General features: G+C 38.3%; 6 protein-coding genes, 1 long non-coding RNA gene and 1 pseudogene across 20 annotated transcripts; 5 read left to right on the top strand and 3 right to left on the bottom strand.

Moving 5' to 3' along the window:
* The first annotated feature begins 1,324 nt into the window (after positions 1-1,324).
* Positions 1,325-10,705, top strand: LOC103714020 (phosphoribosylglycinamide formyltransferase, chloroplastic). 12 transcript variants are annotated; one of them, XM_039127079.3, is made up of 7 exons: positions 1,325-1,454; positions 5,128-5,208; positions 5,375-5,834; positions 5,973-6,084; positions 7,934-8,110; positions 10,068-10,194; positions 10,333-10,705. In XM_039127079.3, exons 3-7 carry the CDS (start codon positions 5,438-5,440, stop codon positions 10,444-10,446), a joined length of 927 nt encoding a protein of 308 aa, XP_038983007.1. In that variant the 5' UTR covers positions 1,325-1,454; positions 5,128-5,208; positions 5,375-5,437; the 3' UTR covers positions 10,447-10,705. The 12 variants fall into 12 exon arrangements, with proteins under 12 accessions (XP_038983007.1, XP_008799342.1, XP_088557955.1 ...); XM_008801120.6 differs by having other exon boundaries at positions 5,372-5,834; XM_008801119.6 differs by having other exon boundaries at positions 1,326-1,474.
* Positions 10,706-12,250: 1,545 nt separating this feature from the next.
* LOC103714066 (protein MIZU-KUSSEI 1 pseudogene) lies at positions 12,251-13,345 on the top strand (annotated as a pseudogene). Its single transcript, XR_015967560.1, has one exon. The product of XR_015967560.1 is annotated as a protein MIZU-KUSSEI 1 pseudogene (transcript).
* A 1,725-nt stretch (positions 13,346-15,070) lies between these two features.
* LOC149753231 (uncharacterized) lies at positions 15,071-18,243 on the bottom strand. The gene has a single exon (XM_089924526.1). It carries the CDS (start codon positions 17,672-17,674, stop codon positions 15,176-15,178), a length of 2,499 nt encoding a protein of 832 aa, XP_089780652.1. The 5' UTR covers positions 17,675-18,243; the 3' UTR covers positions 15,071-15,175.
* Positions 18,244-18,448: 205 nt separating this feature from the next.
* On the bottom strand, positions 18,449-22,545 carry LOC148703027 (uncharacterized). The gene is made up of 2 exons (XM_088701827.2): positions 21,990-22,545; positions 18,449-21,280 (listed from the first exon to the last, which is right to left on the bottom strand). Exon 2 carries the CDS (start codon positions 21,059-21,061, stop codon positions 18,563-18,565), a length of 2,499 nt encoding a protein of 832 aa, XP_088557953.2. The 5' UTR covers positions 21,062-21,280; positions 21,990-22,545; the 3' UTR covers positions 18,449-18,562.
* Positions 22,546-25,628: 3,083 nt separating this feature from the next.
* On the top strand, positions 25,629-27,992 carry LOC149753230 (uncharacterized). Its single transcript, XR_016396046.1, has 2 exons — positions 25,629-25,808; positions 27,654-27,992. It is a non-coding gene; the product is annotated as an uncharacterized LOC149753230 (long non-coding RNA).
* An 864-nt stretch (positions 27,993-28,856) lies between these two features.
* Positions 28,857-30,129, top strand: LOC148703026 (uncharacterized). The gene is made up of 4 exons (XM_088701826.1): positions 28,857-28,882; positions 28,970-29,293; positions 29,403-29,510; positions 29,617-30,129. The coding sequence occupies exons 1-4, from the start codon at positions 28,865-28,867 to the stop codon at positions 29,977-29,979; spliced, it is 813 nt and encodes a 270-aa protein (XP_088557952.1). The 5' UTR covers positions 28,857-28,864; the 3' UTR covers positions 29,980-30,129.
* A 14,005-nt stretch (positions 30,130-44,134) lies between these two features.
* On the top strand, positions 44,135-61,083 carry LOC103701953 (histone acetyltransferase HAC1-like). Of its 2 annotated transcripts, none has more exons than XM_008784187.5 (17): positions 44,135-44,283; positions 46,410-46,617; positions 46,929-47,034; positions 47,633-47,804; positions 47,988-48,359; positions 48,476-49,920; positions 50,931-51,251; positions 51,341-51,619; positions 53,463-53,591; positions 53,737-53,937; positions 54,060-54,202; positions 54,276-54,567; positions 55,178-55,317; positions 58,028-58,106; positions 58,180-58,563; positions 60,227-60,438; positions 60,525-61,083. In XM_008784187.5, the coding sequence occupies exons 2-17, from the start codon at positions 46,424-46,426 to the stop codon at positions 60,637-60,639; spliced, it is 4,584 nt and encodes a 1,527-aa protein (XP_008782409.3). In that variant the 5' UTR covers positions 44,135-44,283; positions 46,410-46,423; the 3' UTR covers positions 60,640-61,083. The 2 variants fall into 2 exon arrangements, with proteins under 2 accessions (XP_008782409.3, XP_008782408.3); XM_008784186.5 differs by having other exon boundaries at positions 58,180-58,575.
* A 2,943-nt stretch (positions 61,084-64,026) lies between these two features.
* On the bottom strand, positions 64,027-67,800 carry LOC103701952 (RNI-like superfamily protein). Its single transcript, XM_008784185.6, has 2 exons — positions 66,658-67,800; positions 64,027-65,461 (listed from the first exon to the last, which is right to left on the bottom strand). The coding sequence occupies exons 1-2, from the start codon at positions 66,871-66,873 to the stop codon at positions 64,238-64,240; spliced, it is 1,440 nt and encodes a 479-aa protein (XP_008782407.4). The 5' UTR covers positions 66,874-67,800; the 3' UTR covers positions 64,027-64,237.
* Between the last annotated feature and the right edge of the window lie 1,668 nt (positions 67,801-69,468).

Below are 69,468 nucleotides of genomic sequence, written 5' to 3'. Positions count from 1 at the left end.
TAGCCTATGCAACATAACAACAGTTGAACACTTAATCTTCTCATTAAAGAGCTATAGAGTTCCTTTCTAATGTGCACAATTTTTATGAAGGTTACAAGCCAGGCATTCAGTGCTCCCTCAGACCATGCTCAGTCATGCTAGCAATGGTCCAAGCATGAATTAATCTACTCACTCAATCACTGATGATAAAACAATGAATCCTTTGATTTTGCTTTTCTCAAAAGGAAAAAAAAAATCGTGCCTCTAGGCCTTATTAGCTTGTGGGCTTTGTAAACATTCAAATTATAACTTTCTGGTTAAACAAGCACAATATCCTCGTGCATTGTAGCATCTCTCTCCAATTTTCTCAACAATCTTTGGGTATTTTCATAGATCATAAATTATATTTGTAACCAAAAATATAAGTTATCGTGTCGCACTATATTTTTTTTAAAACTATATAAATCATCATCATTCTCATCATGATCATCACCTGATTCATTATGAACAATAGAATATATTGTTTTAGCATCAGTTTTTATAGTAAACTTACCATATTTTCATGATACTATATTAAAAAGGGCAAAGTTTAATAATTTTTAAAATATTTAGCAACTTTTGTCGTTTATTATTCACTATTTGAGTAGCTAATATTCTGTTTTACAGGAACTACCATATAGTGCAAGCCATTATATGAGCATAAGACAAACCATAACATGTCTTTTAATCTTTTGGACAAACAACATCTTCTATTAATTAAAAAAATAGAAAAATACCTTTCAAAAAAAGAGGAAAAAATCGAAAGAAATAACATTATCCACTTGCAAATTTTTAATGCTACTAGGATGATAAACCTAACCCAATAAAATTTTAAGGGGCTAGAATAATTCCTTTAGCTATTGGTAAATAATAAATGCATAAACCCATTATTCTATCATGCGAAGCTCTCATGATAAACTTCATCCTTGAGATCAGCGGGCATTTAAGTTCAACAAATTTTGCTATAGTATTTTTTGAATTCGGCAATTAAACTCATATTAGGCCTGATAATTTGTAAATCTAAATAATAAATGAGTCCCCTGTCAGGATTCTTAAACCCCAAAACAAGTTATGTTTGAAGTCTAGAATTTCATGACCTAATAGGATTTAGCCGTTAGTTTATCCCTTATGTGAAAAATATGAAGATGTTAGAGTCGGAGTCAGAGTCGGAGGAGTCGGAGTCGGAGTCCAACGGCGGAAATCAGCTGTTCACGACTCCTAAAGCTCCACCCTCCCGCCGCTCCCTGATGTCACGAATCCTAAAGCCGGACTCTGTGAATATAACGTCAGCACCCCGGGTTAAAATTAAGCGCTTCCCGGTGCGTGCTGCGCGAGGAGACCGGCCCTTTAAACCCTAAAACCTCTTCTATCGCTTCCTCTAATCTTCGTCAAACCCTAATCTGGTGCCGCTGAGCGGAATCCTGCCCTCAATTCAGGTCATGCTTCCTCTCCCAAGGTATTCTGAAGCGATCTTGATGAGGGTTCGCGGATTCCTTCGTCTTTTTCTTACTAATATCTTTTTTCTGTGCTTTTGATCCCCAATTTGTGCCTTTTTCGAATTCATTATGATTGCGGGTTTTCACATTCGAATTTGCTCCAAGAACCTGAATCTTGATGTATTTTTTTTTTACTTATTCAATTGGTATATTGTTCTTCGTGTTAATGTAATCCCTGGTGGGCAGTTTTGCTGGATTTTCTGGAACCTTGTAATGCCTCATAGTTTCGATTCTTATTTTTTTTTAATTTTATGCTTGTTTGTTAATTTGAACCATCGAGATGCATATGCTAAGCGTTCGGAGATTGATATGATCTTGAATTTATCAAAATTGGAATGGAGGGAGAACGGAAAAGATCACAAGTCATGATTTGGACCCTTGAATTCTATCGGAACCTGAATCTGGAGAGTGTCGGAATGGCGAGACCGTCAAACAATAGGAAGTGTAATTTTAATTGTTGCTTTTGGTTATGATAAACGTATTTAGCTTTGATTGCTAACATGATAGTTGTTGAGTCGGGCTCATAACGCTGGATTCATGGGTTCTGACAGTAGGTCTCTAATTAGCTCCCAAAAGGAATTTACATATAAAAAAGCCAGGTGTCTTGAGGTCAGTCTTCCTCCTCCCCTCGATTTTTGAGGGATTTTCTCATTCTAAATTCCCTTCGGATCGTTGGAATTCACTATAATTTCATCGATTGGATCTTAGATCCTGTTCTTTATCGTTTCTTTTTTCCCCATTCCTATTTTCCCCCAATTTGTCCACCCTAGTGGTTCTTCAATCGATCGGAGATTGTTGAGAGGCGAAGAGTCGCTAGATTTTGATTTTTTTTTTTTTGGTGGGGGGTGGGGGACGGCGGTGTCTAATCGAGATTGGAGCCGATGGATATTGTCGGGAAATCAAAGGATGTTTCACTTCCGAAAGGTGAGCTTTTTATTTGATATATGGATCATACGATGTCGATTTAGGGATTTATTTTGAGAATTTCTTATGTTTTCTATTATTTCTGGTACTTTTATGGTGGATCGGAATTTTTTTTGATTTGGGCATCGTTTATTGCTTTATATGAATGGCCGTGTGATTCAACACGGAAGGCATGCACGAACGACTGAGTAATGTTTATTAATCCCGACCGTATCATGCAAATTTTGAGTCGATTATTAGGACTTGGAGAGGGTACAACGTACCATGATCTATAGAAAGTAAGGGGATAAGCATCGAGATATTGCCGTTTACAGAAAGTAAGGAGATAAGCATCGATCCATGGAAGGCTCAATTTTTATTTGGTTTATCTTGGGGCTGACGTTTTCGACTAATCAAACCCTAATTCACCTCTTGAGTCCAAGTGCCAAGGCTTTGACAGTTTGACTTAGGGGTGCAAATGGGTCGGGTCGGGTCCTGAGTGACCCCGATCCGACCCAATTTTTTGTTCGGGTCCTGATTTTGGACCCAGACCCGACCCGGTTGAAGATTAGGTCGGGTCCTGTCGGGTCCGGGTCGGTTGCTAATTTTTGTGCTTTTGAAAAAGAATCTGGGCAAATCTAATTTGGTCATATCATAATTATGAGGTGCTGGGTGACCCATGAATTTGAAAGACTTGCAATTGACCTCTAGTCAAAACAGATGACCCATGACTTACTAAGTCTCAAATTTCATATCACACTATTTTTTATCTATATGACTGATTGGACGGAACTTGGTGTCTCCCTGCTCCCCTCTTAGGAGGACAAAAAAAATCCTAGACCTTCTTCCAAAATCCAATTCCATTGCAGAAAACTGGCACATGACCCATATGTAGTTCAGTGTTCCCTCACTTTCTCCCTTCAAAAGTTAAAAGAAACAAAAACCAAAAAACAGAAGGAAAAAAAAAGCCAGCTACCGAGACACCAGAAGTATCAACAGTGTAATAGATCAAGAGAGAATCCTGACAGGCCGAGGTTCCTTCGGATTCTGTGAACCTATGCTTGTTGCTATCCTTCCACACTTGAACCCTACTCTCCTTAGGGCTTTTCCTCCTCATTGGCTGGCATTTCCCATCCCTTAGAGAAGAATAAGGCCATGGGAGCAAGCTAACAAGCCCCTAAGAAACCCATATCTCCTTCCTGTCTGCCTTGAAAACCTGCCATAAATTCACTTAAAAACGACCAATAGTACCACCACCCGCACAAAAAAAAGAAGAGACTCTCTTGCTTGTTATCACAAAGCAAACTCATTTCTCTGAGCTTTTGCTGGATTTTAGGTGGCTTTGTGCAACCTTTATCCTTATTTTGTTTCTCTTTTTCTGTTTCCATTACCACCAACTCAGTGCTGTTAAAGCCACCTCCTTAGCATGATTTCTGGTCCTTAGACAAGCCACCTTCTTTCCAACTCAAACCAGCAGTCCTCTCTCTCTCTCTCTCTCTTTTCGGGGCCCAAGAGATTCTGAAGCAGAGCACAACTGTGTGGAGCTCCTGTCTTCTTCTTCTTCTTCTTCTTCTTCTTCTTCTGGCACAAGAACATACCTGAGATAGCTCCCATTCATTAAAGAAACCATCTTGGGTCTGCTTCTCTGGCTTTCTTGCTGCTATACCTGTCCCGAGTTTAATCCAAAAGCTTGAGAGCTCGGCGTTTGGGTTTCCTTCTGTTTTGCTCATTCTCTTCGGGTCGTTCGGGTCAATCGGGTCCAGATTCAGTAAACCAGACCTGACCCAGAAAATGGTTCGGGTCCAATTTTAGGACCCGACCCGGACCCGCGGGTCCTAAAATTTGGGTCGGGCCGGGTCTATGCGGGTTGGGTCACGGGTTGGCCCGACCCATTTGCAGCCTTAGTTCGACTCATCGCCGCCTCCTTTCGCCAAATCCTAGTCTCCACCCATCCGGCCACTCGAATCCCTGTGCCCAACCCACCTGCGGCCCCGGCTGGCTTCGAACAAGAGGACAAGAAGACGCCAGATCAGCACCTCAAACTCATCGCTGAAGGTACACACCGATCCCGTCCTCTCCCATCTCCCTTTTATTTGATTCATTGGGATTGGGTTCATTTGTTTCTTCTCTCCTTCGAATACCTTTTCCTTGTCCGCAGTCTTCCTCCATCATTCTCTACTTCCCTATAAACATTTCCTCGGTTTCTTTTTTCTTTTTCTTTTGGTTATTTTCTTTTTCTTTCTGAAAAAATACTGAGAAAAGAAAATATTCATTTGTTCTGTTGTTCCTTCAAATCCCAAATAACTGCTCCAGTTCGTTTTCCAGTCCAGTTTTAAAATTATTGAATTTAATCCCAAATAACTTCTCAATTTCAAAAAGTTTCTTGGCTAAATTATGTTTTTATTAATTTGATTATAGCTTATTCTGGTTCTATAGGAAATAAGGCTTGGGTGATTGTGAGGATGGTTCTCAAATTAATTATGATGTTCATGTTTTTCTCGTGAATTCTTGATTCATAATGGGCAGTGATAGTACTGCAAACTTTTAGATCTTTAAAATACTAAAACTTTCTAAATGCTTGTTTTTTTTCCTTTTTCTTTTTAAAATTGTATAGAAATTTGAATTATCACATGATGGTGAACACAAAATAATGCTACGAAAAGTTAAACGCTGTGCTAATATGAATATCATATATACTTGGATTTTATAGAACTTCAAGATATCAAGTTCAAATTGGAAGACATGAAACTGTTGAGACCTGATTTGCTCCCGACCTTCCCACAACAACCCAGTTGAGTGTTTGCTAACGTCTATTGTTGACATATGATAGTTCAAGTGGTAGTTATTTTGTTCTTATTAATCTTGGATGCTCTAAACAATCTGGGAGTATGATTCGACTGTGGGACTAATAATTGCCTCTTATATGTTGCCTCAATGGTCCTCTTTTACCCTAGAAGTACAATAACAGGGCACTTGTATAGAGAAGGGCTTCTGGTTGGCACATATTTATCATTGATCCAATGGAAGCTCTAGGCTCGACTTTGGGAATTCAGGTTTCTTCTGGCACAAATATTACCAGAAGGCAATATGGACTGTCAACCTTAAGATCGCCATCTCAAAGTGTGGTTTCTTCATGTTCTATTCCATACTGGGAACTAAGTCTTGAGAAATCCTGTTTTGCTTCAAAGCTGGCATCGCATAAGGCAGAGAGGAGCAAGGGAGATTTTGAGTGCAGAAACACTATTCAGGAAAATAAAAGCTCTGTTGAGACTGAAGATGGCTCAGGAACTCCTCTTCGAAGGAAAAGACTTGCAGTTTTTGTCTCTGGTGGAGGTTCAAACTTTAGGGCCATCCATGAGGCCACAGTAGAGGGATCAGTTTATGGGCATGTTACAGTTTTGGTCACAGATAAGCCTAGTATGTTCTTCTCTGATTACTTCCAGTCCTTTAAAGGAAATGAAATTGTTGCTGTTTTATTTAATTAAATTAAGCAACAACTTTTTATTCTTTGGCTTAGAGAATCACTACCCTAGGTTTGTTGCAAGTGCTTGACAGGTTGTGGAGGTGCTGAACATGCAAGAGATAATGAAATCCCAGTTATTCTGTTTCCCAAGAGCAAATCCACACCTGAGGGGCTGTCGCCAGTTGATCTTGTCTCTACTTTAAGGTGAATTTACTCTTGGTATTCATGCTTGTATTTGTGCTCTCATATATTATCACACATAAACTGATGCATTATCATAATCAACAAAGGGCAGAAAGTAAGAAAGAAAGAAAAGAAGAAAAGAAAACCACCTACAGGTGCTGCACTACTGAATCTTAAATTTAAACTTTTCTAGGCATATGTATCCAAGAAAGGTTTAAGGATATGATATTGGAGTACCTAGCATACGTTCTATGATGTTCAGCTAGTTTAGTTGTCAAAAGCTGAAAGCCGTCATATAGTTTTGAGTTTTAAAAAGCAGTCGAATTAGAAAATTAATAACTAAGCATGATACTCATGGAAGAAATATGAAGAGGGTTGGTGTACACGAGCGTAAATAGTTGGAATAATACTTTTTCTATATGATTATGAAAAATACCAGGCATTATTGAGATTAGAGTTATATAACATAGGTAAAAACAACAGGCGATATCCCCTAAGTATGGCATTGTCTGAGAGTTTTATAGCCAATGCCAACCCCTTTTAACTGGGAGGTGCCTAAAATCATTTATTACCTCTCTTCAAGTCTTTTTTGACCTTCTTTTTCTTCATCTCTTGAACCTATACTTAGAGCCTTCCCTCACAAGGTTGTGTCTAGTCAGATGGTTTATTATCACTTTATCTTCTATGGTTATCATTTCAGCCCTTACACTTTAATCCTTTTTGAACTCTGTCTGCCCTCTTATCATATCCACTCATTATCATTGCTAAGCTGATTTATCTCACCAATTTGATCCATAATGTGAAACACAACTTGTAAATGTATCATTTAGTTGAAAGCTCAGTGATATTTAATAATCACATTACATAACAACCTCCAGTTACATTTCAGTTTGTTCTATTAGTTAGCTGTATTTCATTTTCCTATTTTTGACTTGTGGACCACTCATTATCCTTGGTGTTCGATCTAACATCTGGGTTTTGCATTAGTTGAACAACTTGCATTTAGGAGGTATGTTTATATTATGTTTGCCGTATAACACGTCGTTAGTCTATTACTTACCAGATTTTATTTCATTTTCCTTTTTTAACTTGTGCACCTCTTGAAAGCACATACTAAAAGAATTCGTTATTTTCTGGGTGTATCCTTGGTCTTTGATGGACCACCTGGGCAGTGCATCAGTCAACCAGCTTGTTTCTAGTAGGTACATTTATATTATGTTGCCATATAACATGTATATGGTCTTTTTTATTTATATGTCATTAGTCAGACGTGGACCTAGCATATGCAATTTTTTTGAAGAGGCCAAGCTCAAAAACTAGCCCCATGAAGGTAAAATATGGACCAGAACTTACCTCAAGCTCAACATATTCACATTACTTATATTGTGAGGGATAATCTATCCGGAGGCCATATATTATAATATTGCTGCCCATTAGTTAATCTTTTGGATTAATTCTTAACAAATTGTAATTTTAAAAATCAATGGTTGTAACTTGTAGACATGCTAGACTACATTAGGTGCAACGCTTCCAGAAAATATTCACAACAACATATGCACTCTATTATGGAACCATGACTGGTTTTTCCCAAACAAATCAATGGCCAACAACTGCCTCACTGCTGTGAGGTTGGCTAATTAGTCATATCACATTACACACGCGCACAATGAAATTTGGTAATGTTGGTAACTTAAAAATGGCCAATATTATTTAGTTAATACTTAGGTAATACTCCTCTTGTTATAAAAGTCCGATAGCATGTCTTATCTTTGCACGCATTTCTACTTTTATATGCTTGAATTCTGTAATACCTAAATCTAAGTTCTATGCTCTATCTGAATTATATTATAACATTCTTTGTTGCTGACAGGAATTTTGAGGTCGACTTTATTCTTCTTGCTGGTTTCTTAAAACTTATACCCGTTGAATTGGTTCGGGCGTATCCAAGATCTATATTAAATATTCATCCTTCTCTTCTTCCTGCTTTTGGGGGCAAAGGATTTTATGGTTTAAAGGTGCATAAAGCTGTCATTGCATCTGGGGCTAGGTGCGGTAGTTTCTTATAGACTTGTACTCTAATCTTTAAAGAGCAGAGCTATATCTATGAAAATTTTTAATTTCCTTCCATATTTGTCCATGGTTTGCATCAAGTAGTTTTAGTAAGCTTATTAATTCCTTCACTTTGATCATCCTTCTGACAACAAGTTTGTTGTTATTAAAATCTTCAATATGCTTACTTGCCTTTTTATCTGCATTGTGACTTTATCTCAAGCAATTTATTAGAAAACTGCCACATCTAGTATGCAAGAGAAAGCTGTCTTATATCTGAATTCACCATGATAATTATATTCAAACTGACCATGATGGTCATATTTTAGAAATAAAATTGGGTTAGAGATGCATTATGTAAATTAATATTAGTGTTGGCAATGTGGGCAAATAATTTTTTGTTTGGGTGAGAACAATTTGTGACTTTAGCACGACAGTTTCACTAAGTGCTTTAAGTAATTCACCTTGATAAAGAACAGGAACTATTTATTTAATTTTGTAGAGAATGTATACATGAAGGTTGATTGACTATTCTGAGAGTTCTTCCTCATGTCTGAGATGATACGCTCATTATTTTGTAATCTTGTGCGGGTCCCTTTAAGATTAACCTTTATATGCTAAGATCAATTAGATAAATTGTTATCATGTAGCTCACTTCTGCTGCACAGGTGAAGAAATAGCATAATGTTGGCCACTTTAAACATGTAAGACTAATAAAGGTTTTGGCCTGCAAGGCCCATTGAACTTGACGGGTCAAATAAGAATTGGTTGATATGCCTGCATGACACCTACCCTGCACCTGAAAGTTGAGTAGATTTACAATTCCATTCTTCTTGGGCTAGAGGCGAGCATAAGCGATGATTGAAGGTTTGCAGGTAACTTTGTGTTACATGCCAATGAAATTAAGTGCAACTAAAATGGATATGAGGTATTAACTCATGTCAAGTTGCATTGATCAAGTTGGCTTTGTAAAGTTTTCTTTACGAAGGATGTCTGTTCTCTCCACTCTGGCCCGTCTTTCCACTACATGTCAGGGCTGAGCATGGTATTTTTTTCTTACATCTAATGCATACAGGGAGAATGTACTGAGGGTGTATGTCTTCTAGATCAAAGATTATATCTGTAGTTATGATAATGGATTTTACAGGTTCTATTCTCATAAGATTTATTAGGAGATAGATGCATAGTAAAAATATGTTAAAGAATATGCAGCTCCTCCAGTTATATATTACATTGAATAATCTACAATGTCCCCTTTTCTTCATGGAGCATCCTGGTTGAGTTTTTTCTGATAATTCACAATTATAATCCCTGCCCCTCTCCCCTCCTTCACCAGCATCTGTTTCTATTATATGACTTTTATTGCGCATACATTATATAAATTTAAAACATCCTGGCTTGTGTTTATGATGTAGGGACAGAAAGAATCTAGAAATAGTGGATTTAGACTTTCCTATAATATTTCGACACTAGGAAGCATTAGCTGTTCTTGAGATAGGATACTGGGTTAGTTCCATTAGGCATTGGGGGAAAAATCCAGTGAGAGTTATTGGAGTACACATGATGGTCTTTGTAAGCGGGACTTCGTTGAGTTTGTTGTGCTTTGTAACAAGCTACGAAGGATGTTCTGCTCAAAGACACTATTAACTTTTCTTTGCTGCATGGTGAAGCTCACTAGCATCGTTTCTGATGCTAACAGGGTAGTCTCTATTTTCTTTGCAAATCAAAATGCTTAAACCAATAAAGTGGTAGTTTTTAACTCCTGATTGCTGCCATCTTACGTTGCATTGGATCAAGAATCACCTCTCTGTACTTGTTTACTCTCAGTTAAGTGCATTAACTTCAATTAATTGAGAGTAATCATTATTCGTCCCTTTCTTCTGCCTCCAATAAAAGGTAGATGCGCTTCAACTTTCTCGTCTTTTAAATGATAACCAAATTTCTCCAACTTGTAGATATTCTGGCCCCACAGTTCACTTTGTAGATGAACATTATGACACTGGTCGCATCCTAGCTCAGAGGGTTGTACCTGTCCTGGCAAATGATACTGCAGAGCAGTTGGCTGCAAGAGTCCTTCAGCTGGTATTGTATTTGTTTGTACCGATCAGACTTAAGTTTGTAAATTCATGCATTCATATATATTTTATTGGAAAACAGTAGCAGTTCTTTTCCCCTTACTCCTCCTTTTTGGACATTTCACATGGCTATTTGCTATTTCAGGAGCATCGAATCTATGTGGAGGTGGTTTCAGCATTGTGCGAAGAGCGAATTATTTGGAGAGAAGATGGAGTCCCTCTAATTCGAAGCAAGGAGAATCCGAATGGGTATTATTAACCATATGCTTGAATTCATCTGTTTTGCTTAAGGAAAAATCCCAAGTATGTCTTTTTGGGGTCATGATTTATTTTTTCCTTACAAGGAACTAAGAAAGCTCATGCTTTTGCCAATTTTGATAAATTATTGCTCCTTTTTTATCCTTTTTTTTTTCTGGGACTATATTTGTTTTATTTCGACCCTTAACATATCTCCTGAATACCCATTTGTGTTACTTACCTGACCAACATAAATTTAAAGTGGAAGCATTTTGGTATCATGAGACGGTAACATCCACCTTGAACAGGTTTTGGACATCCCAGTGTATATCTTTTCTTATGCGGTAACAATTTTGTTGACTTCTGCTATATTAAAACTGCTTGGTGATTTTATGCTAAATTTGAAGCTCAGCTTGTTAACATAGTTCAAGGGCAGGTGGCCTGACATCAATGCAAACCACATTCATTAGATTTCATGCATTTCCTCCTATTCTTCGTTTTAAGTTTTGCGGTGCTTTTGTTGAAACTTGATTCTTTCCTAGAGTTGTGAGCATATATTGTACATGGAGCAGGGTAAAAAGTCTTGTGACTCTTTAATTGATGTTGGAGTTGAATGAAGCTTATCTGCTGCTGGTGTGGCTCATACGGTGGCTGTAATCTTGTAATGTTTGCCCAACAACTAATTACTTTATTTTTAGTATTGTTATCAGAATAAGCTCAGCATTATTCAGCGGCGCCAAAGAAAGCTTTCATCTCACCAACCTATGATGCCGTAGTATCTACCAGCTCGTTCTTAATTCTTCTAGGCCAAAATAGTGATTTTAAAAAAACCGTATGGCGAAACGAAAGCATCTATAATTGTAGCAAATGAAAATTTCAGAGTGAAAACTCTCGCTGTCATTGTGACAACCCAGGCGGCAACACCAGTGAGACCATTCAATGTAGAAAATTAGTACCAGTCCCAGGGAACCGGACTGGTACTAGTTGCAGCGAGCAAGGACTCAGCTGTTTTGGAACGCCATTCCTACTTATTTTTTTTATTTGAAAAAAAAAAAACCATCGCTCCTTTCTGATAGAAGGTAGAGAGAGAGAGAGAGAGAGAGAGAGAGAGAGAGAGAGCTTGACAGGGTGTTTTTTTTTTTAACAAAAAAGAAAGGAATTATTGGGACGTGATCCCCTTTGGATGATTGGAAGTAACCCACTTTCCCTCTAACCTACTTCGCGGGGGGTTTTAAATTTTTTTTCGAAGGAATTATTGGGGCGTGATCCCCTTTAGATGATTGGAAGTGACCCACTTTTTCTTGCAACCTACTTGTTTGGACTGGACGAAGGTGTGGTTTTATTCTACGCTCGCAAGCAGGAAGAATATTCTCATATCTGGGTCGCTCTCCCGAATAAATTATATCCAAAATCCTCGATCCCAACATAGGATCCGACAGTATCCCATGCTAAATTTGCTTGCGGTGAAAGAAAGACACCTCATAGGATGGCACCATGGTGTGCCCTGAGCAGCTCTTTAGCAGTTCCCGATGCAGTCCTTCAGTGCAGTCAAGGCTGCCCTTTCCCTTTCTCCACCAGTGCGGCCGGGACCAATTCCCATCCCAAGGTGACCCACAGCAACACTCTCATCTCACTTTCACCGTCGTCTCCCTCCCCTCCTCCATTGTTTTCCTGATAACAGTTTGGTGGGTCTGGCCACCACCCCCCCCCCCACTCCTACTTTTGTCAGGATTCTGGTGCAATCCCCGGTCCCAGTATCAGAGGAGGCCTACACAAGCAGTGGCTGACAAAAAAGGACTAGAAGCATGGAATTAATGAGCCCACGTCCAGAAAACAGACGTCATAAAGGAATCTCCGATCTCCTTTTTCTCGTCCTTGCTCTCTTTAATCATTCAAATCCATGCTCCTCTAGTTTTTCCCTTTAACAGTTTAACCCCTCCTCACTCCTGCTCGTACCTCGAATGAAAACAATCATGGCGAGAACTTCTCACGAGCCCTCCTCCTCCTCCTCCTCCTCCTCCTCCTCCAAGATACCCTTCCAACGGATAAGAAGGGGAAGTGACGGAGATAGGATGGTAGGGGATGAGGAGGCGAAGAAGAAAGCTTCTTCCGCGGCGGAGGCCGCCGTTTCGAGGCTCCGGTCGGTTTTGACCGCCGCGATCCCCGGCCGTTGGAACCGGCCGGTCTTGACGGGCACCCTCTTCGGGCACCGCCGTGGGCATGTCAACCTGGCCTTCCAGGTGGATGCCCGATCGTGCCCGGCGGTGCTCATCGAGCTCGCGACGCCCACGAGCACCCTCGTGCGCGAGATGGCGTCGGGACTCGCGAGGATCGCGCTGGAGTGCGAGCGGAAAGAAGAGAAGACGACGCCAAGAGCTGGTCTCCTGGAGGAGCCGATGTGGCGGGCGTACTGCAACGGCAGGAAGTGCGGGTACGCGGTGCGGCGCGAGTGCGGCCCGGCCGATTGGAAGGTGCTGCGAGCCCTCGAGCCGGTGTCCATGGGGGCCGGAGTCCTGCCGGGGGACGACCCCGACGGAGATATTATGTACATGAGGGCAAGGTTCGAGCGGGTGGTGGGATCCAAGGACTCCGAGGCCTTCTACATGATCAACCCCGATGGCAATACTGGTCCCGAGCTCAGTGTATATTTGCTTAGAGTCTGATGAGATGTATATGCTCATAATGGCAATGGAAACCACTCGTCACACCGTAGCTGCGTCTCTACTTCTTATTCTCCTACGTCTCAGCTTTTAAACTCTCCTCGCTTGTAATCGATTACCTTGTTTGGTTTTTGGTTGCTTCGTCTCGCGCTCTCTACTGTTTAGTGGCGCGAGCTGGTTGGTCATGTATTATTGTGTTCTGTGACAATGCTCGAGCTGGATTTGATCTGACAACAAAAGGCTTTCGCAAGGTTTTCTTTCCTCCTTTCTTCTTCTTCTTCTTCTTTCTGTTTCTTTCTTCTCTCCCTGCCTTCCCTGGTTCATGTGAATCGTACTCTATGTAAAGCAAGCAGTGTATTTCATAGTATATATTAATCATAGTTGGTCAAGTCAGGGAGGAATGGAGGTATATATCCAACATCCAAGTAATAATACAATGCTTTTCACGTAGAAAACGAAGAGCCTCTTGATGGACGAAAAAGGTTGCAATTGTTGGGCAATCTTCCCTGGGGGGATTAGCTGCCAGATACCTTAATTAGTGTGTGATTAGATGGTTTGTCCGGTTACATAAGCAATGCATTTCTAGTAAATAGAACGTTGTGAAAAGAAAAGAAAAGAAAATCTCTCCCCAAGGACACCTTCTTCTTCTTCCAAGCTTTGTTTTCAGAGATTCCGTAGGGAAATCCATTATAGTTCTTGGATTTGATGTCTCAAACGATCGGATTGATAGTATGTAAATATTAAAATATTCATATATTCACACCCTCCTGTAGTCCCCTCAATCATTGCTACCAAGTGGCGCCATAATGTAATACCTCCCTAATGTGAAAACTGGACAAAGTAAGGCACGAAACCCGGAAAGTTGAGGAATAGAAGCAAAAGATTGCATGCATCTTAGAAGATGATTGGCGATCTTCTCGCTCGCCCTTTTTGTATTCTACCCACAAAAAACTTTTATTTATAAGCTGTCAATACCTGCTTCAAACGTTGAGATAAATAGATTGTCTAATAGTGGGAATGGAATTATTATTCCCTCTTAATCTCCAGATGTCAGTGAGAGTGACGTGCGTTTTTTATTCATGAGTCTTAATTCTCAAGGGACAGAAATTTTTGGTGCATCCACCATTTGGTGTGTTGGTTGGCCAAGCCAAGATCGACCAATTGGACTAAAGAAGTTGACAAGATAATAATAGGTTATATCCAATCAAATCTCGTAGATGTACAACAATTCCTCGTTTGTTGTGCCAAGGAAGACTATTTGATATTAGGCATATCCAATTGGGGTCCATTAGTGTTTAGCATTTACATATCTATATCCATATTTTAAGATCATCTATCTATCGGATTATGCTTGTCCGGCCCTCTTTGCTTTAATGCAATGATTAACAATGATTTATGCTGAAACTTATGCTATCTAAGGGCAAGCCAGTGAATATCTAAGACCTAAAGGTGGTGCAACCTCTGCCCATGACTCCATGGCTGCAACTTTCTTTTCTTTTCCTTTTCCTTACCCAGGAGGTGGAGAGCAGTAATCATCTTTCTTTCTTCTTGTGTAGAAATTTGTACTAAGTTTATAGTGTCTTGATAAAATCTAGACTGAAGTTTTGAGTAAAAAGCTTTTTTTCTGCAATTCATCGTTGGACTATGTTTGAGTTGTTTTTTTGGGGGGGGATTGGATAAAGTTATTTGAGCTGGTTTCTCCCACATGCACCAAGAACAAGTCATGCAAGCAACTTAAACAACTTGTGGTGGGGCTTTTCTCAGCCTGGCTTCATGGAGAATAATTGATGCAGGACAATGCCATGCGTACATGAATACAAACCCAGCATCAAGTCTCCGTCAGGCCTGTTTTAAATTGACAAGAAATGAAAAGGGGGGGGGGGGGAAATGTATGGTGAAACAATCTTCTGCTGCTAGTAATTTATAAACCAAGTATAATTTAGTACATAATAATAGAATTCATAAAGAGTCACTCTCAGGGGCGGCTCAATGCATTTGGGGGCCTAAGGCGAACTTTCTAAGAGAGGCCTTTTTTTTAAATAATAATAATAATAATAATAAATTTTAATAAGTGCAAAATATTTTAAAAATTTATTTAAAAATAATCCGTCTAGCTTTTTGAGATGCAAAATTGCTAATCAAACTTTTGTACTCAAGATTCATTAAAATACTATTTTCAATCGATAATATAGCTAATCCATTTAATCTTTCTTGTGACATAGTTGACCGCAAATAAGATTTTATCAACTTTAATTTTGAAAAACTTCTTTCAGCAGAAGCAACTGTTACAGGTATTGTTAACAATATTCTGTAAGCAATGCATGCATTTGGAAAAGAATCTGTTTTTTTAATAAAACTTAAAGTATCAATAGGGGTACAAGTTTCTATTTGTAAAATTTCTTTTAAAACATTTAACTCTGAAAATAGATCAAGACCATCAATATCAGAATATTCACCATGCTTTAAATAGTTTTCAAGATTAAGACAACACCTTTTCAAATTCTCTTCATTCAAAGATTTTAACTTTCTAAAATTAAACAAAAAACCAAAAAAATCTTCATATATGGTGAATTGTTCAAACCTACTTTGAATTGAAGAAATAGCTTGATCTACTACATGTAAAAAGTAATCAATTCTAAAAGATTCTTCAGCTGATCTTATTGTCTCATCATCAGTATTTTCATCAAATTGTTTTTTTCTACGGATCACACGTTTTTCACGAAATGTAGGTTCTATTTCCATTTTATTTGCAATTTCTTTAGATGAATTCAAAGCATTCATAAATCCATTTTCTCTATAACTTTTTAAATAAGAAAGAAGACCTTTTAATTGATCTATAGCAACATCAATATGCATGTCTTCAGATTGTAAATTCTTACTAACTGAGTTAACAGCAAACAATATATCGTACCAAATATTCATGCCTAATAAGAATTCAAAATTTTCAATCTCATATGTAGCTAAACATATGGCTTCACTCTTTATTTTAGGATCTTCACTAGTTTCCGCTAATTGAATTAAGGCATCTCTTATTTTAGGAGCTTGATGTTTAATTGCTTTGACACTTTCAATACGACTTTCCCAACGTGTTTGTGATAAAGGTTTAAGAGTTAATGTAGATACATTATCTTGTAAAATTTTCCATCGTTTTGTAGAAGAAGAAAATAAGGTATAAATTCGTTGTATTACTCCAAAAAAAGATATAGCCTTAGGACATGAGTTAGCAGTATCACATAATACTAAATTCAAGTTATGACATCCACATGGTGTGTAAAATGCTCTAGGATTTATATCTAATAATCTTTTTTGTACACCTTGATGTTTTCCTTTCATATTAGATCCATTGTCATACCCTTGTCCTCTTATATCATTAACCTCAAGTTTATGTTTTTCTATTATATTTATAAGTTCATTAAAAAGGCCCTTTCCAGAGGTATCATCTACTTCTAAAAATTCTAAAAAATATTCTTCTACTTTTACTGGACTTGTTGAAGTATCTACACATCTTAAAACTAGGGTCATTTGTTCCTGATGGCTTGCATCAGGAGTGCAATCAAGTATTACAGAAAAGTATTTTGCTTCTTTAATCTTTTTAATTATTATAGCTTTAATTTCAGACGCTAATATTTGAATCAATTCATTTTGAATATTATGACCTAAATAATGATTGTGAATTTCACCATGTTGAATGCGTCGAACATGTTCTTGCATTACTGGATCAAATTCTGCAATCGTTTCAATAAAACTTAGAAAATTTCCATTATTGCTTTGATAGATCTTTTCATTCTTTCCTCGAAATGCTAAATTATTTTTTGCAAGATTTTTTACAACAGCAATAATTCTCAATAAAACTTTTTTCCAATGATCCTTCTCTTGATTTATTTGTTCTTGGAGACTTTTATCAATTGTCTTATTTTTTATCAATCTCACTTCTATATCAATCCACCTATTCATGCTAATGATATGCTCATTAGTTGTTTCATGACTTTTAAGCTTGATACCTAGATTTTTCCAATCCCTACTTCCTTCATTGACTAATTGACTCGTGCTAGACTTTGAATCAAATAATTTACAACAAAAACAATATACCCTATCCAAATCCTTTGAATACACTAACCATCTTCTATCATATTTTTCGCCATTAGGTAACTTACGAATATAATGTATAGTAGAAAAGTGTCTATTATTTTCATCCCTAGGAAAATGAAGATCATAATCTCTAATTGGACCTCTTTCTACTAATAGATCTCTCAACTTTGTATCAATATTTTTCCATTGACCAGGATCATATATATTTATAGAAATAGAACTAGTTTCATTAAATTCTACACTATCCTTATTTATCCTATCTTCATCTAATTTCTTATTGTGTTCTTCACTAGATATTGTTTGGTTGTCAATCTCAATTTGTTTCGTTCTTTTTATATCATCTTCTAACTCTATTTCGTTTTGAGTTGAACTTGATGTAGTGTTTTGTTTATTTGTGACAATAAATCTATCTAAAGCACCTTTTTGAGATTGAATGAGTTTTTCGATTTTTCTTTTCTTTTTGAGTTTTTCATACCCACATTCAAATTTTCTATTAGACATTTGAATCCAAAAATAATATTATCAAACCAAACAATTAAGACAATCACTACAAACAAATCAAAATAGAATAGAGTTGAAAATGATAAAACCCGAAATGCCAATAGAAGGGGTGCCGGACTCGACGACGAACTCCAGTCCCAACAAGCGGTGCCGGACTCGACGACGAACTCTGAACTCAAATCCCAACAAGCGGTGCCGAACTCAATTTTAATGGAGACCCTAGACATGAAAAACTATTATCAATTTTTAAGAATAGACATAAAATTTATTTTCAAGAATCCGACAATAAAAATTTTGATAGCATTGAAATATAAATAGTAAAGTGGAAATGGGTGCCGGGCTGCCGGCTGCCGGCACAGTTCCTGCAGCCGGCACATTCTGCCCAAAAAATAATTAATAAATCCCCCGTTCCCCAGTGCGTGGTTACCCTCAGGCCAGATTTCAATCACAACAGACATCATCTTCTCAAAAGAATAAAAAAAGTTGCACGGGACTATATCAAAGAGTTTGAGACTCAAAATCTTTCATACATATCATAAAGTGAATTTCTATTGACTATACAGCATACCGATGAATTCAGAATATAATGCTTCAAGAATCTAAAGATAGCAAGAATGCCAAGAAAGGCCATAATTTGGGAATGGAATGCAATACTTTGGGGAAACACAATGCTATCGATGCATTTCCATCTTACAAGAATAATCAAATTGATTACAGTGGCACAAAGCCACAAACTGTAAGAAATCCCCACTCCCCAGACGGCCAGACCCAGACAGGGGCGGCTCAATGCATTTGGGGGCCTAAGGCGAACTTTCTAAGAGAGGCCTTTTTTTTAAATAATAATAATAATAATAATAAATTTTAATAAGTGCAAAATATTTTAAAAATTTATTTAAAAATAATCCGTCTAGCTTTTTGAGATGCAAAATTGCTAATCAAACTTTTGTACTCAAGATTCATTAAAATACTATTTTCAATCGATAATATAGCTAATCCATTTAATCTTTCTTGTGACATAGTTGACCGCAAATAAGATTTTATCAACTTTAATTTTGAAAAACTTCTTTCAGCAGAAGCAACTGTTACAGGTATTGTTAACAATATTCTGTAAGCAATGCATGCATTTGGAAAAGAATCTGTTTTTTTAATAAAACTTAAAGTATCAATAGGGGTACAAGTTTCTATTTGTAAAATTTCTTTTAAAACATTTAACTCTGAAAATAGATCAAGACCATCAATATCAGAATATTCACCATGCTTTAAATAGTTTTCAAGATTAAGACAACACCTTTTCAAATTCTCTTCATTCAAAGATTTTAACTTTCTAAAATTAAACAAAAAACCAAAAAAATCTTCATATATGGTGAATTGTTCAAACCTACTTTGAATTGAAGAAATAGCTTGATCTACTACATGTAAAAAGTAATCAATTCTAAAAGATTCTTCAGCTGATCTTATTGTCTCATCATCAGTATTTTCATCAAATTGTTTTTTTCTACGGATCACACGTTTTTCACGAAATGTAGGTTCTATTTCCATTTTATTTGCAATTTCTTTAGATGAATTCAAAGCATTCATAAATCCATTTTCTCTATAACTTTTTAAATAAGAAAGAAGACCTTTTAATTGATCTATAGCAACATCAATATGCATGTCTTCAGATTGTAAATTCTTACTAACTGAGTTAACAGCAAACAATATATCGTACCAAATATTCATGCCTAATAAGAATTCAAAATTTTCAATCTCATATGTAGCTAAACATATGGCTTCACTCTTTATTTTAGGATCTTCACTAGTTTCCGCTAATTGAATTAAGGCATCTCTTATTTTAGGAGCTTGATGTTTAATTGCTTTGACACTTTCAATACGACTTTCCCAACGTGTTTGTGATAAAGGTTTAAGAGTTAATGTAGATACATTATCTTGTAAAATTTTCCATCGTTTTGTAGAAGAAGAAAATAAGGTATAAATTCGTTGTATTACTCCAAAAAAAGATATAGCCTTAGGACATGAGTTAGCAGTATCACATAATACTAAATTCAAGTTATGACATCCACATGGTGTGTAAAATGCTCTAGGATTTATATCTAATAATCTTTTTTGTACACCTTGATGTTTTCCTTTCATATTAGATCCATTGTCATACCCTTGTCCTCTTATATCATTAACCTCAAGTTTATGTTTTTCTATTATATTTATAAGTTCATTAAAAAGGCCCTTTCCAGAGGTATCATCTACTTCTAAAAATTCTAAAAAATATTCTTCTACTTTTACTGGACTTGTTGAAGTATCTACACATCTTAAAACTAGGGTCATTTGTTCCTGATGGCTTGCATCAGGAGTGCAATCAAGTATTACAGAAAAGTATTTTGCTTCTTTAATCTTTTTAATTATTATAGCTTTAATTTCAGACACTAATATTTGAATCAATTCATTTTGAATATTATGACCTAAATAATGATTGTGAATTTCACCATGTTGAATGCGTCGAACATGTTCTTGCATTACTGGATCAAATTCTGCAATCGTTTCAATAAAACTTAGAAAATTTCCGTTATTGCTTTGATAGATCTTTTCATTCTTTCCTCGAAATGCTAAATTATTTTTTGCAAGATTTTTTACAACAGCAATAATTCTCAATAAAACTTTTTTCCAATGATCCTTCTCTTGATTTATTTGTTCTTGGAGACTTTTATCAATTGTCTTATTTTTTATCAATCTCACTTCTATATCAATCCACCTATTCATGCTAATGATATGCTCATTAGTTGTTTCATGACTTTTAAGCTTGATACCTAGATTTTTCCAATCCCTACTTCCTTCATTGACTAATTGACTCGTGCTAGACTTTGAATCAAATAATTTACAACAAAAACAATATACCCTATCCAAATCCTTTGAATACACTAACCATCTTCTATCATATTTTTCGCCATTAGGTAACTTACGAATATAATGTATAGTAGAAAAGTGTCTATTATTTTCATCCCTAGGAAAATGAAGATCATAATCTCTAATTGGACCTCTTTCTACTAATAGATCTCTCAACTTTGTATCAATATTTTTCCATTGACCAGGATCATATATATTTATAGAAATAGAACTAGTTTCATTAAATTCTACACTATCCTTATTTATCCTATCTTCATCTAATTTCTTATTGTGTTCTTCACTAGATATTGTTTGGTTGTCAATCTCAATTTGTTTCGTTCTTTTTATATCATCTTCTAACTCTATTTCGTTTTGAGTTGAACTTGATGTAGTGTTTTGTTTATTTGTGACAATAAATCTATCTAAAGCACCTTTTTGAGATTGAATGAGTTTTTCGATTTTTCTTTTCTTTTTGAGTTTTTCATACCCACATTCAAATTTTCTATTAGACATTTGAATCCAAAAATAATATTATCAAACCAAACAATTAAGACAATCACTACAAACAAATCAAAATAGAATAGAGTTGAAAATGATAAAACCCGAAATGCCAATAGAAGGGGTGCCGGACTCGACGACGAACTCCAGTCCCAACAAGCGGTGCCGGACTCGACGACGAACTCTGAACTCAAATCCCAACAAGCGGTGCCGAACTCAATTTTAATGGAGACCCTAGACATGAAAAACTATTATCAATTTTTAAGAATAGACATAAAATTTATTTTCAAGAATCCGACAATAAAAATTTTGATAGCATTGAAATATAAATAGTAAAGTGGAAATGGGTGCCGGGCTGCCGGCTGCCGGCACAGTTCCTGCAGCCGGCACATTCTGCCCAAAAAATAATTAATAAATCCCCCGTTCCCCAGTGCGTGGTTACCCTCAGGCCAGATTTCAATCACAACAGACATCATCTTCTCAAAAGAATAAAAAAAGTTGCACAGGACTATATCAAAGAGTTTGAGACTCAAAATCTTTCATACATATCATAAAGTGAATTTCTATTGACTATACAGCATACCGATGAATTCAGAATATAATGCTTCAAGAATCTAAAGATAGCAAGAATGCCAAGAAAGGCCATAATTTGGGAATGGAATGCAATACTTTGGGGAAACACAATGCTATCGATGCATTTCCATCTTACAAGAATAATCAAATTGATTACAGTGGCACAAAGCCACAAACTGTAAGAAATCCCCACTCCCCAGACGGCCAGACCCAGACTGCCAGACAGGCAGACACCCAGGGGCGGAGCCGCGGAAACAAAGGGGAAAACGGAAAACAGGGGCGGAGCCGCTGAAACAGGGGCGGAGCCGCGGAACGGAAACAGGGGCGGAGCTGGACTGCTGGAGAAGCCAGAAGGAGAAGGAGAACTCACCTGAAACAGGGGCGGAGCCGCGGAACGGAAACAGGGGCGGAGCTGGACTGCGGAGCCGCGGAGGGCCGAGAACGAGAAGGAGACCTCAGACCTGGAGAAGAGACGCCGGCGTCAAGTCTCAAGAACCGATTTATCGAGATTCGAGGAACGGGAAGCCGGGAAGGAAGAGGAAGAACTGTTGAGTGACTTGAGGATTAGGGATTTAAGAACTCAAGGATGAAGAAGAAGACGCCGTCCACTTTGGTTATTTGGGATTTAAGAAGCAAGAAGACGGTGGCGTGCCAGGCGGATGGTTGGATGGAGAAGACGGGCTACCTAGTTGGCTACGCTAGGGCTTGGGCTAGTTGGCTACGCTAGGGCTTGTTGCCGTTGGCCTGGAAGGCTGGATGCCGGTTGCGGAGGACCGTTGGTCGCTGGCTCGCTGCCCGCTGGTCGCTGGCTCGCTGTCGCTGCCCGCTGGTCGCTGGAGGAGCTCGCTGGGCGGAGGCCGGAGGCGGAGGCCTTCCTTTGGTCCGAGGCCCTAGGCGACCGCCTCGATCGCCTAGGGCTCGGGCCGGCACTGCCCAGACTGCCAGACAGGCAGACACCCAGGGGCGGAGCCGCGGAAACAAAGGGGAAAACGGAAAACAGGGGCGGAGCCGCTGAAACAGGGGCGGAGCCGCGGAACGGAAACAGGGGCGGAGCTGGACTGCTGGAGAAGCCAGAAGGAGAAGGAGAACTCACCTGAAACAGGGGCGGAGCCGCGGAACGGAAACAGGGGCGGAGCTGGACTGCGGAGCCGCGGAGGGCCGAGAACGAGAAGGAGACCTCAGACCTGGAGAAGAGACGCCGGCGTCAAGTCTCAAGAACCGATTTATCGAGATTCGAGGAACGGGAAGCCGGGAAGGAAGAGGAAGAACTGTTGAGTGACTTGAGGATTAGGGATTTAAGAACTCAAGGATGAAGAAGAAGACGCCGTCCACTTTGGTTATTTGGGATTTAAGAAGCAAGAAGACGGTGGCGTGCCAGGCGGATGGTTGGATGGAGAAGACGGGCTACCTAGTTGGCTACGCTAGGGCTTGGGCTAGTTGGCTACGCTAGGGCTTGTTGCCGTTGGCCTGGAAGGCTGGATGCCGGTTGCGGAGGACCGTTGGTCGCTGGCTCGCTGCCCGCTGGTCGCTGGCTTGCTGTCGCTGCCCGCTGGTCGCTGGAGGAGCTCGCTGGGCGGAGGCCGGAGGCGGAGGCCTTCCTTTGGTCCGAGGCCCTAGGCGACCGCCTCGATCGCCTAGGGCTCGGGCCGGCACTGGGACTCACTCTTGGGAATGAATCCTATGCAGGTAAGCTTTTTTTTTCACTTTCTGCACAGAAAGATTCCACCTTACATAGCAGAATCATCTGCTCTTAAAATTAATGGTTGCAGCCATTTAACTAATTTAACTTGTTTCAATCCATTATAAATCAAGATAGATTACATATTTAATAAAATAATCAAATTCGAAACAGAATTTTTGATTCGTTTAATGAATAGGTTGGTTAAAATGTAAATTTTTGATCTCAGATTGTGATCTCTACATTAATAAAAATTCAACTTCCAACTTCTTCTTCTTTTTGCTTAGGCGGGCTTCTCATGTAATACATATACCAATACATCAAATAAAATCAGAAAATAAAAGATCACGAAGTGCTCGGGGCAATCCCTCACACCGGTCCACATGATGCTCTCGGAATGACTGGCCACATAAGCAGCCATGCAGTCCGCAACACCATTGGCCAAAAAATAGATAACAACTAACTAAAATAATAATAATAATAATCATTTCATGAGCAATCTCCCAACAAATTAAAGTTATTAAGTTGTGCACCTTGAGAATGGATATTTCTCCTCTACTTTCAACCATTGATGTCATGTGAGCAGATCATGGGCCTGAACCCTGGTTCTTTGGCTTATCCCTGCGATGACCTCAGACTTCAGGGAGGGTGTAGGGTACAGTCGGGACAAGCGAATCTCCAGTGATCCGACCTCGTTTCCAGAGCCCATTGGTGACCTGAACGCATTTATTCATGCTCTGTTGATAAACGTACGCTCCTTCACCAATATATTTACTCCGTTTCTCTCTGATTGTGCCTCAAGAACACTGGGGATGCAGGAAAATAGATAAAGGAGAAAAACAAAAGGCATTGCATACATCCATGCATGGTGCAATGTACGTAGGCTTTCAAAATATTCAAAGCTAAAGCGACCACTTTGGACTTTAACAACTTGCTTCATCATCACGTTGTTATTATTTATGCAATCATGGCCATAAATATACTATGTATCATGTCCCACAGCCAGCCGAGTGATGCTGCAAAGGACCACTTTTGTACGCCCCAATGTGAGGAAGCAATCAGTGCTATCCGAGGGAGGGGATTTTGCCCCTGGTTGGTCATGATTTAAGCTTCCGGACAGGAATAAAATTTATTTAGCAAAATTTTATAAAAGTTGGAAAGGTTTTGAAATTCAAAATTAAGTAGGTTAAGATTCAGAATTTGATCCTATATAGTGTAATAAAAATAAAAATAAATTTAAAAATAAATTTTTAATCGGATTCACTACCAGAAAACACGCGTATAGTGACGGAAAAGTAGTGACGGACCGTTATCAGTTACTATTTGTGACGGATTAGTGACCGACAGAAATTTGGTCACCGTGGTGTAAACTTAGTGACCGTTTAGTGACAGACCGGTCACAGAATGCGCGGGTAGGATGGGCGCCAAACCTTAGTGACCATCATAGTGACGGGGTATCTGTCAGCAATATGATAACCAAAATTGCAACCAGACAGTGACAAATGCAGCCGTCACAAATATAGTAACCCTAGTATTTATAAATTTTTAAAAGATTATTTTTGGCAGTAACAGATTATTGACAAAAATTTCTGTCACCAAATTTAATTTTTAATTCCAAAAATATTAAAAATATTATTTTTGAGTAAACCTAAATTAAAAGAAAAAATAAAAGGAGGAATATCCAAAATGAAACTAAGTGTGCCCGCCGTTCCGCCCAAATTTCTTCGATAATCCAAATTCCAATCGCTCTCTATAAAACTCAAATTTCTTCTTCTCATTTTAAAATCTCATGGTGTCGGCCATGACCCATTTGCACCCCTATTGCAAGTTTCCTGCTTTATAGAATTTTTTTACCATACTTTATAGTTCAAAAATATTTTTGCCTTGCAAGTCCCATCCAATCAGCCTTATAAATAAAAAAAAATTGATATGAAATTTGGCTTGCAAACCGATTTAGCCCAAATCACGATTTAGCCCAAATCAGCTTGCAAACCGACTTAAATAAAAAACCCTAACCTTTCTTTCCCTTCCCTTCCCGTCCCGTCCCTCGCTGAGAGCAGCCGCCGCCCCCCCCCCCCCACTCCCTCGCCCCCCCTCCCTCGCTGAGAGCCGCCGCCGCACCCCCCCTCCCTCGCTGAGAGCCGCCGCTGCCTCCCCTCCCTCGCTGAGAGCCGCCGCCGCCGGCCCCCCTCCCTCGCTGAGAGCCGTCGCCGCCCTCCCTCGCTGAGAGCCGTCGCCGCACCCCCTCGCTGAGAGCCGCCGCCGCACCCCCCCTCCCTCGCTGAGAGCCGCCGCTGCGTCTGCTCCCTCGCTGAGAGCCGCCGCCGCCGGCCCCCCTCCTTCGCTGAGAGCCGCCGCCCCCGCCCCCCCTTTTCCCTCGCTGAGAGCCTGATAGCCGCCTCCTCTCGGTGTCGTCGCCTCTTCAACGACCGGCCGGCGGCTCTTCGCGTCCTTCTCCCCCGGACGGCAACCTCCGCGGCTCCGGTCACCGACTCACAACCTCCCCGGACGGTAAGAGTTTTCTCCTCCTCCTCCTCCTCTTCAAGCTCGATCCCGGTAGATTTTGCCCAAGCCCGGAGAGAGAAAGAGAGAGAGAGAGGGAGAGGTGTGGAGAAACTTCTAATCTTAACCACACATTGAATTGAAAAGGATGCAATGCCAATTATATTCTAGGCAAAACGTCACAGATGAATGCTTTCTAATCTTAACCCCATCTAATGATTCCTGCAGATCATGCTGTTCTAGGGAGGACATAATGTGATTATTCTGCTTCTCTTATGAACTTGCAGGATCTTTACTTAGCGGGTCCAATTCTGTAGCAAAATTTGTATTCTTCTTAGAACATAATGAGATGCACCATTCATCCTAACATGGTTACATAGATGCCATGAAGCTAGGGGCTCAGTTGCATATTAGATCTCAAGTTGATTGGACAAGGCATTCCATTTGTAAGAGGAAGCCATTTTACTTCTGGGACAATTTTCAGAAACAAGATCCCATTTTTGAAGGACATAGATTTAGCAAGACTTATACAACGTAGATGGACAAGAGATAAGAGAAACAACTTATTTCCCTTGTATCCATTTCATAATTTTTGCTTCAGCTTGACCTTTTAATAAATTATATAATAGAACCTAACGCATCAAGCGCTGCTAATTTTTTCCTAGGCAATTGAGCACTACTAAATTCTTTTAAGTATTGGCTCAAACTACTCTATTTTTGGCTTTAGAAGCCAACCCAAATCTTTTATAGTAGCTATAGCTGAGACACAAGATGTGATCACAAAAACTTATTTTGATAATATAAAGATCCAGTTTCTCATATATTCTATGATGTTTAAGCAGAACAATGAACCAGCAAACTCCAGAAATAAAGATAAGAGGATATAAACATGTGGTCAAATAAAAGGTTCTATATATAGCCAACTGATTTAGCTAAGTGGCTGTTTGATATATCATGGTTTCAATTTTTGGTTACCCATATATTAGATACAGTCACTACAAAATAGATCATATTTGATCAGGAGGGTCATAACCAAAATATGACATGATGCTTCATGTCCTATACCACAGGACAAAGAGCCAAAGGAAATAAGATGAGCATCTCTTATGGAAAAAATGTGAAATGGATGGATGTTAAATTGTAGAATAACATGAACTGTGTGCAGTGTTGGGTATATAATTTAAGAGAAACATTGTTAGAGTTTCTGCATAAGCAATGCAAAGGAGCATTAAAAAAATTTGAGGATAGCATGGTAAGAAGAAGAGCTGACACAAGTTTGAAGGATCGATTACTAAACAATCGTACTGCCGAGTAGTTACTCGGATAGCATCATCTCTTGCCATTTGCGCAAGAAGTCGGTAGTTCGGTTCTGGTTAGAGTGAGCCCCTAAGGTTGTATAGAGTAGAAAAGGTGGGGTGTTAGCCCCTACTTGTCTTGGGGGAAAATAATAAATAAATAAACATGCCATCTAAACAAAAATAGACAGAGAAAGAGAGGAGGGATTTTTTTTTTTTTGCTAAAATAGACGAAAGCAACTATGATATATCTGAGTAGCTGCTTTTATTATGATACTTGGACACATCACTTGGTTGGATAAATCATGATACGGGCACTGTGTCGAATTTACTGTTGCTAAAATAGACAAAAATAATGTTGTACTTGAGGAGCTCCTTAATATTATGCATTTTTATTCTGACACATTTGTTAGTCCTACCAATGGTTTGCATATATTTAGACTGCTTCACTGATTATTGTTGTAATTTTGAGGGTTGATGGGTTGGGATTATGTAAAGTTCATGGATTTTAATTTTTTCGTCATGTTATTCATTTTTACAATCATTGTTCATCTGCAAGGAATAATGGAAAGTGGTGGAAAGTGGTGTTGCTTCATGGTTGTGAGTTATTTCCAGTGTGCAATCAAGAAGCTGGTCAAAAAGCTTGCTAAGAAGTACCATGCTTTCCTAGCATTAGAGGCGATCATGTATATTCACATTTGTTCTATGTGAAGCAGATAGTATTCCATATGTAAATTTGGATGATTTGACTTGTATTCCTTGTCTTTGTAAAGATTAAATGCTTTTTGAATATTGCTGGTATTAGATGAATGAACAGATAACTTGTAAAGGTTAATTCCTTATGTTCAGTTTTTTGTAAAGATTGAATGCCTTCTTAATGTCAATGATGCTGGGACAAGATTGAATGACTTATTTTTGTCATGCTTATGATAACTTCTCATCTTCATAAATATCATACCAGTTTTTGTTTCTTTTACATTTTTTACGATCTTGCCTTTCGTGTTTTTAATGGTTCGGTTTTTCTTATGTTGTTTTCTTTTTTTATCATCTCTCTAATATTTTCTAGGCTTTCTTATGTTGTTTTATTTTTTTGATTTTTAGAGGAACTATGTCAGTTGATCGTAATTGGATGTACCACCGACTTAGTGAAAATGGTTATATAAGAACTGAGTTCTGTGATGGAGTTAAAGGGTTCCTTGAGTTTGCATTTACTCAGTTAGAGTATTGTAGTGGTGATAAGATTAGATGCCCTTGTATAAGATGTGACAACCAGAAATTTCTTAACCGTGATACGGTCAATGTTCATCTGTTGAGAAAGGGGTTTACACCGGGATATTCAACATGGTTTGCACATGGGGAGTTACTTGGTGCAGTTGCTCCTGTAAGTACAAGTGCAGTAGAAGCATCCACATCAATGGATGTTGGTTGTGAACATGGTCAGCAATATAGAACCATGGTGATGGAAGCTATGGGTCCAGAAGAGGAACTTCATTTGAGAAGTGCATTTGAAGTTAATCATGAGGAAGAGCCAAATAAGGATGCTGCAGATTTTTATTCTTTGTTGAAAGATGCAGAAGTACCTTTGTGGGAAGGGTGTAAAAAACACTCTAAGTTATCTGCTATTAGTCAATTATTAAATTGCAAGTCTGAATTTAATATGAGTATATCTTGCTATGATCGAATCATGAAAATAGTGAAGAATATGTTGCCGGAAAGTGAGAAGCTGCCCTCTGATTTCTATCAATCAAAGAAGATGCTTCGGAAGTTGGAATGTGGAACAAATTTGAGGTGATGTAATTAATTTATATTTCTTATCATTAACTTTTGCCCTTAACAAATAGTAAGTCTGATTACTTGCGATCTATATATTGTTAGGAGATACACACAATTCTTCCAGGACAATTGCATCATGTGCATGAAGTTTGGAACAAGCATTGTCAGCGACGATTGACAACCTCATTAGGGAAGGTCAGAAGCCAAAAGCTTCTGGAAGCAAAAGGAGATTTAAACAAAGCCCGTGATAAACCCCCTAATTGGATCTCTAGAGAAAATTGGAATAAGCTAATTGATATTTGGATCTCCCCAAAATGGAAGAAGAAATCAGAAGCCAACAAAAATAATAGAAACACCATGAAGAACGGTAGCATCTCTAAACACTGTGGAGGATCAATCACATTTGTCAATCATGACGAACGATTGGTACATATCTTTATTCAATTAGATTTCTATAATAATTTTTATATTATTGTTCAGTCATCTTAAATTAGCCCATTATATGTTAATGAATTTTTTCTTTTCTCTTTTGTAGAAATTAAAGTTAGGCAGGGAGCCAACAATAGTTGAATCTTTTAATCGGACGCATAAGACAAAGCAAGGCATGGGAGGATATGTAGATAAGAGAAGTGAAGCTGTCATGGTAAGTATAATTTTTTTATGATTCATAAATATTATTGAGCTTGCTCATGTTTATCTCTTGTTTGATCCACCATAATGTTTTTCTCTTCTTTTAAATCAACTGGCAGGCAAAGTATTCAGCTGAATACTCCAAAAAATATGGTGATGCCTCCACCTCAGATGCTCCTCCACGTGATTATGACTTGTGGTTTGAGGCAACTGGTGTCCCAACTCATGGCCATGTCTATGGCTTTAGTCCCCTAGAGGATCTCACTGGAATTATTGGGCAATCATCATCTGCTTCCACCTCTACAAGTCAAGCTCCAGAGCTGTACACTAATGAAGACCTTCTACGTATTCTTGAGCAGGAAAAGAAAAAATGGCAAGAGGAGGTTCTTCAAAAGATGAGAGAAGAGATTGGCTTTGGACCAAGGCATGCAGATCGGGGGAGTAATGGTGATTCTGGTTCTGCTGATCATGCTTCATTATAATTGTTTTTGCCTTAGATGATAGGTCTTTGCATTCCTAGGAGGAATGAAATCTCTGTTGATCTTTATGACATATTTTTAGACTTTGATTTTGATGGATTCAGGACATGTTGATGCCAATTTTGAATGACATTTAAAATGACTTTTGCGTAATGTTGAATGCCTTTGCTATTAATGATTATTATTATTATGTGCCAATCAATGTACCAAATGTACCAGGTTATTAGATTGTGATCGGTGACCAAATTTTGGTTACTAAATTGTTTACCAACTATTGTGACGAGCAGTCATAAACTTAGTGACAGGATTTTGGTCAATAAAAATTGATTTTGCTCAGCGCGTTTGTAACCAATTAGTGACCGTAAACTTATCACTAGGTCAGTGACGGGATTAATGACAAATGTAGTGACAAAATGTGTGACCATGTCTGTGACGACTAAATCTGTCACTAAAGGTCGTGACAGATTAGTGACCAAACTTGTGACCGCATTCTGTGACAAAATCAGTGACCAAGTTGCCTTCGTCACTAACTCCGCAACTCGATAGTGACGGAAAATACATAATTTCTTAAATATTTAATTCTTGAATTTGTAACGGCTTAGTGACGGCGGTTCTGTCACGGAGGTTAGTGACGGGAATCGCCGCCGTCACGGAGAATTTAGCGACGCGTGTTTTTGCAACGAAGTCAGTGACGGGAGCTCCGGTCACAAATTCCATATTAGTAACCGGAAACACGGTATAGTGACGGGAATCTCCGTCACTATACGCGTGTTTTCTGGTAGTGATTTGGGATGCATTCGAATGGTAGGATTTTAAGTAGGTTCGAATACTAGTAGGATAAATTTTATGAATACTCTATCCATAGCCATTTCTATGATCAGGTCATCTTTTTTTTTCATCCCCGCAAATACACACATTGCATCAACACTGCCAAGAAGTTGACCTGCGATCTGTGGCCTGAGCCAAATCCAGAACTCCATGGCTATAGCCAGCCTCCTGAGCCTTGAGACCAGTTCATCAGCCTAAATGGATTTGAAGTCCAATTTGGAGACGGGCATCATATTTGCCGGAAAATAATAAGCTGGACAGAGTACTAAAAACCAAGAAGTTTCATACAGTAGAAATTAATTTCAATAATTGCCGATCCAAGGTTACGAAAACGAAAAGTTGAGAGGGAAATATGGCAACTGATGAAATGGGTCCCTTCATAACAATGATTAGCATTGATTCAAAGGTTTAGGTGTATATTGATGACAACCAAAATTATATGTAGTGTTAATAACACAAGAAGAACAAAACAAAACAAAACAAAAGAAAGGAGCCACCGTACTTCGTTAATTACTTTTATAGAATACTAAACTACTCTGTTAATTGAATGAAGTTTTCACAACTCAACATACTTGTTTTGATGGGCGCCATAACTAGTGTTGCATGATATGTATGCCTTCATCAACTGTATGACGGAAGTAAGAAATACCATTTTGATTTGTCTCATGAGACTTACTACAATATATGGGGGATGGTTGAATACTAGTACACTAAAGGGTGCCCCCAAGCATTTTACCAGTATATACTGGTACATATTTTTCATGATGTGATGACAATGAACAAGGTTGTTGTAATAGCCCTCATGATGTAACAAAGGTGGTTGTTCGAGTTGTGATTGAACATCGAACATCTTGGTTCGGTAAACCTAGATGGGGCATCACCAAATACGAGTTAGATTGAGGGTAAACTGAGGCCAACTTTTGTTGCACCTGAAGTTTGAACTACTTGATCGGATCTAGACAATTTAGAGATAGAATGACTTAGTCGAAATTAATAGTTTGGACCCAAATCTAACACAACATATCGTATTATTGGATCTTAAGAGGCCAGGTTGGCCCCACTAATCTGGACAATTTTGAAATTAGTCTTCGGAGCTTTGGGCCTAGGCCCAAGACAGCTCACGGCAGAGGTTGTATCTTTTGCACGAAAGAAAGGATTTTTTTTTTCCTTATGAATCCATCATTGGATTGCACAGCGGATATTTTTAAAATCTGTGCAGCAGGTATATTAAGAGAATTTGGCGTACTTTGAAATATGTGTAAAATACGATCTAATGGTCGAGATTGCAAATTATTTTTTCGTGCAACTAGTGGCTGAAGCCGACTAAAGTCAGGCAATGTACTGTAGCTATTCAACGATTTACGGCTCGGCATAGGTTATCTTGGATCATTTATTGCAGTTGTTGTTGCCGTTTTTCTTCAAAATTGAACTCGATCTGAAATAATTACTTTTGGAGAATCCTCACGTTTGTGCGCAAAATATGTCCTTGATTCAATGCTTTGTGTGTTTGTTTTATTCACAAATAGGTAGGTACCTTCTTTTCAAACAAACAGCTTAGAGACCTTGAAATTAAAGCTCTCCTCCTTTCGTTTTTGGTGGGAGTCAGCCTCGTCCTTTATCCCCTCGTCACCTCTTCCAGAATTCAATACTCTGGTCCACCGTCTCATCTTGCCCTTACCGACTGATGAGACCAAGATATGACGCCATTTCCGGACAAGCATGAGATTCGGGAACCTAAATTGCTTGGTGTTCTTCTGGGTAGATGCGACGGCCCAATCCGATTTCATGAATCGAAGATCTTATCAACCGCTGCATGTTTATAAAATATTTTCTCTGCAATATACTATCAAATTTGACAATTAAATAAATAACAATTTATAATATATATATATATATATATATATATATATATATATATATATATATATATATATATATATTCACACACACTAATATACTATCAATTTTTTTAAAAAAATATTAAATTTTATTTACGAGGTCCAATCAATTTTAAAGAGAAAGTACAGATAAAGAGAAAAAATTATACAGAGAGAAATATCGGAAGAGAGAGAAAAGATAGAAACAAAGCTTCCCTATTTAGCTAAGGAATAAAAAAAGAAGATGGTTGTAGGTGGTGCCCAAGGTCAAAGGCCCACAACTACATAGTATGGATGGCAGTCGACGGCAACCGACAGCTGGCGGCGAGGGAAAAACCTCCTAAAACACAGGTTCGCCCCCCTTAACTCATGAAACCGAAACATCCTCGCGATGGGAGCCCCGGCCACGGTTTCATACTATTGTAAGGAACTGAGCGGAGACCTCGGCAATAAGATCTGGCGGCATTATTGGCCAGAAAGAAGGAACGAAATCGAAAAAATCTAAAGAAAATAGGAAAAAACAGAGTATCCATTCTTTTTGGTCAAAATCTAGCGATCACCGGCCGACACCAAACTTCCAAAAGATCCAGAAGAAAGAGAGAGAGGGTGGCTCAAGGGACACTGGGTCCTTACCCAATTTCTTGCAGCGGCTGACCGCGCCAAGTATGCGAACGAGCTCTAATCGGAAGCTTAGATTCTCCAGTAGGATCAAAGAGAAGCTCAGAGGAGCTCTAAGTAGAAGCAAATGGGGCTGGAATTTGCCTCAACATTGGATTCCTCCGGTGAAGTCGAAAGAAAGGAAACTCTCAATGGAAGTCTTCTTCCTTTGTCGCACGTGGTGAGTAGGGTACAAATGGATCGAGTCGGACCGAGTCATCAGCAATCCCGACCCAATCTTTCGATTCCTTATTCTAGTGCTAATTTTAGACCTAGACCCAACTCAATAGAAGTTCGGATCGGATCGAGTTGGATCGACGGCTACAATTTTTGATCCAACAGATCATTCAGATCAGGTCGAGTCTATGAATAACCCGGACCAACCTAAAAAATTTAAGTCCAGTTCGGATCCGGATCAGATCATGCTATAATTCATAATAAAGAAACATAATTTATTACTTTAAGATTAAACTTTTTACCTAATTTTTTTTAACTAAGATAAGCAAGTTTAAACACATTTTAGTTTAAACACAATACCATTTTAGAATATATACTAAGAGCAATCTTTGAGCGCTTCCTTTTTTTTTTTTTTTTTTTTTGCTGAAAAATCTTTCAGTGCTTCCATGAACGTATCTCATACCTAGTTAGCCTGTGCCTAAAGCATCTCCCTTGCACGATATTTGCACCCTCCGTCCATGTACACTGTTTCTAATTAGATGCACAAACAGGAGGCTCACAACCCAAGGCCAATATATGCACGTACCAAGCGCAGGCCCTTCCTTTTCTAGAGAGAGCAGGCTTAAAGCAAGAGGGAAGGGAAGCAAACCATACGGAGACCCCGTTTTCTTCCTCCATGGGAAGCCATGTCCATTGTTTGCAGGACCAAGCCAACACTCCACTCCATCCCATCTGCACCCACCCATCGCCAACACACCAATCAATTCCATGCTCCCAACCCACCAACCAGCTCAATCTGTTAAATAGTAATGGCAGAAGCAATGAAGAAAGAAAACAAAGCGACTTTGAGACGCATCTGAGACACTTTCTTAAGGTGATATTTGCCCCTACTCAAAGAGTTTGCTACTAGGTTACTGGCAAACCACCTTCAGGATGCAACAAAGTCATAAATCTGCAGATAGCAATTCTGAAGATTTTATGCAGAACTCTCACCAAACCATATATTATATCTTTATCCTTAAGCATGTACTCCTATTTATAGAGTTTGAATGGTTGTAAATAACTACCTTTTCTAACCGTAATATTTACAAAGAGGTGTTTGATTTAAATTCATATAGGTGGTTATCTATCTGCAGTTGTAACCGTATAAAGTTATAACTGCTTTGAGGACTGTTAATCCAATACAACTTACTCACTATATTATTGTACACCTAACCATTCAAACCTATAAATTAAATTATCATCATACTACAATCTATATAATATTTCTAACATAATCCGCCATTAAACCCTCCTCACTCCTTGCAGCTAAGCTGGCCCAAAGAGACGGTAAAATTCATTCATCGTCCCCTACCGCTGCGGGCCAAAATGAATAATCCGGATTTGGATCGAGTCGGATCAGGTTGTTAGATAAGCGATCCAAAATTGACTCAAAAAGTAACGGGTCGGGGCGGGTTAAGATTCAATAAATCCAGATCCGAACTGAAAAATAACACGGATCCAATTTGAAACCCCGTCCTGGTCCTATGGGTCCTTAAAAAATAGGTCGGGTCATAGCTCAACCCGACCTATTTGCAGCTTTAGTACTGAGCACGTGCGGCCCCTTTTTTTTTTTTTCCTTCCGGGCCGAAGCATGCTTCTGGGTTGATCAAATAAACCTGGTCTTGCTCGGTATCAGGCTTTAAAAAAGCTTGGGTATTACAGTAGACCTCGACTTGCCTTAAGTAATATGATTTTGGACCTGGACCCAACCAATTTTGTCAGATGATCGAGTTAGGTGAGGATCAATCTTGACGATGATTTGGATTTTACATGCAAAGCTGAACATTTTCTGATTTTTTTTAATTTTTTTCCGGTTTGATGCAATGGATTAATTGAGTTGTCTTGGCTTGTTTACGTCGGGGCCATTTAGTAGATTTCACTTGGTTTTGAGAATCGGGTTTACTTATCTCATGGATCCATATCTCTACTCCAAGTTAAAAGGTCCCACATCATTCAATTTTATGAACTAATGTGTTTCTATGGATCAATATATAGTTCACTCTGGAGCCTCTAGATTCGAACAAGATACAGGTGGAGATGGAGAAACTAAAATAGTTGGTCAATACCGGAATGGGCATGAGAACATTACCGATATACCAGCGGTTGTTATAGAGTTTTACTAATTCTATATCAGGTTCATATTGGCAAGTATATGGGGACATAAACCATATCACACATCATTTGTGTACGACACAATGGCAGGTGATTAAGCTAGATTCTTGAATACTTGAAGATGACTCCAAATTGTAGAGCTGTACATCAAAATTTCCGTGCATTGCAATCTGTCTACCATTCACTGAAGAGCAAAGGCAATTGGAGTTGTTTAAGTACAACTATCATCCAACTATATATATTTCTATGCATCACAATATCCATCTACCATTCACTAGAAAGCAGAAGCAATTAAATTGTTGCACATATAACAATCACCACTTGTATTTCTTTACGTGCACTGCAACCTTTCTACCATCAGTAGAAGGTGGAGGCGATTTAGGTTGTTTAATAGGATGATCAACACCTGTATCCCTATGCATGCACTGCATTTCATCATTTCTTTGAAGATAGAATCAATTGTTTATAGAAAATAAAAGGTGGAAGTAATTCAAGTCGTCAAATATAAAGATCATCAAATCTATTTCTATGAACCACAATCTCTCTGCCATTCAGCAGATCAGATTCAAGCAATTGAGGTCACAAGAAATGACGACAAGTACCTGTAAATAAGATCCAATGAACCCTGTTTTGTTGACAAGGTCCAAAACACCAGCTAGCTTGGGAAGTTGATGTCTCCCTGACCAAGCTGGTAGGATGTCCATCACCATCACCATCACCAGCCTCTGGGGTCAATGCTCGAACAGCTGAGTAGTTATGGCATTATGCCGCCACCACTTAGCATCCCTCCACGTAATCCTCTCATGACGTGCCGAGTCTCATCCAAAACGTTATTGAAAAAAAAAGAAAATAAAAAATCCTTGATAATTGCATCATGAAATAAAAGATTGTATTAAAAAATAACAAAACAAATAGTTTGTCTTAGATCTCAAGTCAAAATAAGTGGAATCTAAGACGAGGGCTCCATGAGGCAGGTGAAATTAATGGTCGACCAAGTCTCTCTCACACATCCAAGCAAGAGCATCCAATGAAAGGAAGAAAGAAAACTCTAAAACAGTACTACACCATGGTGTGATATTGGACAAGAAGGAAGCTTTTAAAAAACATTTTGAACACAATTCAGCAAAATGGACCAGCTTGCACCAATCCTACAAGAACCATATGAACACATATGAAGAAATATATGTGTATATATATATATATATAACGTAATTTTTATAATTGGATCGTTGCAATTTGTATACATCTATTGAACCACCTTTTTCATCTCTCCCATAGATTCTCCATCATCGGCAAAAGAAAGAAAAAGAAAAAAATGATTCAAGTAAAGGAGACAAAAAGGAACTAGCGTTTGTTATGGAGATCGCTCGTGCTCATGATGACTACCGATGGAGTCGTGCGCCGAGTTATGTCTCTTGGACGGCCCCGACGGAGGAATCGGAGTTCCTCTGGGGAGGAAATTGAATGTCCAGCCCCGGGAGACGAAGCTCGTGGGAGGCTTCTGCCGGCGGAGCTCCGGGCGGCGCCGGGCGGCGGGAGCCCCACTTCTAACCCGATATCCTTCGCATGGCCCATGAAGGAGAAGAACCAGGAGGAGGAGAAGGCAGCATGAAATATAAGGTGGAGGAGAAGATGGAGGTGGCGGAGGAGAAGCCATTTGGATAGTCTTTTTGGAGTCTGTGGGGTTTGCAAAGGTTTTATTTAGGTTGGTGTTTGGTGGTGGTGCAACTTGCGACGCCTGTTATGAAAGCATAGGGAGTTCGGGCACGTGAATGACCGAATAGAGGAAAAAAAAAGAAAAGTTATGGCCAGGGTTGCGTGTGAAGAGAAAGAAAAACTTGGCTCCAAGACAATATCTACTCTAAGTTGGAAAATGTCAACGGCTTTTAAAAGGGCTGGGCTCCTTACCAACGCTTGAACGCTATCTCAGATGCCTCTCCCTGTACACTTAACTAAAAGAACCCAAAAGTGGTCCGAGTGGTGGTTGGTGGTAGCGATATGTGATGCTGAAGTGATTGGTTGGGCCACAAGGCATGTTAATCTTTCCTCACAAAACCTGATTGTGGTGAAAAATAGGAGATCAACATGCAATTGGATGAAATTGTTACATGGTGACTACTTCTACACGCTCGAATAATTAACTAGGCTCGTAGAATCGATCGATGACTTTTGCAAGGATATATTGTCATTTTTGACAATATGTGATTGACTAAATCAAGATAAATGATAATTAGAGATAATTATATGAGTAGCTAAAACTAAAAGTTTTCGAATTCATGACCTCCAACAAATTTGAGCACTTATGTCGTATGACAAAGAAAAATAAAAATAGAAAGTAATTGTTGGTTCTCATGTACCATTCACTTGGATAATCATCCATTGATATACAAGTTTAGACCGGGCATGCATTATATTTTTGGTCAATTATACATGACAAGATGAGGTAACCTTACATATGAGCAAGTAAAGTGAATAAAAAAACGAGCATTAGTGTTTAGGCCAATAAGATAAGTATGGGTGTCAATCTATAGGTTAGTATGTATACATGGTATGTTGCTTGCCATGGTAGCGACAATATATATGGTAGGTCTGGGTGTAATCCATGTCATACCAGCTAACAATAAGCAATGTGAAAGTTCAACCATGGATTTCTTTAAATTTGTGTCTATACCTTTTATATGTCTGATAATAAAATGTAAAAAATGTCTTCAAGGATTACAAGTTAGCATTTGTAATTTCTTCTTAAACATCTTTTATGGCCCGCATAATAATCATTTAAAGGTATTTAAGTTGAAGCAGAACTTTGAATGTGATTTTAATAAGGCAAAGATACTACTCTTCTCAGAGGAGAATGAGAAATGAGCAGCGTAGCATGATGTATCATTGCCCTGAGAGGATGGATGTTAGATGTCTAGAAACATTACCACCATCTAACCTTGGCATGAATCCATCATATACAAAGACATTAAGAAGCTATTAGTTTTTTTTTTTTCAAAAACGAACGAGGATCCCATCTATCTGCTGATCCCTTCTTCCATTTTTTATCTTTGCATCCACACTGAAGTCCATTTCATGGATTCTGGGTGCAGTAAAATCTCTGGCATTTGCTATGGAGTATTGACCGAAGCCAACCGTACCCTCCTGTGGTTCTCTAGACTTCAATTGATACACTTCTCACTTGTGTTCAGATTTCAGCTGCATGCTAACCCCAGGGGGATCAGCAAGCAGCATGAATTTATTGCCAACTTTGATGAAAGAGAATGAGTAATGTGTCATTAAATGCACTGAAAAATTGTCAAAGGGGCTCGAATATCATAGTTGGCACCCTTGTACCCAAGCATGCGCTGTGTTCAAACATGGATGATGCATGTACATGTCATTCCCACCATATTTATCAACCTTTGGGGGGAAAAAAAGCTCTGGAGAATTGAATAACTTCTAGGTTGAGCATCTACAAACCTGACCAACCCAACGGACTATGTCCAACCATGCCAGTTGAACTATGCTCAACTGCATTACATGCATACCTTGTACTCCTAAAGTTTGTACCACAGATCATGTTCCTCTCCCCACCAATTTAAATCTCAAACCACTAAGGAAACTGAAAACATTTGTAGAACGATGCTTTTTTTTTTTTTAAGATCAAACATGCTGGTCCAAGATCCAGGACAAACCAAATAAAAAAATAATGTAAGATGAAAACTAACAAAAAATAGAGAATAATTTTTATTAAAAACATAAAAAGATATTCGGTCAAAAACCTCGTGTCTCTCTCTAAAACAAATGTGGTCGCTACTTTGCGTCGATAATAAGCACCTCTCTCTCTCTTTCTCTCTCTTTCTCTTTTTATCCTAAATCTCAACTTAACTAAAGTGGACCGACATTAATAATAAATAAAAAAATACTTAGTTGGTGCCACGAGGTTCATGATAACTCCAACAACATTTACGCTCCCTTTAGAGAGCAGCTGCTAAAATCTACTAAAATTTTAACTCGTCGTGCTGTTGATTGATTAATTCTTTAAAGATTTGTTTATGAACAAAGTTGGTTAAGAGAACTAGTATGATGCCTAATCCTAATTGATAATTAAGGTGTCACTTTTACGTAACCACTTTTTTTTTCTTGTACATATATTTTGCATAAATAATGTTAAAATTATTTAAAAAATCATCAAGGAAGTAGAAATAAGATAGATATATCTAACGGTTGATTCGTTGGATCATTTGAAGTTTCAGAGCTCTGTGGGAGGTGGCATGCCCATTTTTTGGGCAAAAAAAAAAAAGAAAACTGAATTCCCTTCTTCTCACTGCATGTTCATGAAACTTTAATTGGATGTCCATGCAAAAGATGCAAATAAGGCCTCATGTTGGTCAAATTTTGCTTGTTGAGGCCAGCACATGCCCTGGATACGTTTGGAATCTTCAGCCATCAAAATTAACCAATTGTACCATGACCAAAAGTGTTACAACGTATAGTGCCATCCAGGGCTGGCTCAACTCTTAGGCGACTGAGGCGGTTGCCTAAGGCTCCGGCGCAAAGAAGGCCTCAAAAATAAAAGAAAAAGAAAAAAAGACCTCTCTTACTGAGTTCGCCTTGGGCCAGCTCACTATAGAAAAGGCCTCAAAGACAAAAGAAAAAGAAAAAAAATCCTTTTTTAGTGAGTTTGCCTTAAGCCCCCAATGTATTAAGCCGCTTCTGGTGCCATCTTGCACCACTGTATTCACCACTTCATTCTCTATTCAGTGTGGCAGGAGATAAATTGGAATTAATGATGAGAAATGATAGAGCAATAGGAGAAGTCTTCTGGGGAAGCTTGAAGATTGAAAAGGGAACGGATGAGATCCAAGAAGCAAAAGCCTAGTCAAAGTGGGAGCAATAAGATATGGATTCGGTGCTGGCTCGGAAGACTTTCTTGAACTGCCGACATTTGCATGCCAAGGCTTCGTGGCTACGGCTTTTGGGCGGTGCCGAAGGATGTCTCTACCCACGGATGTCTCCTCGTGCCTGCTAATATAAACTTTGAGTAACGTAGAAGCAGATATGACAAAGGAGATTAGGTGGGAACTTTTTTTTTAAAAGAAATGAAAGTTTGTTCTCATAAATAAATATATTGTGCAAGGAGGGCTCTGGATGCTGCTCAGTCGAACATGAGTCATCCCATGTAATACTCTCACACAACAAGGCTTATGGCAAGCTTTCTTTCAATACTTGCTTCATTTTTATGCAAGGTGGTGAATCAAAGAAACATATTATTGTAAGAGCTACTCACAACTAGTATGATACGACCATAAATTATTCGAATGCGTAATATTGAATTTTACCAGATAAATGATAAACAGTGGTATATTATGTATGATGTTATGGCAACTATTTACTTCTTTGGGCTATGATTGTTCTGCATCCAACATGGCTATTAGTCTCCCTTTTGTAACTTAATTTGGCAATTCCAAAACAATTTCCTTTTCTTTTAAAGAGTCATGCGTCACTTGATTTTGATAAGTGGAGTAGAATAATTTTTATTAATGATTAACAATTGTTTTAATTGCTTGGAAAAAGAAGTACCGTTAATGGAGAATATCAATAATTTTAAAATCCATTTCATCGTCCGGTAGCGACGGTAGTCTTTCAGGTCCATGCCATGGTAACTCTTTGCTTGTGCAATTTGGGATTCTCATCTTAGTCAACCAGCTGTAGAAACTTGTGCTCGAGGGTTCTTTGTATAGCAATTCATTGAAAATTTTTTCACCTTTTTCAAATTAAATATCTATTTTCCCTCCCCCTTTTTTTTTTATGACTGAGCTAGTTAGTTGTTGGTTTCTGCAGCAGCAAAAGTTCCTCATTTGAGAATGGGGTGTTCATGGTCTTTTTAACAGGTGTTGCAAAAGCCCAGCCCAAGTATCACAACTCTAGTTGGATTCAAGTTTAGTTTAGCATTGGATAGGCATGGCTCAGACATGTTCAGGATAAGGATCAATTCAGGCTTAGATATTTGCAGCTTAGACCCGGGTCAAGCGCAATGTGGCAAAGATCAAGGGATAGCCTTGTGGGGGGAATGGGCTACCCCCATTGTGCAACATGCTACCCTATGTAATCGAACTTTTCATTTGAAATGTCATCGAAGATTGATTACAGAGTGATTTCCTTTTGTTTCCAATGTCAGATTCAAGAAAAAAGTTTCACCTACTTGAAATAAAGATTTGATTTCAGTAGATAAAATCTTATACTTTTACATCGAGGGTGCCATATATTTGTGGATCGAGAGTTTATTTGCTATTGCATGGCGTTTAGAAGCCCCACATGCAATGCAGGGACAATATGCCAAGGTACTACATTTCTTAAGGTTTTAAACTTGTATACAGAAAATTAAGGACTACTAAAACCTTAAAAAGCCGGAATATTGCAAATCCCCTTATAGAAGGATTGCGGTATGTTGATAGGGTTCGAGAACCCTAACCCTGCTGAATGAATAGGAGACCAATCTCGCGCTAACAAAATTTCGATGCAGATTGCATGCTCCACTAATATTGTCATTCATCTTAGAGAATCTGAACTCCCAGCTTTGAAGGAACTTGCTAGCCTGTGCAACATAATAACAGTTGAACACTTGATCTTCTCATTAAAGACCAATAGAGTTCCTCACTAATGCACAAAAATTTCATGAAGGTTGCAAGCCAGGCATTCAATGCTCCCTCAGACCACGCTCAGTTTTGCTAAAAATTGTTCGAGCATGAATTAATCTGCTCATTCAGTCCCTGATGATAAAACAATGAATTCTCTGATTTTGCTTTTCTCAAAAGGAAAAAAAAAAAAAATTGGGCCTTCGGGCCTTATTAGTTTGTGGGCTTTGCAAACATTCAAATTATAACTTTCTAGTTAAACAAACACAATATCCTCTCGAGCATTGTAGCATCTCTCTTCCATTAGTTACTCTAATCGTCGCAAGTTTTAGTAAGGCCAGTTATGGGAAGCAAGCCATGGAGAAAGAAATGAATCAATCGTCCAACGCACCAGAAGTTTCGTATCATCAACATACAACAACAGAATAGCACGTCATCGAGGAGAAATATGAACATGGCCGAATCATAATCACTCTGAACAAAACCTGCCTGGATAACCATTGTACTAAACTTCTAAAACCGATACTCGAGGGGCCTCAACAGGAAGGCTTTCTCTATGCTTCTTGTAGGGTTTCTTAAGCTAAGGCAAGCATGTGCAGTATCGAGCGATCCTAGCTATAGGTGTTGGGCCTAAGCCTCTAAATTAGCACTACAAGGCTCGCCATAGGCCTTCGGAGCGAGGCTTTGAGTCTTTGATGATTGTGACCAATATGCTAAAGACTCTCCCGACCTAGGATAGCCTTTTTTTTTTTTTAACATGCCACACTCAAGAAGATTCTGTTGAGTATGATAGACTCTCCAACACAGCATTGGCTCGTGTTTAAACGGAGTGCTCTACCTAACCTAAACCTAGACATTTTCTCAACAATCTTTGGGTATTTCAGTGATCATAAAGCATATTTGTAACCAAAAATATAAGTTATTGTGTTGCACATATATTTATATTTTTTGTAAACTATATAAATCATCATCATTCTCATCATGATCATCTGGTTCATTATGAACAATAGAATATATTGTTTTAGCATCAGTTTTTATAGTAAATTTACCATATTTTGATACTATATTAAAAAAGGCAAAGTTTAATAATTTTTAAAATATTTAGCAACTTTTGCCATTTATTATTCACTATTTGAGTAACTAATATTCTTTTTTACTTGAACTACTATATAGTGCAAGCCATTATATGAGGATAAGATAAACCATAACATGCTGTTTAATCTTTTGGACAAACGACATCTTCTATTGATTAAAAAAAAAATACTTTCCAAAAAAAGGGGAAAAACTGAAAGAAATAATATTATCGGCTACACTTGCAAAAATTTAATGCTACTAGGATACTAAACCTAGCCCAATAAAATTTTAAGGCGCTAGAATAATTCCTTTAGCTATTGGTAAATAATAAACACATGAACCCATTATCCTATTATGCGAACCTTTCATGATAAACTCCGTCCTTGAGATCAGCTGGCATTTAAGTTCAACAAATTTTGCTATAGTATTTTTTGAATTCGGCAATTAAACTCATATTAGGCCTGATAATTTGTAAATCTAAATAATAAATGAGTCCCATATCAGGATTCTTAAACCCCAAAACAAGTTATTTTTGAAGTCTAGAATTTCATGAGCTAATAGGATTTAACCGTTAGTTTATCCCTTATGTGAAAAATATGAAGATGTTAGAGTCGGAGGAGTCGGAGTCGGAGTGTTTAACCCAAAAGCCCGTAATCCAACGGCGGAAATCAGCTGTTCACGACTCCTAAAGCTCCACCCTCCCGCCGCTTGCTGATTTCACGAATCCTAAAGCCGGCCTCTGTGAATATAACGTCAGCACCCCTGGTTAAAATTAAGCGCTTCCCGGTGCGTGCTGCGCGAGGAGACCGGCCCTTTAAACCCTAAAACCTCTTCCATCGCCTCCTCTAATCTCCGTCAAACCCTAATCCGGTGCCGCCGAGCGAAATCCTGTCCTCAATTCGGGTCATGATTCCTCTCCCAAGGTATTCTGAAGCGATCTTGATTAGGTTTGATGGTTTTTTTTTTAATAATTCAATTGGTATATTGTTCTTCGTGTTAATGTAATCCCTGGTGGGCAGTTTTGCTGGATTTTCTGGAACCTTGTAATGTACCAAAGTTTCGATTCTTATTTTTTTTAATTTCATGCTTGTTTTTTAATTTGAACCATCGAGATGCATATGCTAAGCGTTCGGAGATTGATATGATCTTGAATTTATCAAAATTGGAATGGAGGGAGAACGGGAAAGATCATAAGTCTTGATTTGGACCATTGAATTCTATCGGAACCTGAATCTGGAGAGCGTCGGAATGGCGAGACCATCAAACAATCGGAAGTGTAATTTTAATTGTTGCTTTGGTTATGATAAACGTATTTATCTTTGATTGCTAACATGATAGTTGTTATGTCTGGGTCATAACGCTGGATTCATGGGTTCTGTAGTCCTGTATCGTGATGTAAACTGTTCCATTGCTACTAAATCTGAAATCGGGAAGCGTTTTTGAAAGTGCAGTTTCAGTGTTTGCCTCGACGCTTAGTGACTGTTTCGTTGCTTTCAAGTAGTGGTCCCCAACCCATGTGATGGGGATTGTGTGTGGATGCTTTGTTGGATAGTATTGGAAAGTTGGGCAAGAACAATAGGTGGTCTGATTTCCTTCCAGGGTTGCCTTTCCGGCTTCCCGAACCCCTAATTGTAGTTTGAGCTGTGGTTGCCTTAGCTGTAAGGTTATTTTTCATTAAAAGCATGATTTCCACCCTTTCATAAGGAATGTGTTGCCTTGTCTTTCTTTGTGCCTTTGTTTTTTTTTTTTTTTACCTCGAATGTGGCTTCGGTTTCGACTGTTGGGACGCGTTAGCTGGCTTCTTTGTACTGGCGAGTTTGGAGTACCACATAGGTTTGGCTTAGTGAAGGGCCAAGTCCATGATAGTGGTATAATCCTAAATTTTTTTACTTGTATACGATGTCATAGCTTATTGAACGCTGACTGAACTTCAAACTTGAGTGTTTTGTAAACATAGTAGTGGTCACTGTTGCTAAATTGAGACTAATGAAAACAACCCATGAATTGCATCTTTTGTAATCGTAATAAATAGTAGTGGTCACTGTTGCTAAATTGAAACTAACGAAAACAACCCGTGAATTGTCTTTTGTAATCGTATTTCATGATAGTAGTCATTGGACTGAAATCTTTTAACTAATGGAAGAGTCAAAACTTTTGATTTACTGGTGTTTTGATTTGCAATAAATGTGCCCATATAGATTGTTAAAATAGTGAAACCCAGTTAGAACAACCCAAGAATTATGACTTACTATAGCTGTGCATCATTATATAAGCCATTGAACTAAACTTCAAACTAGAGAGTGTTGGAATGATGAACCAATGGAACATTATAGTTTTGCTAATTCTTTTTTGTTTTTAATCAATGTATCCACAATTGGTTGCATTCGAATAGTGAAGCCTACTTGGAGTAACCAATTGATGATGGATTCTATAGTGATGAGGGTGAGTGTTGTAGTTGTTTGATCAATGGCTTGTCAAGTGCTATCATCTGATGGTTGTTTGATCAATTCTATATTGACAATTCCATGTGGACTGTTGGTTGTCACCATATTTGATTTCGCCACAAAGTGCACTATGGGTTGATGTAACTTCTTGTCATTATAACAAAGGTTTTCTATCCCTGACTGTCTTGGCAATATGGTGCTGGACAGGAGAGAGACCAGGTCCTGAGACTCATCAGGGATCCCAGGTCTCTCTAGAGCAGGTCATCCGAGTCCCTGTTGATGGCAATGGATCAGGACAGTTCCATCCTAGAGATGTTCTAACTTTCCAAGACATCAAATTTTTTTATTTTATTTTATTTATTTTGTTGGACTAATTTGGGACCATTCTCAAACTAGGACGGACCCTGGATGTGGGACTTAATTTCTTTATTATAACATTGATTTGAGTTTAATTTCTTAATTATAACATTGATTTGAGGTGTATGACCATCTTGGCTGTCTGGTCACCAATTCATTTTTCATTGTCTATGATTTTAGTTCTGATTGTTAGTTTCATTAATTAACAGAATGATCTGAATGTTGATACCATGAATTATGCATCTTAGGTGACTAAGTAGCTATGATGGCTGAGATCTCGCATGAGAGGGCTTCGACAAATTTGCCAGATCAAGACAATCGGGGCATGCCAGGTCCTGTCTTCTGTCATAATGGCAACACTTTGCGATCTCTTTTACAGGTTGGGGGAGATATTCTGCGTTTGTGGGATATGCATCCTGAGACGTCCACCGTACGTGCCATCATACGTGGTAAAATGTAAGTAGGTTTAACTATTGAAGCTCCATTCACCCGTGAAAGTTCTGATTTTATGAAACACTTATGTTAACTATTATTTATAGTTGATGGTATCTATATATTGAAATGCAATTCCTTACCAGGTGTTGCCGCATTGGTTATCGTTCCATTCAAATTTGAACGAAGCATTTTACAGAATACTCTAGCCAAGCATGAAAATGAAAAGAATTTTTTTATTTATACATTGTGGAATAAATTTTCTTTGGTTGAAAATTTGTACATTATAAATCTCACTACCATGTTTCAATAATCTTTTATTCATTTTTTTGCAGTTTAAAATATTTAAACAAGAAACCATACTGTTATGGATGGGTGGAGAACAGAGAAAAACTTGCCCAAGTTTTGGACGAAAAACTTTTTGCAAGAGCTGATTCGCAGGTTTGTCACATTTTACTCAGAAATATACACGCTATCTCGCTCCTTTTTTTCCCTTTTGACTGTCTTCATAGTCTTGAGTCAGGAATAGCGGATTTTTATTTAACCCATCCCCATTATCTGGTGCCTTCAGTTCTAAATTGGACTGGTTGCCCATCTTTGAATCATGCCACTCCGATTTAGTATTGGATCTGAATTAACAGAACACTGCGACATGGAGGGGAGGTGGGGTACATTTTTGTTTCTGCATTATGGGTTTTTCTTGGTTTAGGGTGTTGTATGTTTCTCAGTCTGCCTAAACTCAAGCAAGAAAAAAAATGTTTGGCACACAGCTGATATAAGATGCTACTCCCCAGCTTCTGAGTCTTGACCATAATGAATGTCTAAGATGGATTTGCAGAACTGATTTTAGTTAATTGACATGGTGTTTCTTGGTCATGATTATGGCTACAGTTTTGGCACTTTGTTGTTACTGTTACCGTTTAAGATTATCAAGATTGTCATGATGAGCAGTAATCTTTGATTGCATATTTTAGTTCAGTCATCCCTTTTTTGCATCTTTTGGAATATTACAAACTAATGTTTGTTTTTATGCATCCAGTTGCATTATATGAATCTGAGTACACTGGAAAGCAGACTGGATGATTTGCTTAGGGATGAAAGAAAAGATGCAGCTTGCCATGTTTCTTCATCATCAATAGGCTCAACGACATGGAGCTCAGAAATGCCTCAAAATATAGAAGCATCTTCTCCAGCTCCTTTCCATAACACAGGTCAGTGCATGATAAAAGCTTATCACAGGTCATAGTTCCTCGTTGAACGCCAATCTATTTCCCAGCTCAGTGCGTGATAATGGCTTATTGACCTCTCACAGTAAATTGAAAACTGTATGGCAATGATTTTATTAAGTTCTCAGTATTATTCTAACTTCACAATCACAAAACTTACTTTTGCAGGATATCAACCTAATGAACACCATCGCATAGTTGCCAGCGTGTCTCTTGGTTCTGATGGGAATGCTATACCTTGGCCAGAAGGTATACCAGGACCTCACATTTCCAAACCAGTGTACGCATCATCTAGACATGGTACCGGGCATAGTGATTCCAATGATGATGTTGGGATGTCACCAAAGCAGTATACTGGATGCCACAACAACCTTGTGTTAAATAGCCTTGGTGATAAAGCGAGGCCTAGCATGTCTGAGATTCCTTCTTACAGAATTGCTAATGGAGTTCTCAATGCTGGGCTAGTTCATCCCAGAAATGTTGTTGAAGCAAATGATGAAGCAGCAGCATCTGAAGGATGCATGGAGTCCCGTTTCTATGGTAAGTTTCTAAGCCCTCTATAGCTGGATTTCGAGCAGATATGCAACAGTTAAGTCAAACAAATGTCATCTGGAATCTTCATGTCTCTAATTTAAATTCTTGACTTGAGTTGACAGGGGATATGCATTGGATGCCTGATAGCAAATCATCTCCTTCTGGAATGTCAGATATACCTCCATCATCTTTTGGTTCGAGTGGGAATTATGGAATAATGAGCCCATCATGTTTGGAATATAAGTTGGCAATAAACTCTGGAGGTCTGCATTCTTATTCAGATCTGCAACAGTTGCTACCGGTATCTCAAAAAAGCCTTGTTGAATCACTTCATATGGGCACTAAGTCACATTCTTCAGAACAGGAAAATATTCTTCAGAATAAGCAACTAAACAAGGAATCCCAACAGTCCTGTCAATGGTCTCATCTGCCACAAAAGCTGTTTGATCAGCTTCAGCTTGTTCAAAATGATCAGTATTTTCAGCAGCAACAAGTGTTGACAGATAACGGGACTTCAGGTATCCTGCAGTCAGAAAGCTTTCTAAATGGGCCAGTTCAGACGAACAGTTACAGTTTAGCAGGAGAGGTGCCACTGCAACGTCCGAGAGAACAGGATGTAACTGTGCAAAAACAAACTCCATATTCTTTTGAGAAACCTACAAGATTTCAGCTTTCTTGTTCTAATGGGGTTGCAGCTGACTGTCAATCTGAATTTCCACAAGGGGATAGGGAGTACCAGAAGATACACAGGATTCTATTTTTATACGACCATGTCATGACTTGTTTGAGTGAAGAGAAATGTAAATCAACTCCTTGCATGCTTATGAAACTGAAAGTTCAGCACATTTTCCATTGTAAGGACATTCACTGTACAAAACAGTGTGTTAAATATAAGAAGTTGTTTGATCATTACAGAGAGTGCCACGAAAGTTTATGTGGTATTTGTGCTCCTGTTAGAATGAGATTGAAAAATGTTTCACAGGGCACTATTGCTGTTACAAAGACTGCTTTTCCCACTGTTGATACGGTAGAGTGTAAACAACCTCCATTGAAACGTATCAAGTCAGATCAGTCTTCTCTCTCTTATTCTGTGCAAAGTGAAACTTGTTGGTTATTATCACCAGGCATGGGTTGCACCCATCAATCTCCCCAGGAGGTGCTCCAAGCATGCCATGATGTGAGCATGTCTGTTAATAGTATCAAAACATATACTGAGAGTAGAAAGTCAATATCAGAGGCATCTGCAACTTCCTCTTTGGAGAACCAGGCGAACTCATGTGAGACTAAGTTTGAGGATCCAAAGGTGGCCACTAAGGTACATTCTGGTGTTGAGCCTGTTAGTGCAGGACAGATTGTTTCTCATTGTGAACAAGATCACGCAGAGGTTCAGATTGAGGCTGCTAAGGTTGAGCTGGAGGCAGAGAGTAAGGTTACTGCATCATCAGTTCTCGATGCGATAGGAACAAAGCTGGGAAAGCCAAAGCCAAGAGGTGTTTCACTACTTGATACATTCACTCCTGAAACAATTAGGGAGCACATCAGGAGTCTTGAGCAATGCATTGGTCAGGTAAGTTGCTAGTCTGATGAAACTAGATTAAAACGCTACATGCTGGTGAGCTGGAGACTTTTTCCATTTTTAGTTGTAGGTATTTTACTTAATAAGAAAGTACATCTCATGTTACGAATTTTATATTTTGTAATATATGCTACATCAGAAAGATGCACAGAAACATCATAATCTATATGTACTTGAGATCATCAAATGAGGGCTGGAATTGGCTGTCAGCGGGATCTAAACAAGAATCAACTGTTTAGGTCAAGCACGAAGATGCATTAGTCTGTATCCAGTCAAAGACTCCTTAGATACTTGGACCTTGTCAGTTCTGTTTGGGTTGATCTTAGTCTTACCTACAATGAAGTTAAACAAAAATGTGTTCTTACTTTATAATTCTCATTAGATCTTCATGGCAGGTATAAGTAATAAATCTAAAAGTCTCTTGGCATCTGTCTACATTCCCTAGTTGGTTGCAATGGAAGCATCTTCTGCCAAACAATAACAATTGCTCCTGCCAATCCACCACCCTCCTTTTTTCTCCCATATAACCTCTATCATGCTATTTTGAGCTCTAATTTTAATAGACCTTGCTTGAAACCTACTTCATATGCTACACCATGAAAATTTTCAAGGAGCTTAAAGACTACAGCAATTATATTGCAAAGTGTTGTTCATGATTGCATTTTAAATCTTTAGTTTCGTTTGCAATATTACGTGCCAATGAAACAAACCTTCAATATGAATAGCCTAAAATGTACGCCTGAAATGTATGTTACATGATAAATATTGCCATATTATTGCTATGGGTATAGCCTATAGTTCATGTGATCATCATGGTGCTTTTGTGATTGCCATGAGTATAAATGCAGCTTATTATCAAGAATATAAAGTTGTAAACTATGACGAGAACTAGAATACAGACTTGCTCATCTATTGCTCAACTCCCTTCAGCATTTATGATATCCGATCAATGGCGCATTTGAAGTTTTACTTTGCTCACTTTCCTCTTCATTTTCTTTCAGAGCAAACCAGAGGCAGAAAAGGTTGAAGGGGTGGAACTCTCGGTGGATCAGAATTCGTGCAGCTTGTGTGGGATGGACAAACTTCTTTTTGAACCACCTCCTAGATATTGTGCATCTTGTTCTAAGCAAATTAATCCTAAGGGAGTGTATTACTCTACAAGAAATGTCAACATGACAATTGGAAGTGATGCGAGGATCTCTTTTTGTAGTAAATGCTACAATTGTTCTGGTGACAATGTCAAGATTGGTGGAGAAGATATTCCAAAGTTGAATTTGGAGAGGAAATGGAATTATGCTGAAACAGATGCTGAAACTGAATGGGTGTGGACCTATTGTTTTACTATGCTAGTACTACTTGTTATTTGTATAATAAGGCATCCCTAATGTTTTCTTTGTAATGCATTCTCCAGTGGGTCCAATGTGATAAGTGCCTAGCTTGGCAGCATCAAATCTGTGCTCTTTTCAATGGCAAAAGGAAGGAGGCACTGCAAGCTGAGTACACTTGCCCAAATTGCTTGTTACAACAACTAGAACGCGGTGAACAAGAGCCCTTAGCACCAAGTATGGTTCCTGGGGTAAAGGACTTGCCGACAACCATGATGAGTGACCATATAGAGCAATGGCTTTTCAGGCGCCTCAAAGAAGAGCGGCAAGAAAGGGCAAATAATTTGGGAAAGAATTTTTATGAGGTAAAATTTACATCATCTTGCTCCTTTGTCATTTGTTAAGGATCCATGGATTATAGATACCTCCTCCGTTGAACTTATTGCGATCTTTTATGTGTTTAAGTAAATGCAAAAGATTAGGGTGACCATAAACAAAATTTCTAGCATTGTTGCTGTGGTTACTATTTGATTCCTTTGCTACTTCAAGGTACCTTTGGGTGCACATAGAGATCATATCTTAGCAGCAATTATTTGATTTTGATTTTTTTTGGGAAAAAAATGAGATTTGCTATTGGACATGTTTGGTTGGCAGAAAATAACACCTTGCAATACTTGCTATTTTTCTGGATCCTTTTAGTTGACATCTAGGGCCTTTCTCCAACTTAGACATGAACTGGGACTCTCCACAGTCATGCTAAGGATTTGGCTTAAAGAACACCCACCATGAGATACTTGTCTGGTTGCAATGCTAATTTGAATATTATATGGGTGGCAAGCAACATTGAATTAGATTATAAATATTTTGCAGTTTTTAAAAATCATAAAATTATTGACTTATAATTAGATGTTTTGAGAATGTAGTCAATTAAACATCGAACTGCAGCCTCACATAACATTCTCAAGATATGATGAAATGTTATAATTAAGCAATGATCACTATTTGATAATTCAGCATTACGGCTGCTACTGTCAGCTTCGGCAACCGACTGGATTTGTCCCATCCTTAGTTTCGGTAGATAATATGTATGGATATATGTACATTCATATAGATGTAGATTTATGTATGTCTGTGTGTATGAATATATATATATATATATATATATATGTGTGTGTGTGTGTGTGTGTGTACATATGTGTGTGTGTGTGTGTGTATATATATATATATACATGTTAAAGAATTTAATTTGAGAAACCACCTATTAATCGTAATCTTTACATATTAAACATATATAAAAAGATATTAATGCTTAGATCACCAAAAAACATGGTCTTCTATCATTTTAACTGCACATTTGTATACCTACTTGAGACATAGATTAGAGACCATGAGAACATGTGATTTTTGGTTTCTACACATTTTTAGTGCACTAGATCTCAAGCAATGGTGTGGATCCTCGATTTAGATGCCCCATTATTGATATTGGGCATGAGAAGGGTAGATACCTTCTCCGCTTGAGAGGAGCAAAGTCTATCATATGCATACATACATATTTGTACACGTTCTCCTCTTGAGAAGTAGATACCTTCTTCTCTTGAGAGAAGTGGATATATATGAGTACATGTGTGTGTATGTATTTATGTATGTATACATATATGTATGTATATCTCTGTATTATATTATTAAATGAGAGATGTATATGCCATTCTAAATTCTGTTTGTCAAATTATGTGACCAAAATGCCCTTTGTTCCTCTATTCACAAATATCTGCGAAGAAAATATGAAGTTAGATATTTAATCCATGTGCACATTTTCACTTATTTCTGCCCATCTATCTCTCATCTACATAGTTTCTCTTAGACATCCAAACTAATTGGATTCTCTCTACCCATCTCTCATCTAAATCCCCAACCGATTTTACTCTTTTTTAATTTTAGAGGTTTTCCTCTAATCCTTGTATTTTATCTTTCTTATTCTCTAATTTCATAAATTCTTTTTTTTTATTATTTTTAACGTGCATTTCATGGGGCTGGTATGTATGTATATATGGCATGAACTTGTTCGAATTCTCTCTTAGATTACCTCCCATATTTCTGAATTGGATGTTACAATGCAAGAGCTACATATATTGAATATCAACATGGTCTTGAAAACAAGAAATAGTAAGAGAGGTCTGGTGTTAATTGTAATTTACAATATTATATCAGGTACCAGGAGCCGAGGGTCTCACTGTTAGAGTGGTGTCATCAGTTGACAAGATATTGGAAGTGAAACAACATTTTCATGAGGTTTTTAAAGAAGAAAAATACCCTGCTGAATTTCCTTACAAATCAAAGGTATAGATCCTGAAGCACTTATCCTTGTATATGTTTTCCTTTTGTGCAAGTTGCTATTGTTATTATGCAGACAAGATAGATTAATAGTGCTTCTTGATAACCAATACCAAGCTTATTCCTTTTTTTTCAAAAAAAAAAAATTCAGGCTATTCTACTGTTTCAGAAGATTGAAGGTGCAGATGTTTGTCTTTTTGGCATGTATGTTCAAGAATATGGATCTGACTGTGCACGCCCAAACCAAAGGCGTGTGTGCCTTTCATATATAGATTCTGTCAAATATTTCAGGCCTGAAATAAAATCTGTGACTGGGGAGGCATTACGGACCTTTGTTTATCATGAAATTCTGGTATGAATAGATTATACTTTTACAGCCTTGCGAGTTGCGAATCTACACTGCAACTGTTCTTTTATCGTGAAGGGTTTATGTGAAAAAGAAGACTGATATGATCTTCATATATTTCTTGTCAGATAGGGTACCTTGATTACTGCAAGAAACGGGGGTTTACTAGCTGCTATATATGGGCCTGTCCATCTCTGAAGCGGGATGATTATATTCTGTACTGTCATCCTACTACACAGAAGATGCCAAAATCTGATAAACTTCGAGAATGGTGAGCCTCAAACATGTAAACACGTATGGCTGTAGGCCTAGTTTTTTATGGTCCTAATTCCTATCACCTTCAGGTACCAGGCAATGATAAAGAAGGCTACAAAGCAGAAAGTTGTTGCGGAGCACTCCAATTTATATGATCATTTTTTTGTACCTACCAGTGAATGTAAGGCCAAAGTTACTGCAGTTCGTTTGCCGTATTTTGATAGTGATTACTGGCCAGGAGAAGCAGAGATACTTCTGCAGAAAGGAGATGATAGTGTTTCACAGAAGAAGGGGACAAAAGCAGCAATTGAAAGGGCGCTAAGGGCTGCCAGACGTGATTCTCCAATTGGAAACCCTAAGGATATTCTTCTAATGCACCAAGTATTTTTTTGTCCCTAAATCGTTAAGTTTATATTTGCTATTACTTCAATTTGTAGGTGTATTTCAAGTATGCTGTTCTAAATTTTGTTGGTTGTGGCTGTTGCTTTCCTTGTTGTTAAGAGGTTTACATCAGCAAATTCAGCTTTTATTCCCTCGAGGGTCCATATTGGTCTTTAATTATATAATAATTAATACGTCTACAACCATGAACAACATGGCTCATTTAATTTTGTTCTGCTGTCTTAGCAAGGGCTGCATCATTTATCAGTCAAACCTTTCAAAATCAAATTCCTATTTAGGTTTTGTCAGGTCCCTTTCCTTTTGTATGCACAAATCTGAGTCCACCTTTGTCGCTGTAATTTCCTTGAACTTCGTTACAGATTTTCGTACCATGTCAGTATGTATTCCATCACTGTATCCTTTATCAGTGTCATTTCTTGGTGAATGTGCGTACTATTTGTGAGACCTGATTTTCTTTTTTGAACTTGGAGAATATAGTGCAATAGATTTCTGTTTCATATCTGTTCATACAATTTTTGGATTTTAATTACCTTCATATCTTTTTATTATTTCTAATTACACAATTTTATTACATCTTGTATTTCATCAGCTTGGAGAAATCATCCGCCCCATGAAGGAAGACTTCATAATGGTCCATTTGCAGCATAAGTGCAAGTATTGCTGTCGGCCTATTGTGTCTGGAAAACAGTGGGTTTGCACTGTTTGCAAAAACTTTCAACTTTGTGAAGAGTAAGTACATTTTGTAACCTTGTGCTTTGCTCAAAAATTGAAGGTCCATTCTCTTGATTTCGTTTTAATTTTAATGGCCATTTTAAGGAACTTAAATGAATAAGGTGTGATACTATCAATGCCTAGATATTGTTTGTACAGTCTCTTGAGAGTTGAGACCAGTCCTTTAAATTTATTACGTGATTACTAACCTTAATTTCTCTTTGCGTGCTGCATTGGCCCAAAATATGTGGTTTTGCTTGGATTTTGTTAACTGAATTTTCATGATCTTAAATAGTTCATTACATTATTACATGGTTTGATAAAAATCAAATTTTTGGGTTGTAGTTTTCAGAATTGACAATTGCATTAGCTTTCCTACTTACCTATGTGTTTGAATGTAGACAAATAAGATGAGAAAGGGAAGCCATGGGAAGCTGTAGAGGATGAAAGCTAGATGGGACTATGAAAGTAAGCTTCTGTGTGGAGTGGAGCGATGGTGATGGCATCAATATTTGTAATCAAGTGCTTGTGTGATAATCCTGCCCAGGAGTGGCTTTACTATTAAGCTTAGGCCTTGGTGTAGGTCTGGCTAATAGAGCTTAGATCATCAAGTGGAATCATCAAACACAAGGCAATCCGCCATTTTGTCTTTTTAGGATAAACCAAAGTCGTCACTCGATTGTTTAAGAAGATGATGTGGATCAGGATGCCTCAAGAGGGGTGTTTGAAGAGACTAGGTGCGCTTCCAAGAGGAGGCAGAGACAAGCTGCAATTAGTTTATATGCCTATACTGATCCATGAAGATCAAGTAGAATAATGTTCTTTTTTTTCTAATGGAACTAGGTTAGGAAAAAACCTGGACAAAATTGGGTTTGGGGGGGGGGGATACCAACCGCCAATGACTTTACCAACTGCAACTAATTGACGCTCTCATCAAGTAGAATCATGTATTGCATTACAATTAGGACTGCCTTAAGGTGGCTATAGTATATCCTCAGGTTCAGGAACCTGTTTTGTGCTATTTGTGAACTCAGGTTTTATTGGCCTGGCTTCTTTTCAAGATTACATCAATCCTTGTAGCTTTCTAATGCTTACTAATGATCAATTTCAAAATATCTTTCTTAGATTCATTTCTTTTGCTTTTTATGTTTAACTAATGTTTGGTTTGTGCTTAGAACTTGGGATAAAGATGAATAGCTGTGATCCATGGATGAGAGAGACCTCCTTCTATTTATATTATATTATTACTGGATTTCTTTAGGAGATTAGGCATTTTTTTTGGAATTTGGGACTCTTTAAAGTATTAGTTCATTTGGAGTCTTTAAAACCTTCTTCTTAAGGTAGAAAGAAGAGCAAGAGTGTCTTTTGGGAGAAAATATGGCAACACAAAAATAAAAAATACTAGTTGGTGGGAGGCACTCGGTTAATGGGTATTTGGAGACTGATAAACATATGAACATGCCCTTCTAGTTGCAAAAAAGAAAAAAGTGCAGCTACAAAGTGCAGCGACTAACAAAAGAAAAGTCTAGTAATGAAAAGTTTCTCCAATGAAACAGTAGAGATGTGCAGTCATAGTATAGTGTGATAAATTTTAGACTGTGAATATACCACTAAGGGCAAAAATTCATTAACTTAGCAAAAGTATGAGAGATTGACATTGAAGACTAGAAGATAAAGAATAGAGGGAATCGGTTAAAAATCGTTGGCAGAATCTTGATGATTTGGCAAAATCCAGGAAAATTTCAGAGAACCATGGATTAGTTGCAAAATTTCAAGGACTCCTAATAGAATAATATAGACCAATATAAAATTGTAAAGCCTCTTGCAAATAATTTGAGCATCATCATAAACTTATTTAATGAGTCAACCTGTCAAGGAATGTTGTTACTAGGCAATATGGTATGTTTTATTTCTAAATATCTGTATATTGTGCTTCATGTGTCAAGTTAGCTAATACCAATATTCATCTGGATGCACAAACACGTGAGTGTGACTGAGATGTAGAAAAACATTTTTATTGTCCATTATAAAAGTATCCAACATTGTCTACGTAAGGGAAGGTTCATGTTGCTAAGCATATATTTCTCGATTTTTGACAAGGTTCATATCTTCTGTGCTGTTGCATCTTGGTGCTCAGAAAAGTGAGGCACTGCATGGTACTTTCATTATGTAACTGATTAATATTTGCAAGATACGTGATGAGATTTTGAGTTAGGTTTTTGCCTTTATAGATCTACTTTTGATGTTTGAACAAGTTGTATCACCTCAATCTATTGTTCCTGATAATTCCTGAAGCCATTGTTCAATGAGATAGTGTTTCCATATTGGCAATGAATAGTGATTCTCATCATACCTTTCTAAGATTTGCCTTCTGAGTTTTTTTGAAGTGTTAGAACCATCAATTCTGAAATGCAGTTAAGTTATATCGTATGGTAAGTTTTTGTAACCTAGGGAAGTAATTGTAATCAAGGTATGCCATATCGGTACTAGGCCCCATACCGATGCCACCTTGTTATTGTGTCGATACGTCCAGTACGGGGGGTGGTTCGGCGTACAGAGTGTTGGTGTGCCTTCTGTGTTGTACCAATACCGAACCGGTATAATGGGTACACCTTGTAACGCCCGGTTTGATACAGTATGGCATATCATGATTGCACTTTTTCTATCTATTTCATTTTTTATCAAGCTTATGTTTAACAGTTCTTGTCATTGATTTTATTTCACTCAGGTGCCATTACGAAGAGCAGAATCTTGAAAAAAAGGATAGGCATCCTGTTACTGCAAGAGAAAAACACTCGTTTGAATTAGTGAGTACCTAAATGCTGTTTCATCTTGTAATTGCATACGTTCTAGTTTTCTAATTCTGCATGATTATTTCAGGTTGAGGTGGAAAAGGCTCGTGCAGATACAGACGATAAAGATGCAATAATACAGAGTGAATTTTTCGACTGTAGAACTGTATTTTTGAGTCTCTGTCAAGGCAACCAATACCAATTTGATACCCTCCGTCGGGCAAAACATTCAACAATGATGATCCTTTATCACCTGCATACTCCGACTGCACCTGCTCTTGCATCCTCATGCACCATCTGTCATTGTGATGTAGATACAGCTCGGAGCTGGCATTGCATGATCTGCCCCGATTATGATTTATGTGATTCCTGCTATCAGAGGGAAGGAACTGCCTGCCATGATCATAAACTGATAAGTCATGCCACGAAGGCTGACAGTGGCATGCTCCAGAAGAAAGGGGCTCAGCAAAAGGTAGCTGTGCAGGTATTTTCTTTATGTTACTATATTGCAATAAATTTGGCTTCTAAGGTATAATCACCCCACCAGGCACTCGCCTGATTTGCTTCCCTTGAGCAGGGAACAAAAATTAGTCCTGAATAGGGCTTACTAGTGAGCCTCATGATCTGTTCTTCCATAAATTTTTTTTTTCCTTTTTTAATAATTTTGATGCTTTAAGCCTTAAAGGGTGTCTTGTAGCTTCCAGTATAGGATTTTGATGGTTCATCATTTGCGGAAAGTAACACAAGTTATTTGTTTTACCTGGATAACATAGCTGATAATTAATATGCATTTGGACCAAAACATAAATATCCTCAATCCAAGTAAGATTACAAGTTGGGTGAATATCAAAATATGAAAGTATATAATTAAAGTAGAGGCATTCAGATATTCTGGTATTTCTTGCTGACAGTGGCATGCTCCAGAAGAAAGGGGCTCAGCAAAAGGTAGCTGTGCAGGTATTTTCTTTATGTTACTATATTGCAATAAATTTGGCTTCTAAGGTATAATCACCCCACCAGGCACTCGCCTGATTTGCTTCCCTTGAGCAGGGAACAAAAATTAGTCCTGAATAGGGCTTACTAGTGAGCCTCATGATCTGTTCTTCCATAATTTTTTTTTTTCCTTTTTTAATAATTTTGATGCTTTAAGCCTTAAAGGGTGTCTTGTAGCTTCCAGTATAGGATTTTGATGGTTCATCATTTGCGGAAAGTAACACAAGTTATTTGTTTTACCTGGATAACATAGCTGATAATTAATATGCATTTGGACCAAAACATAAATATCCTCAATCCAAGTAAGATTACAAGTTGGGTGAATATCAAAATATGAAAGTATATAATTAAAGTAGAGGCATTCAGATATTCTGGTATTTCTTGTTTGGAAGAGTTGAAATTGAACTTCAGTGTTTAGCTGTCCTGCTGTTGAATACTTACATTCGATGCATCTTTATACATCATTTCTGCTATATTATTATCCATTTGTATGTGTGTCGTCAAATCGAAGTGCATATTTGAAGTATTGATCTTGCTGATAAATTTGTGCATCTGTTTGTTCGGATTCTCTCCAAAGTTATATGGAACTAAAGCCTCTATACTTCTGCTTTGAAACTTTGTAGGTATATATTAAAGAAAATTGAAATAAAGATAGAACTACAGCATAGATCTTTAAGATAATTGTCTCCTAGTAAATCATTTTTTCTAGGTTTAGATTTAGAATATATGCTCATGACAAGATGTTATTGGCAAATGATGCTTAACAAAAACATGCATGTAACATAAATATGCTTGGACTTCCTGTCACAATTCGTTTCTGCCCTAGCCTCCATTTCAAACCTTGTCTAATTTTATACATACCTCACATGTAAACATTATTTTTAACTATATTTAAGAACAGTTTTCCCCAGTCTGGGTAATACAGTCAGGAAAAAAAATCCGAAGGCGAAAACTCTACCGCCCTTGCATATAGATAAAAGTGCTATTGTCTCGAATTTGTTATAACCTCTTTTCAACAGCCTGTTCTACTTTGGATACAGAGTTTCATAATATTATTACATTTGTACCATGGGAGTTCTCTTTTCTGTGAAGTATAGAAGACAGTTGTGTGGTCTCCTAACAATGTACTTGTTTCTGAGCAGAATATGCTTGATGCTTTGGTGCATGCCTCGACTTGCCGTGAGCCTCATTGCTTATATCCATCTTGTTACAAAATCAAACTGCTCTTCCACCATGGTAGGGAATGCAAGACCCGTGCCAGTGGAGGTTGCCTTCCCTGCAAAAAGATTTGGTATCTTCTCCTGAAACATGCACGTGTTTGCAACAAGTCAGAATGCCGTGTTCCACGTTGCAAGTATGTATGCGTTTCAGCTCCTGATATGCTGCTTTCTTTTGAACTCCTTTTCTGAGGAATTGATTGATGTATTCTTATAATTTTAGGGATCTGAAGGATCGCGCGGGGAAGAAACAGCAGCATTCTGATTATCATCGGATAGCTGGAGCAGAGCAGAGAATCAGGCAGAAAGATGGAGAGGCTTCTGAGAGCAGTGATTGACAAAGCTCGCTGTTTGAAGTTTTTATTAGCAAGCATCAAGTGCAGATTCCAGATTATCATTTGACTTGAAATACCTGGAGTGGCAGTTTCAGCCCAGTTGTGTTTTCCAGGTGGACAGGCACTAGTGACTAGGTCCTACTGGATGGCTGGAGTCATGGAGAGTGAAGCAGCTTGAAATTGAGGTTAATTTAACCAATTGTGTAGCTATTTTGGTAAAGCAACGAAATCTTTTTCGTGGACTCAATCATAAGCCCTAGAGCACGGGAATGAATGTAGAGGAAGAGACGGCAAGGTGTTCTTTCAGCTTTCAAAATTATACAGCAAATTGTACAAATTAATTCTTATAGCATATGTGGTTGTATTGTAGCATTCTTTTTGTGTAACGAATAAATTAAGGAATAATTAATAGTATTTAAATAAAAGGAGAAAAATCGTTTGCTGCAATCAGACCTCTGATTTTCGGACCGTCCTTATTGGATTTGCAGGTGGTATTATGAGTTAATATTATAACTTTGTGGTCATTGGTAAATTGCCGTTGTTTTTCTGGAGAGGTGTCGGTATCAGTCTTTGCAATTGCTATGAACCAGATCTATTATATCATTTTTTTCATTCATGTAAGAGCAATGATGTGACCAGATTGCATTTATGGTGATCACTGAGCATCTATAGAAATCATTCTTACGGATGATAATGTACGAATCTGATGCTAATTCTTTGTAATAAATTTATATGTTAACGTGATGCATTTGCTGGCTGTATATCAAAATTTGGAATATGTTGTAATCAGTGCTGTTAGAAGTAATTGTGCATGATTAAACGTGATAAAAGAGAATTGTTACAGGGTAAGTGGTACTTCTTTTTTTTTTCAAAGACTTTCTTATTTGTAATTTTCACTTTTGTTCTAGCTGGGGGTTGGCTGCGCTTGGCGTACTAGTAGTATTTCATGTATTATTCCCAAAACTTTCTTATTTGGAGTTTTTACATTGTTATGTCTATGAAGTTGGTTGCATGCCTGCATACCTTTCAGTTATCTGGGGACTGCCACATTTTGATTTGACGAAGTTTCTGTTTCTTGCAATACATCAGGGATTACTTAAAAAAAAAAACACACGGATGGTATCTGATATACTAATATTTGTAAATTATCTAACAAGTATTTTTTTTTAGATAATTACTTAGCATATGAGATTCAATTCATATTTTTAAATGTCCTATCAGACTGGAAGAAATAAAAGACCTTGTAAGTGCAAATATGACAGGTCCCTCATAATCTCTAATTAGTGTGCATTACGAACATATCTCTAATTTACTGCGTGCAGTTTTTGGATGTCACTTAAATATCTACTAATAAATTAAAGCATATGCAGACGTACCTCAGTGCACTAAGTTTTCCTTTCGAACAAATCTTCTCCAACCCCTCTGATGTAATATTTTTCTTTCCTTCTGGCTGGGTTTTGTTACAGCCAGTGTAATATTTTCATCAACTTCAATTGGGTGAGTTCTGGCCTCCACGTTCTGTAAATAAATACATGTATCCTTTTTTTTTTGCCATTCGGAAAGCTTTTAAATACGTCCATATGTCATTGCAAACAATCATATCACATGTGTGGAACCGAGAGAAAAGATGGTAGGGTTTTTCCAATAAGAATGTCAACCCGGGTGAGAGAGAGAGAGAGAGAGAGAGAGAGAGACAGAAGGACCGTAAAAATCAAATGAATCCATGCGAACACCAAAAAGATACGGCGATATCTTATGAACAGAAGGCTGCTTTGGTAAATGTAGCGGGATGATGTGCGATGAGATCGAGATAGATGGTGTCATGGTGGAGGTATGCAATGGTTTATGGACTTGATACAAGCACACCCATTCGCTGATGGCTTGCAGTCTTTTTGTCTCTGTTTTTTCCCATCACAGGAGACAAGTGCACCTACTATATAACAAGAGGAGTGCATTTTATCAATCCCATATTTAATAAACTCAACAACCAAGGATGGGGGCTCTGTGGAAAGCTGGCCTTTTCTTTCCTCCTTTGTTTTTTTTCAGTTTTTTTTTGGGTTCTCTCCATCCTTTCCTTCTGTGCTGGAATGGCAGCGGGACCAAATCTGATCCAATGGCAGCATCGCTGCAAGGAAGATGCTGCCATTTGGGCCCCACTTCAATCATTATAAGGCTGCAAAAGCATCAACCCGAGAGCTCCCTAGATACACTAAATACCAGACCACCTCAAACAGAGAGCCTACTCTGAGATCTCTATGCCCATGCCCAGTGCATAGAGTTGTAGGCTTAGTGATAGGCTCTCCATGGAGATCCAAGCTACAGGACCTGTCAGGCCAGCTTAAATCCTCAGGAAGCCAGCCTTTGCTTACATGCCCATACTCATTTCGCCAGCCTCCAATCCAAAGATTTCTTGCAGCCATGCTTTGCTGTATTTATATTACGATCGTTGAGGGAAAAAAAAACTACTCTAGTTAGCTGAAGAAAAAATATTTATGTTATAAAGTTTAAAGGAGAAAGCAATTTATTGTGTCATTCCTCTTCTCAATTATATCAATTTAATTAATAAAGTAAAATTAAAAAATCGAGCAGATAATTTGAGGTCGTTTATTCGTGGCTGTCACCTTATCGTATATGGCCCGTACTTAAATACGGATAAAAGTTAATTAGTTAAAACTTTATTTTTTTTTAAATAAAATAAAATGAAAAGAGGATTCATCTAACTTCGCCTTAATACGGAATGGACGAACACTATGAAGGAGCAGCACCTTTGAGCTCCTTTATCAATGCTGCTAGCGAATGGCCATTTAGACAGAAGCTTATGAGCATTCTTGCATCGTTTTTTGTTGTTTTCTTTTCAAGAGGCAAATAAATTCTAATACGGTAATTTAGACTCAGAATGTTTCACAGAGCACAAGCAGAAACTTGTTACGCAGCAAGGAAGAATGTGTCTCATAATATGGTTCGCAGTACCTTAAAAACTATAGATAAGCTACAGCTAAGAAACATTCAAATAAAAGTAGAATTGTCATTTACAAATTCCTACAGAAGCCTCATGACATGCCCTCCATAAGAGAAATTTTTAATGCTTTTTCCTTTGTTTCTTTTAGACAAGAAAATATACGGGTATCACGTAGAACCGCACATCAGCAAGAGAGTATATATATATATATATAATCAAGTTCTTATTTGATGAAAAGAAATAGTTGTATTCCCTGCCTTATGCCCCCAGAAGCATTCAAAATGACTCTCTGTTTTAGGGGCTTAAGATGAGAATGATTTCGTAGGAAACCAATGCATGGTTCTCTGGATAGCATGATCCAGTCGCCAGTTAAATTGCAATGAACAGTGCGAATGGCAACCTTCACAAAATAGAAGGCTTTGGCAACATTAGAGAAGATAAAGAACTATATATAACAAAAGTAACATCTGTGATAATAATATAACAAAAGTTAAGTTGTATAATATAAGTACATTTTGCAATCGGGTAAGCACTAAGAGCAAGTTCATCAGCTGGTATACTGCCCCTGCTTCCGACTCTCATCACAAAAAGTCCCTAAAAAGCTGTGGTATAAGACTATATAGATGTATGGTTGGTACGTGCCTACTGTAGCAGAATCAAAAGCAACACGAGCACCAGCTCTCGGGCTGCAATCGCCCACCAGAGCCCGTTCATGGAAGTTGAGAACCCAAAGGAGGCCAGCAAATTTGAGTCCTGATTCGAGCTTCCACCATTTACCTTGTTTTGTGTACCTGAGTTATAAGCAGAGTTCTCTTGCTCGTGTTTGCAGCGTTCCACGCCAAAAGGGACGTGCCCTGTGCTCGTGACCTCAGAACCGTAGCAGAGATTTGGATTGTTCCAGGACGCAAATCTCCCCCTCATCCTCTCATAGAACCCTTGGGAGAACTCGAGCTCTCCTGTGAAATTGTTGCCGCTGAGATAGAGAGCACGCAGAGAAGGCAAAGCTGCCAGCTTTGGGGACACACCACCGGAAAGGTGGTTGTTGTCTAATGCAAGGAATCTCAACGTCTTCAAGCTGGAAATAGAATCTGGAATCACCCCAGTTATACTTGTGTTGGAGAGGTCCAAGGTTGTGAGATTCCTCAGACTCTCCCACCCAAATTCCATGAGACTCCCGCCAAGTGGGTTGTTGGAGAGAAGCATATCTTGGATTGAGGTCATGCCTTGAAGAGAATGAGTCAATCCACCAGACAAGTTGTTGTTCCTGAGGTCCAGGAGAGTAAGATTCCTCAGCTCTCCGAGCTCTGATGGAAGACTCCCTCCTAAGATATTGTTGCTCAAATCTAGTGTCAGCAGTGAAGTGAGGCTGCCAAAAGATGATGGCAGGGAACCGCTCAGAGTGTTCCTGCTGATGTCCAAGATTAAGAGCTCCGAGAGATTGTTTGCCAGAGAAACTGGAATTTGACCGTTGAATCCATTTCCTGTGAGCACCAGCCTCTGCAGGTTGACTAGATTGCCGAGTTCTCGAGGCAGCATTCCTGTCAATGAGTTCTCCACTAGAACTAGCGACCGGAGATTGGTAAGTTGACCGAGGATGGCTGGAATTTCTCCGATCAGGCCTCGATTCGATCGGAATGCCAAGGTTTCTAAGCTTCCGGCGAGCTTCTCCCAGTTGCTGGATGGGATGGTGGTGGGTCGATGGGAAGAGAAGCAGTTGAAGAAGGATAGGCTCTTCAGATGCTTGAGCTTGAAAAGTAATTGACTAAACTTTGCATCCTGGGTACATTCAAGGGAGTTCTCCAGTACAGGTCCGATGTCGAGGGCAGCTACATACCACAGGCCATCGAAAAAATCGCATGATACTCCCTATATTTGAAAGCTGAATGAATTAATTGGTGCAATCTGGTTCTACATGATCAAATAATATAAACGAAACTGCAAGCTAATCGAAGAGAACTCTCTCATAAGCAGACTACTAGTCAGAAAAAACAAAAAGAAACTACACAAATTTTAAGATCAAAATCAGATGCTATGGTTGGAAGGAAGATATATATGATTGCATCAATGCATCCCAGAGCTCGATGAGGAAGTTGGGTCAGACGAAAACAGAAAGCCTGCCATCCATCAGTTCATTTCACTAATGTAATATGAACCACACTTTGTTACAATGATGGAGAATTCAACATCGCCGATTTAAACAGCATAAGGATTCGCCTCCAGTGAACGATTACCAGAGAACAGAAATTCTTGTTGCAAATTAGATTTAGGCATCTCTATCTGTAGTTTCTCTTCACGATGTAGTTTCAGCTTCAAACAACATACAGCATACTCTATCCCAAATTAAGACTAGAAGCGACTCCAGTTGCTCGTAATTGCGATAACTGGAGTACAAGATAGATTCAGAAACAGAGCAGGAATCTCTCTACTTACTGCTCTACATGTACCACCAACACACTTAAAAAGAAATGCTAATGCAAGGTTAGCAATCATGTCGTTTTGTATCCTAGCTGCAAACAATCGGTTTGAAATATTGCATCAAGTCAATGAGAGCAGATATTTCGTTTCTATACAACCTAAGCAAAATGCAGTACTCACATGAACAAAGCGAACCCAATTTAAGCAACTGGGCTTAAACCTTGAGATCCCAACTCTTCTTAAAACAACCGTAAGAGGTTCATCATGGTATAAGTGAAAAGTTTTAACATAAAACATGACTGTCAATTTAAAAAGAAAATTCTTATCAATGAATCTCAGACAACTGCTTGAAGTATGACTAATCTTTATCATTACTGGCTAATGACGATCTACTTTCAAATTAAATGAGTCCATGATGAGGCCTCTAAATTACATACAATGCTTGAAGTATAACTTTTCTCATTATTATTGCCAAATGACGTGCCTCTACAACAATTTTGGCGATCGTAACCAATGAAAGCTTAAGAGCTTGCATTGGGCATGCTTAAAACTAGATGCTTGAGATCTATATATAATGTCAAATTGAAGAGGGAAAATAAAAGGAGCAACTTAACAAAGGAATCACAAAGTTGATCAAATACTAGAACCTGTATCGGCGTCCAGCCGCAAGGGTCCGGATAAAGTTCTGAGCCATTCCACCATTTGCCGACGAGGCTTTGGATCGCCAAATACAGAGCTTCTTGCTCTGTCTTCTCCATTGGGGCCGTTGAGCCATCTGGCTGCGAGAAAACATGGAAGGTGAGGAGTTGGAGGAGAAGAAGAGCCTGAACTATAGTGCTCTTCCTCATTGGTAACTTGGACATGGCAAATTTAAGTAGAAAGAAGCGCTCATAGAAACTAGGGAGGGGTTATCTAACGAGATAAAAGATGGATTCTTCCTGGTTTCTGCTTCAAAACAGGGAGCTTGGAGTGGGATAAATCTCTGCCACAAGATATCTAAGAACTCAACAAGGAAATGATCCCGACATATGATCAGAAAGTAGAGAAAAGTGCAGCTTTAGCACAGATGAACTCTGCCATGTCCTGAAGCCTAGTGGTTCAACAGTAATAGAAGCAAGGTCTACATTCCCAGTGAAAGCAGCACTTTGGATCACAAAATAAAGAGGAGCGAATACAAGAATTACTAGAGGGATGCACCGCTTTAACCACCAAGAAGTCCAGAAAGAAGGTTGCAGGCAGGCCAGAAAATTGAATGCCAAAGGAAAAGAATCCAAAGATGGCTCTTTCCTCAGTCCCTGTTCCAGCTACCAAAAAGAGCAGTAGAGATTTTGGAGTTGCAGACCAGTTCAAAAGAGGGAGAGGAGGGGAATGGAGAGCTGGGCTTCCAAAGCAACCCAAGAGGTGAGAGAAGGCTTTTTATTACTACTATTTTTATATAAGGGATGACTGGGATGGATTTAATGGAGAAAGGGAAGGGGGGGAGTTGGGGAAGATCTAAGGTTGCTCTTTATTGGATGGTTTTCACATTGCCCAAGAAGTGTAATAATGGTAATGACAAGAGTAAGAAGAGTGAGATGAAAGGACGAAGGATTAATGCGTAGCAGAAGAGGATCCAGAGAGAAAGGGATGCGTGCAGGAGGAGAGCCTTGAGAATGGCAGTGGAGTCTGGGTGTTTGGGGGCGCAGTTGATTGTACTTGGGATAACTAGATTTCATCTCCATTGTTTTGGCTCACTGCGTTTTGGTTGCTTTCACCTTTCGGGTAAACGCCTCGATGGTTAGAAGGACCCCGAGGAGAATGCGAGCATGGGAGGATGGAGGAGTTGGCCAGGACTCTGAGGAGAATGCGAGCATGGGAGGATGGAGGAGTTGGCCAGGACTCTGTGTCTTTCTTGATGGGGGACCATGTCGCATGCATGCATGCATGCATGCATGTGATTGCATGCAATGCATGCAAGGAGAATTTTATCATTTTATCTTGTAGGCCCTCTTTTTATCATATAGTTTTCCATATTATGTTTTATATTTTTAATTTAATTTTTATTTTATAAGCTTCTGATTTCTTATTTTAAGTAATTTGTTTAACAAAAATTAATGAATCCAACTTCAAATTTAGGCTTGACTGGCCGGTTTTGAAAACATTATATATATAAAAAAAATCAAATATGGACCTGATTTGGATTAGAATAGGCGATATTTTGGAATTAAATTTCTTATAAATTATAAAAAGAAAATAGTATAATTTTTGAACAATTTGAGCATATTCGTGATGGCTTTTTTGTAAGATTTGGAATGTATCATTAAATAAAAAAAAAGTAGGTTATAAATGACTGGTTATTTGTAGAAGCATGATTAATGTCCTAAGTCCACCATATGCTTGCAGGTATGAAAAGAGGGGCTTTCGCTCGCTCAACTCCTTCCAATAATCTTCCTGATATTGGGTGGACAAAGCATATCATGGGACTCTACTTATCATATCTCGATAAGCTTATTCGGAAGCACAATTGTGGCAAGCGAAACAATAACTTGTGAATAAAAGCATCAATTTACTCTAGTCAATCAAGTATCTAATCCAACCCAGCTCTAGTAGGATGGATTTTATCCTAACCATAGCGAATCCGAGATGGATATAGATAATGATAAAACCAGCTCCGAATCAGATATGGATATATATCTCTTCACAATTTTTTTTGGAGATAAAAAAAATTAATTTTTATAGTTTTACTCAGTCCGATCCATCTAATCCACTACGCGTGGAAATGGTTAGTTGGAATACTCATTTTAGGCATGCCTTTTCCTCCATTATTTACTTAGAGCTATTGGTGTGGAGGCATAGATTAACCATTTGATAAATTTGTGGTTCTCGGATGCCCAATTGATATGAATTTGATTCTTTTCTTTTCTTTTCTTTTCTTTCTTCTAGACGCCCATGAGTGAGAAAAAGGAGAGGGGAGGGATGTTAAACCTGCAAAGAGAGCTAGAAAGGGAATAAGCCATCTTGTTAGGCATGGAAGGGTATCATTAGCTTTGGATCTGATGAAGGGCTACAATTATGAGGCCTCTCATTCAAAAAGATACAATTATGAGGCCTTATGATTAGGAGGTCCGGCACTGCGGCCTAATACTACTCTACAAACTACTTCATCCATTCTTGTACTGTCTCATTATCTCAACTCCCTCTTTTGGTATTGTTTTGAAGAGAAGGCTCTTTCAAAACTGAATGTGACCTTTATAAATTACAGTCTACTGTCTAAGAGGGACCTAAATCCTCTATAGACTACACTCTACAGTCTACACTAGAGTTTTGTGTCAAAAAGTTGGACGCATCTTCGCTGCTTCCAATGCTAGGATTAAAGCAACGAGTTATAGACTTAATTCTTTGTTTATTTATTTAGCAAAACGCTGGAAGCCTTCTAATTTTATTGATAAAAGTCATAAGTCTAAACCAACGCAGGAAGA

Source organism: Phoenix dactylifera, chromosome 7, assembly GCF_051530095.1.
Source record: "Phoenix dactylifera cultivar Ajwa chromosome 7, Ajwa_hap1_PhDact_Kaust_v1.1, whole genome shotgun sequence".
In the NCBI taxonomy this organism is placed as follows: domain Eukaryota; kingdom Viridiplantae; phylum Streptophyta; class Magnoliopsida; order Arecales; family Arecaceae; genus Phoenix; species Phoenix dactylifera.
This window is presented reverse-complemented; position numbering and strand designations above follow the sequence as displayed.

Excerpts from the sequence above, each read along its gene's own strand:
- LOC103701953 (XM_008784186.5), top strand. The coding sequence starts at position 46,424 with ATGATGGCTGAGATCTCGCATGAGAGGGCTTCGACAAATTTGCCAGAT. Across the intron at positions 54,568-55,177 it reads ATATTCTTCTAATGCACCAA|CTTGGAGAAATCATCCGCCC; the intron begins GTATTTTTTTGT and ends GTATTTCATCAG. Across the intron at positions 58,107-58,179 it reads AAAAACACTCGTTTGAATTA|GTTGAGGTGGAAAAGGCTCG; the intron begins GTGAGTACCTAA and ends TGATTATTTCAG.
- LOC148703027 (XM_088701827.2), bottom strand. The coding sequence starts at position 21,061 with ATGTCTAATAGAAAATTTGAATGTGGGTATGAAAAACTCAAAAAGAAA.
- LOC103701952 (XM_008784185.6), bottom strand. The coding sequence starts at position 66,873 with ATGTCCAAGTTACCAATGAGGAAGAGCACTATAGTTCAGGCTCTTCTT. Across the intron at positions 65,462-66,657 it reads GCGGCTGGACGCCGATACAG|GGAGTATCATGCGATTTTTT; the intron begins GTTCTAGTATTT and ends TTTCAAATATAG.
- LOC148703026 (XM_088701826.1), top strand. Across the intron at positions 29,294-29,402 it reads TCAATCATGACGAACGATTG|AAATTAAAGTTAGGCAGGGA; the intron begins GTACATATCTTT and ends TCTCTTTTGTAG. Across the intron at positions 29,511-29,616 it reads AGAGAAGTGAAGCTGTCATG|GCAAAGTATTCAGCTGAATA; the intron begins GTAAGTATAATT and ends ATCAACTGGCAG.
- LOC103714020 (XM_039127079.3), top strand. The coding sequence starts at position 5,438 with ATGGAAGCTCTAGGCTCGACTTTGGGAATTCAGGTTTCTTCTGGCACA. Across the intron at positions 8,111-10,067 it reads GTCATTGCATCTGGGGCTAG|ATATTCTGGCCCCACAGTTC; the intron begins GTGCGGTAGTTT and ends TCCAACTTGTAG. Across the intron at positions 10,195-10,332 it reads CTGCAAGAGTCCTTCAGCTG|GAGCATCGAATCTATGTGGA; the intron begins GTATTGTATTTG and ends TTGCTATTTCAG.
- LOC149753231 (XM_089924526.1), bottom strand. The coding sequence starts at position 17,674 with ATGTCTAATAGAAAATTTGAATGTGGGTATGAAAAACTCAAAAAGAAA.